Source organism: Tauraco erythrolophus, chromosome 13, assembly GCF_009769465.1.
Source record: "Tauraco erythrolophus isolate bTauEry1 chromosome 13, bTauEry1.pri, whole genome shotgun sequence".
Classification (NCBI taxonomy): Eukaryota; Metazoa; Chordata; class Aves; order Musophagiformes; family Musophagidae; genus Tauraco; species Tauraco erythrolophus.
In genome coordinates this window covers 21,089,673-21,160,671 of record NC_141477.1, presented here as the reverse complement: position 1 = coordinate 21,160,671, position 70,999 = coordinate 21,089,673, and the positions used below count along the sequence as shown (strand labels likewise).

The window sequence follows — 70,999 nt, the reverse complement described above, 5'->3', positions numbered from 1 at the left end:
GCACCCGGGCGGTGCGGCCAGGCCAGGCGGGGCGGGCCGGCAGCTCCCGCCGGCGGGCGGCGAGGCGGCGGCGGGGCGGGAGGACTACAGCTCCCGGCCGCCTTTGCAGGCGCCGGCCCAGCGGGGGACGCCGGGCGCCGTAGTTGCAGCCGCCTGGTGAAAGTTAATAACTGAGCCGGGGGTAGGCACCTCCCAGCGCTCCGCGGCGTCTCTCATTGCCATGCCGGCTTTGTCACCGCGGAGGGGAGCGGAGCAAGATGGATGAGCGGGCGGCCGCCGGGGCAGGCGCCCGCGGGGTAAGGAGCGGGGGCGGAGGTGGGGGGAGGCTCGGGCCGCCGCGGCGAGGCCGGCGGGGTGAGGGGCAGCGCGGCTGGCTGCTCCCCGCGGCGAGGAGGGGGCCGCGGCCGCCCTGCCCGGCCGGGATGCCGGGCTCAGGGCAGGTGCGGCGGGCAGCGGCGCCGGGGATCCCCCGCCGGAGGGGCGGCTGAGGCGGCGCCGGCTCCCGCCTCACGGCCGCGGGGGCCCCGGCCCTCCCCGCGGCGCCCGCCTGAGGCAAACGCCGGCCCCTGCTCGCACCTCCCGGGAAGGAGCTGCACGGCCCCGCGGCTCCCCCAGGGCGGGGGTCCCCCTCTCAGAGCCCGGGGAAGGGGCTCCCGCGTCTCTCCGCTGCCCTCACGGAGCCCGGGCGGGTGCGGGGCAGTTCTGTGGCTCAGCCTGCAGCTCCCGGCACCGCGCCCGGGATTTGGGGGTCGCGCCCCCGGTGGTCCCGGGGAAGTCTCGTCGTGGGCAGGCGGTGAGGCGAGGAGAAAGCGCAGGGCTTGCGATGGGGACTGTTTGGCCAGTGTGGTGGTGCAGAGAGAGGAGTCGGTGCAAAGCAGAGAGTAGAGCCGTCCTGTCCCTCCCCAGGTCCGTTTTCAAGTCCAGGTCGTGCGAGGGGATGTTTTGCAGAGCTGCAAGAGATGGTGCCTGCGCTGCCCTCCTCTTCCCTGCGGAGCCCCTGTCCCGCCGGCCCCCAGCACCTGCAGGAGCTGATCCGCATCAGCCCCAACTCTGAACTAAGCAGAAGTGACTCCGCATCCTCCTGCTTTGAGCTCTGGTGCCAGTCTGAGGGTGATAATGCCCGAAGAGTTAAAAGCTTTGCCTTGGCATCCTTGCCTGGTAGAGAGCGGGGGCCCGGCCAGCCCCGTGGGGCTCTGGGCTCAGCCATCCCCGCTGCTGCTCCATGGTCTGCCCTCACGTTGAAAGATTATGGTTTTAATCAGCAGGCTGGTTCAGGTAGGCCCGTAAATAGGCACCATGATGTTTACCACATGCTTGGAGCAGAAGCACAAATCCCATCTGTCTCAATTCCAGGATGCTTTTTGAGGAAGGTGGGGGCTGGAAGGCCAAATCTTTGGTGTGGAGGAGCTGTGGTGGACACAGGAACTCGGGTGATCTTAAACACCCATTGCTCTTGCTTAATGCTATACATAGCCCAGAAATGAGTGGATTGCCAGCATATGGTAGGGCAGCCCAGAACTTCTATAGTGCAGCTTCCTGGGGGGCTGTTCTGACTCCTCACAACATTTGGGCCCAGGCTCTGGCCCTTGGCATCCTCACCTGGAGTCTCCCATTGTAAGATGCATAAAGAAGATCCCCATTCAATTTTCAAGCTAAAATTTTCAGAGTGGAGTGTCGCCTCTGATAAACGATCCTCAATTCAGCCCTAATGCAGTGTAGAACAGCAGATTCCATTTAGTTCACTTTTCATTTTTATTCCACTTTTCAATGATGGTTTTTCATTAAGCATCTAATCCTGTCCTAGCATTTCTCATCAGTAAGGCTCAAGGTGCTTTACAAAAGAGGTAAAAATACGATTATTCCAATTATCCTTATTAACGCTTAGGTTTTTGGGCAGCTTCTGCAGATAATATAGGTCATAAATAATTAAGAGTACAATCTAATTAAAAGAAATCCCCAGCTGTAAACCAAAGTGCCAGGCTGAAGAAGCCAGTCTTCAAAAGCAGGGCCTTGTAACCTAATCTCCCTGATCAGAACAGTATCCCATTAACCCACAAATCTTCGCTCTCCTGACCTGTCTGCCCCAGCAGCAGGTACTTCCACGTGCCTGTGGCAGGACCCAAGGGAGGGAGAGGGTCAGGGAGTTTCAGTGACCAAAAGCAGTCTGGAGAGTGTTCTCCTGGTAAAGTCCCTTATCTTGTCATTTGAATAAAGGTCGGGAGTCCAGGGGCTTACCAAAATGTACAGCCTGAACTGAGCAAGGCTAGGCATGGAACTAATTTAGTTTTTTAGCAGAAATAGTTATTGGAAATCAGAAGCATTGCTCAAACTGGAGTCCAGAAGATACAAAGAATGTTGTGGCCTGGATCCAGTTCATATGTGACCTAAATAGAATTCTGACCCTGAAACTTGCTCTGAACACCTTGTCAAATTTCATCAAAGTTGGACATGAACTTTCATGTGTGGGAGTTTAGGCTCTAGGTTGCTAGTGCTTAACTGGGTGCCTGTGTCCTGATACCTGCGTGTCCCCATGGAAGCTGGCTACCTCAGGACCGCTGTTTATCTCCACACTTCAGCAGTAGGGCTACGTGGATGAAGTCCTTGTTCTCATTCCAAATACCTGCTGTCACATATTACTTATTCTGTGGGAATGTTTTGGCTCCGATTTATGGCTACGCAGCGTTCAGTGATGACCTAATTGCAACGTTCTTATTAGGCAGAGAAATTTCTGAGTTTGGCTTTATAGTTTACCTTCTCAGTGAGTAAATCATTGCTCGGTAACACCATCTACCATCAGTGCTGTCCCTTCAGCCCAATGTTTCATGAGGGATCATAAGGTTGATGAAGGCACTTGAACACCTATGTTATTTACACCAGCTTCTCACACTTTATCATTGTAATGTCTTAACGTGGCTCAGAGCAAGCGTAGACCATCTTGTTGACGAAAATGCCTGAATCTGTTGACCTGTAGCAGCTTTCTTACCACTAAAGAAACTGCACCCATGTTAGTTTGCTGTTGGGTAAGTTCCTTGAAAGTTGGCAATATATGAGCAGCTACAAACAGAGCTGAAAACGACCAGACCGCCTTTCCAACTGTCTCGTGATGAGGCTTAATCTTGGCCAGGGAATGCTGGCGTCATTTTCAAAGGTAACTCAAAGGGATGTTGATTGCAAGTTACATTAAAATGAGTCCCTAAGTCCCTTAGGGTCTTGGAGAGACCTGTATCTTCATCTATCTGTGCCATAATTTCTTCATTTGTGTTGTGTTAAGCTGTAATTCAGTCTCATATCCTGGAAGCTGTGACTGGTAGGGCATGACTGGAGCTCCGAGTTGTGCAAGTGATGCTGGAAAGGTACTACAAATGGCAGAAGGGAACCTACAGAAGTAAGGAAGCAGGGAGCACAGACATCTTGAGCAGCAGAATAAGGAAGGGTGAGAACAGAAGAAAGAGGGGAGGGACAAAGGAAGGAAAAACATAAAAGAAAAAGCAGGAAGAAAACTAAACCACCACCGTTCTAGGTGATGATTGGTGTGGGGTGGGTGAAGCTTTGCCGTTGAACCAAGTTTCCCTAAGAAAAATGGTGCTTCTGGGAGGGAGGAGAAGGGAAGAGCGTTCCTGGAGAAGTGCATATGCACACAATGAAGCCTTTGGTTTCTTCCCTTGCACATTTGTAGAGCGCTCACGTCTTTCCCGTACCCCAGGAGACATTCCCATTTCCTTTCATTTACCAGTGTTTGGAAGGCGGAAGGAGATGAGGCACTGTTGGGTTCCCTTATTAACTTAATCTGTGGGAAGCCCTACATAAATCATTGAATTTCCTAGTCTTGATAAAATGAGATATTTGTACAGTGAAGTTAAACAGAAGATGGAGGTTCCTGCACAGGGAGGCTTTGACACTGTTCCAGTCCTGCGCCTGTGACTCTTACGCGTGCATTTCTTTGAAGTCTGGAGCTTGGGAGCCTGCATTAATGATCAAGGGACAGAGCTGAATACGGAATTCGTATGCTACTAAGGTAAAGGTGTGGGTATGAATGTGGGAAGAGAATATTTAAGAGCAGTCTGGCATATATAGTTAATAATATTAAAAATAAAGTAATCATGTTAATCTCCTGTGCTTACTCCAAGTTCTCAAGGCTTTTAGCGCCTTATCATTCCTTGTAGATCAGTGATCTCTTGCTGGATCCTGTCATGTCCAAAATAATCACTTCTTTGGAAAGTAGAAAACTTCAGGTTTGAAACCTTTTGTCCTGTTCTACAATGGGAAGCTTGTTCTGATCCCTTAGGCAGGAACCCCTGTTCCTCGTGCAGTGTTTCAGAGTGCCGTGCTTGGCATTTGGCTGTCACTGTCCCGCTCAGCCAAGTGTCCGTGATCCCTGAATGCTTACAAAGTTCCTTGGGACTCTCTGCAGATATGAAGCTCTTCTGAAGTTGAGATTTGTCAGGAGCAGAATGCGTTAGAACAATTACTTCTGACTTTGACTTACAACTATGTTAAAACTCATTTATTTTTACCACCGTGTTGGTTCCTTTTATGGCTTTTAGCTGTTTCTCTAATTCAGGAGCTGTTCTTCCCCTTTTTTACTTCAGAAAGTAAAACAGTCAAAGTAAAATGCTGTATATCTCTCTACACTTCATATACAGATATCTACTGACCGAAACACTGAAATAGACCCTGGGTTTCAATTTCGACCTGCTATTTTAACTGCTTTTTCCAGAACTCCACTCTAATTGCTTTTTTTTTTTTTTGATTGAGCAGCAAATCAGTTCCCCTCTAAGACCCAGGATTAGCAAAATTCAGATTTTTCTGGAGAAGCAAGACTCAGCTTATATGTAGGGACCTTATGAAGCAGATCCTAAGGTGGTGTTTATGTCCTACCGGATACAGAGCTGCTTTCAAAATACTGGCCTGGGGGATTTGCAGTCTTGCTCTGGATGTCCCCCGTATGATGGAGGGCTGTAGACCTACCACAGGGCTTTGGGAGCACTGGGCCCTCACTGCTATCTCTCACGCTCCCACATCATTTAATTCAGCCGTGGCTGCACACTCCACCTAATATGAAGGTTTACTGTGCTCCTCAAGTAGAAAAACTGGAGACCTCCAGCCTTTCCCCAGTGAATGAGTGGGACCCCTTTCTCCAGCCTAATGTTACTGATGTAAACTGGATCTCTTCAGCATCCCAAACGCTTTGAAGCCACCCTCATTAGCAAGTTGCTGTGCAGGCACTGAAAGGGAGAGGTGGCAGATGCAGAGCCATGCAGAGCTTGGCAGCCCTTCTGCAGTAATGGCTTTACTAGGACTCAAATTGATAGGGCTGCCTTATGAACTCTCGTGTTGTTTTTTTTTTTTAAACATTGGGTTTCTTTACGGTATTAAATACATAAATGACTATTTATGAAGATGCCTGAGGTCTTTGGATCAGGTATGTCATAGAAGGCTCTGATCCAAAGCCCACTGTAGCCCAGCAGAAAAACCTAGTCTCTGACATTGTTCTTCCCTCTTGCCCCCAGGGAATTAAAAAGACAAATTATTTTAAGCAGTTCAACATGTACTGAGCTTTAGTTCGTTAGCTAAGAAAGAGTATAATGTCTTTCCAGGACTATGTTCAAAACTAAAGAACAAAAAGCTACCTTGAAAAATGACCATTGGGAAGCAGACCGGCAAAAGCCAAGAAACTCGAGCCCTTTGCTAATGAATACTCTGTCCTTAACTCACATTGTCTCTTTTGTTTCCCACACTTTCATGAGCTGCACATGGATTCAATTTGCCAGTGTTTAACCCTTCTTACTGGTGCCCGATCTGTGCATAGTTTGGAAACTGGGACAGCTGTCACTTAGGTACTTGGCTTTGGTTTTATTTTTGTTGCTCCTGATGTGTTTGTCCCTGTAGAGTCTCTGGCTCGAATGCGGTGAAGTAATCCACGAGGGGAGTGCACAAGGCTTGAGTGCGTGCTGGGGAGAGGGAATCCAAGCTTTTCCAGCTTCCTGGCAAAGGGTGTAACAGAGACAGGGCTGGAAGCAGGTTTGCTTTGATTAAAACGTAGTAGTGTTTCCACTGTGACTGCTGTGGGGAACATGTTGGTGCTATACTAGGACTTTTCTAAGAAGAGCTGTTTTCCTTGGCACAGCTCTAAAATTGATGGAAAGTCAGGGTGGAGCCAAGGGATTTGGCACCATGGGAGCTTCTCACACCAGCTTGTCTTTGTGCTACAGCACCGCAGAAGCGCTTTCTGCAGAAAGAAGCATTAAACATCAGATGTTTATTTGCGACAGTGAAATTTATTCCAGTGAATGATGATTGCCCATAGTAAATACGCCTCTCAGTAATGACTGAACTGTTGCCAAAAACATAACTGGAGTTGCTGTTTGCTAAATTGATAGGGATCTAATTAATCATCCATTTAAACCAAAAACGGCATTCCATATCAAAAGCATAATGCATTTTTATTCTGCATTTTTCCTCTAGATAACTCCTGAACAAAGATCACCAGCAGAGAGTGCTGGTGCTCTTCCAGAATGTGGCAGTGGCTTCTGAAATTGATTGTAAAATCTAATCAGATTTTGTTTGATAAGTCTATTTTTAGTTTTTAACTTCTGTGAAAATGAAATGTTAATCAATTATCTGTAAATTGGTATCTTGCTGTCTCTGTTGATCTTTCTGTAGCTTACAACAGGAGAAAGATTGTTTTTAGGAGCACAACTGTGTGCTCAGAAAAATTATAATCGCCACTTTTTGAGGCAATTATTTAACAGAATTTCATATATTTTGTTCCAATGCATTTGACCTTTTTGTACATAATGTTATTTCTCCTTTCATTTATCTTCTTCAATTTCATGTTCAAAATAATCTATTTAGTATTCAGTACAGCTTCTATGTAGTGGAGGAAGGTGGCCCTGTTCCTACAGGTAGTAGAGCTCTAGCGTCTGTATGGTGCTCATTGTTTCACTGAGACCTTACTTTTAACCTTCCCAGGCAATGGAAGGTTGCTTCCAGCCAAAGATTAATTTTGGTTGGGCCTCCTTCGTTTCTCAGTTCTGAGGCCGATTCTGGCATCAATATTAAAAACGAGTTGCAAAAGCTTTAAATCAAAAACCACTCCCTCCGCCCCGACTCCATGGTATTTATCAATGCAGTTGCACCATTATAAGTCTTGGAGACTTTGAAGAGGTTAGGCTATTTGGTTTTGAATCAGCCGTGGTTCTCCCCTCTTAGTATTTACGGTCATTGAAATATCAGGATTATCTGGGTTTTGCTGCAGAACCTGCTGTACATCTTGCTCTCTCGTGATTTCATACATTCTTTAGTCACTGAGAGCAAACAAAGTCTGTGTTGAAGTGCAGGGCCTCCGTGCCGTACTCTTACAGTTCACTCTGATCCAAATTCATTGGAAGCTGAGGGAATCCTTTAATTCATCTGAGCAGATTTTTAAAAAAAGACCTCTTTTTAAAGAGGCACGAGAGGCAAGAGTGCAGAGAAACGAGGGAGATAGTCAACTTTCGTACATCAAGGTTGTTAACATACATTAGACTTCTGTTAAAGGCTTACAAGTCCTTCTTTGGGAGAACGGTGTCTTGTAAGGAAATCCCTTTGTCCAGACTAACCCTGCTGTCCTGGTTTTGCCAAAACTATGTCTAAGTCTAGGGGGCTGGGGTGTGAATGCGTTTAGAGCAAGGCTGAAACATTTAATTTGTTTTTCCATAGTTGGCAGTTGTTTATCACTCTTCTGGTTATGCAGCTTTCTTCTGAGGTTCTGCATGAAGAGGGGCCAAGGTTCAGCAGTTAGAGTAATTCTCTTTACAGGTGGTACCTGATCAATCAGCTCATGGGTGACACTTCACTGCTGACCTCTGTATTGCGTTTCACTGGGGTAAGCTGGTCCTTTTCTCTCCCTTCCCGTGCAGGCCCTTTCTTCACTGAAGGAGCCATGCTGAACTTGAGTTACACTCCATTAGAGGTACCATCCAGACTGACATACTTTTAAAAATCTTCACATGCAGTAGCACACAAAACCTTAGATAAGCAGGAGCCGTGTTACAGTGTAAATCACAATACAGACAGGACATGAAGTTGGCTATGCAGAAGTCTCTATAGGAATTACTTTCCTCCCATAAGTTATGTGATCATTAAAGTTTTATGATGTAGAATTGGTAGGATAATAAACTTGTGTAGAAAGACACAGCAATTATTTAGTGAAGGACAGAGGAATACATAGTGCCTGACTATTCCTGCTCTTGTGTTTGGAAAAGTAGAATTTTTCTAGCGATTCTGAGCATGTCAACTTTCATGGTACTAATTCCTGGTGGTGTTGGTCTATGATACCTGTCATTACCATCTGTTGGTGAACGATAACTGGTTTTACATATAATTCATGCCTCAGTCTCATGTCTATCAGATGGACTTTTGTTTCTCTTCAGAAATCATAGCTGGTCTGCAGCTGTACCCAGTGGCAGGACCTGAGGGAGCCTTTCAGGGTTTGCTACAGCTCAGGGCTGGATATAGCAGCAACATCCTCTAAATACAACTGAAAAAATGGCCATGACCACCCTGAATGCCCTGGGTGCTGCCCACCCCAGTGGTAAAACGGCAGCAAAAGCTGCAATGCCGTAGTGGGGCTGTATGTCCAGGTTCACCGTACCTGCGGGCAGCAAGGCAGGTCTGTGGCCTGTGACTCCCAGAGACTCCACAAACCTAGACTGAACTCCCAGCATGACTTTGGACAAACCACTTAACCCTCCTGTAGCTCGGTGCCTTCTCCACACATTTCTTGTGATTCTTACACCGCTTTGAAACCTTCTAATCTTGTGTTGACCTGTATCCCCTAATGTATTTGTTCATTTGCTTCCTTTTCTTCAGTAAATACACCTGTCAAACTATTTGACCTCTATGGCAAGAAAGATAAAGTAATCTCCCATATCAGAATTACCTATTACTTGCTCCTGCTCACCTAGTAAACTTGGCCTCATCTCCTCTTCTTAAGTCTTTTTTACTACTGCTTGCATTACTGTTTGTTTACTGTGGGGCCATTATTTAACGCAACAGCATATTTACAGACCAGACAGAGAACCTCCAGCTTTGGTGGTGGTGGTGGGGATGTCCTAAATGGCACTTCTGAGCTGGCAGTTTATTTTTATGTGTGAGAAGAAAAGCTCTGTTAAACTGGCCCGAGATTAGAGATCCACGGAAATTAATTTACACCCCTCTCAGCCGCACTGAATGGACGCAGGGCTGAGCGGTGGTTTCTCCCTGTACATGAGGGATAATGTCAGCAGCTTCCTGAGCTCCAGCTGCTGTGGACAAAGGACGGCAGAGTTACAGCGATTCCTGGAGGGAGGAACTTTAAGATGGAGGAATTTTAAAGAATGTGAAGGACAACCTCTTAAAAAAATTGTAGGTGGAGCAATTCCAGGTCATCCAAACACTTCGTAAGCCTGAGATTTATTTTCCTACTTTGACCTAGTTGCCGTCGTGGCGTTTATCTTTTGTGCTTTTTAACACATCTCCTGTGACCTTTGTATGATTGCATAAATTGGCCCGAGTACGCTGGAACAGTTATTAGGAACCCCTTTCTTGTGTTGTTTCCTGAATTCCCACATTGTGGCGTGATGTGTGTATGGAAACCGCTCGCTTCCTCCGCTGGCAGCCGTTCAGATGTGTGCTGGAGCTCCTGAGGACTGGGCTGGGCGAAGGGAGGATGCAGGGGGAGAAGATTTTAAGGAAGAGAATGTGGATTTCATGCGTCTTTGTTCTTTTCCAGTTCCGATAAAGCTGTTATCTCCAATTGTGTGCGTTAAACAGGAGCAGCCCTAGTGCTCTGTGGAATAAACGGCGGCGGATGAGTTGAGGTGAATCCGCCTCGGGCAAGGCTAGCTGCTTTTCCGAGTCTGCATTAAGCAATATTTTTACTTTCCTGATGACTCTACCTTCTCTCTGGACTCTCCACTATTTTCTTTGAGCAAGTGGGAGGGAGACAGGATGCGTGATTGAAGAATAGTTTATAACTCTTTACCTCGCTGTAGCTGTGTATTTCCCTTACAGCTCCTCCCCACAGCATCTCACAAATATGTGCTTCATTAACTTGTTCTGTGTTGGCTTTTTTTTTTTTTTGCATTTGCAAATTGTAAGGTTCTGGGATGTTAATGAGCTGTTTACATGTGTTTCTACATTTGTTCCAGTGAATGAATGTCAGTTACGAGGGGAAAAAAAAAATAGATGTTTATATATTCTGCATTTGGGATTTCTGAAATTTGACTTCCTGATTTTTTTTTTCCAGATCTTTCTTTTCAATGTTAAGAGTTGGGAATGTTGGAAAGGATTCGTTCGCTTAGAGCGATTAGAAGGTAAATGGCTGAATCGTGTTACCTCTTCTCACACGAAGAGCCCTAATGAACTCCAGCAGGCCAAGTTTCACAGGGCAAGGATTTGACACGTCGCCAGTTTTTGCACATTTAGTACTTTTGGAAACTGGTGTCATCTTACGGCCAGACCTTACTAAACTGGGATTATTTGCACGGTCAGGCCTTAGTGTATTAAATCGGCTATGGACATTTCAGCTTCTCTCATTTTTTGGTTTGCTCTTTCTTGAAATTATAAGTTAGCGAACAGGAGCCAGGAGACAAGTAGAAGCTGTCACCTGGAGATCATCCTCCACTTTCACAGGCAGGAGTGACCTCGAAGGGGCAGGATTCCAGTGCATTGTATGCGAAAGCCAGAGGAGGAGGTGGATGGTGAGAAAGGCACAGTAGCATTGTTTGTTGTTTGTACACAAATAGGTCCCTACTGAAGGACCAGTTTGTTATCTCGGGCCTTGTTTAGTTTGGGGATTTGCCTTGATCACAGGCATCAGGCGAGGAAAAGTTAGGGTTGCTTGCCCCGTTTCAGAGCAAGGGCTTTGCCTTTCTGGTGCAGAGGTTGGTACCACTGCGTTGTCATTACCAAGTGCTGGTAGATCTTCCAAAACAGAGAGACTGGCTTAAGCTTTTCTTTTTATCAACATTTTGGGATCCTTTTACTTTGAATCGGGAGACATGCACAAAGGCATGCACTATGTTCATGTTTTTCTTTAGAGGTTGTTACGTGTTTAAAACCAAACTATTTTTTAAGGTGAAATTCTACAGCGTGATTCCAGGCGCTGAAGCCTTCAACAGAAAACACCTCTGTGTGTGAATACTTTTATCATGTGGTAAAATGATAAAACAGCAAAATCGTGGTTGCGTTTTGGGGAAAATACTCAAGTCTCTTCCATCTCCTCTTTCCACACCATTAGATCCGGCTGTGTCAGGGTAGTAGAGGTTGGTGGAGATGAGCTGTTGTGGTAGATCAAGCCTTGGAAGACTACGTGATGTGTGTTTTAGGAACATTACATATAGGGAACTCCTTTAATATCCTGCTTATGTGCAGTTAGTCATGATCAGTTCTCGCCACGCTTTCGGTTACTTTCCGCAAAAAGTGGGTGAGTCAGATACTTGGCCGGCGTGCGTTGGTATAAACCCATCTTAACTCCACTGACTTCGCGGAATGGTTTTGGGACCTGGGGGCCAGCTCCAGCGAACGCTTCTGCAGGGGAGCGAGCGACTCGCCACGCGGAGCCCGTGCAGCCCCTGCGCGGCTCCAACGCCCGCACGCTCGTTACCGGGTAGCGCGGCCGGAGCTCCTCGGGCGGGGCACGGCGGGCTGCGCTCCCCGCCCGGAGCTCCGCCGCTTCCCGAGGGCGCGGGCTGCGCGCAGCGGCCGCCCGGAGCTCGCTCCCGCGGGGGCCGCCGCCGGCGGCGCCTCTCCCGGGACGGACCCGGCGTCCCCGCCGCCGCCCTGCACACAATGGGTGCCGGGCAGCACCGGGGCGGAGGCGGAGCCGCCGGCGGGGGGGGGGAGGCGGGGGCGGGGCGGTGCTTCCCGCCCGCCCTGGCGGAGCGCGGTCCCGCAGAGCCAGGCGGAAGGAGGCGGCGGAGGGAGCGGAGCTGCGCGGCCGTGCCTTGCCTTGCCCTGCCCTGCCCGGCCGTGGTGTGCGCGCCGGCGGGAGCCTGCTGCCGCGGGGAGCGTGTGCCGGGGGCCGCTGCCGCCCCAGCCCCGCGTCCGGCCCTGCGGCTCCTCCGTGCTCGCCGCGCCCCGCTGCGCACAGGTAACCGCGGAGAAGGAGGCGCGGAGCGGCGCGGAGCGGAGCTGCCTCCCCCGGCCGCGATGCTGCGGGCCGCCCTTCCCTGCCGGGGCCGCGGGCGCTGCCACTGACAGCGGAGCCTGCGCCGGGCCCCCTCCGCCGGGACGCGGACTTTCCCCTCTTTTTGTTTATTCTGCCGTTCTTGGGATACCGCTATCCTCCGTCCAAGGGCTGCGGGCAGGTCCTGTCTGACTGTATTGGATTTTTACCCATCTATCTTGATTGCCTGTCTGAAAGTATATTTGTTTTTAATAAAAATTCGAGCCACAAATCCAGTTGATATCCCGTTCCCCTTTCTGTGGAGTCCGGTTTATTTCTGCAGTTAAAAAAAGTTTACTCGCCCCCCCCCTCCAGTTTTATTGACACTGAGGATGAAGAAGGATTTGCAAGTGAAAGCGCCTTGAAATACAACATCTTTCGGAGAGAGCTCTGCAGTTCGCCTGTTGGGTCGCGAATTCCACCCTTTGCCCCTGCTGAATCCACTGTTCTGCCCTTTACTCTCGGGGGTAAAAAACCAAACAACAACAACAAAAACCCGAGGGGAAAAAAAAATACCTTTGGCAGCAGGGAAGCTTTGTGTGACTGACCCAACGAGCTCCAAGTGTCCAGTTTCTGAAAAGAAGAAAACCCTTTTGTCTTCAGCAGATCAGTAGGTAAGAGATGTGCTCATGGCGCAAGGGACTCGGCATTCGTTCTTGCAGCCTAAACCTGGGAGTTAGTCGGGCTCTCTTCTCTGTCAGCTTTTGCCCATCACTTCTCTTTCCTGTAAAGATTGCTCTTCATCTTGCAAAAATTCTTGCAAAAAAATACACTTGTCCGCCTGTTTCACCACCGGCAGTAAATAGCCCAAATTAATAGTGATGTATTTGTGTGTAATTGGATGAAGTAAAATTCTGTGAAAGTCGGTGAAGTGGGTTTGTGTCAGGCTGTGTTCGAAAGCAGCCGCGTTTCTTGTGGTGCCCTTTTCTTTTGAGAAAATAGTCACAGTCATTGTGCTTGTAATCCACGTGTCAAGATTGTCTTTGCTCGTCATGCTTCGCAGAGAAGCATGTGTGTGCACTTACGTATGCACGCGTGCAAACAGGGCTTCCACAGTCAGTGGAGATTTCTTGTTTCGCACTGGAATTTGTTTTACATTACGTGCTTTACTACTGTGTCACAAGGTGTGAGTGCTGAACCCGTAATTAACACGCCTTAGCAGATTAATGAACACAGCTAGGAACATGCTTGGCACTGTACAGAGTGAGTATGAGGATACATTTTCTTTGGTTTGAGATTTTTTTTTTTTAAAGTAAGAATGAAAACGCAGCAGGGACGTGCACATAATAACTGGATGGAGGCCCAGTCTCTGTGCAGGGAAACATATTTTGTAGCATACTCCTTTCTCTAGGGGCCGAGTGCTGAATGTGTGCTGTTTTACAGATGATAACACTGCTGTGAATGTCTCATTTTCCTTCTCCCCCAGCTCTGTACCCACATACCCACTTCCCACGGCCAGAGTTTCATTGCTACCAGTCTTTTGCGCAAGGGAAAGACCTGTGGAATTTCGTGTGGCTGGTAGCAGGACTCCTCTTTGCAGGGAGGGTTATATTGTTCCCTGTGGAAACACACAGCATCCCCCAGCAGGAGGATCTGGCTGTTTATGTGGTGAAGCCAGCCTTGACATCATGCTCTTCCCCACTGCGTGGGTTTTTCCTGTAGATGATACAGGAAATGCTAAATACTGATCTGTTGTGGTGCCTGTTCCTCTTTCTTTTTTTGTGTGGTTTGTTGTTTGTTTTTTTTTCCCCTTCCTCTCCCCTGGAGGGATTTCTGTGGGGGAAGAAAAAAGTGGAAGAGCTGTCCCATTCCTCTCTTAGAGGGGGACAGCAAGTCAGCGTGCTTTGAGCTGCTGGACCCTCAGAGAGCTGAGGGCACCTCAGCCTCTGCTGCGGTGTTACAGCTGGTGCGGCACCTTGCGAGGGGACTGGGGCAGGTGACTGACCAGGAGCTGTCTTGGGGGAGAGGACATGGCGTAGATTTTGGCTGCTGTCTCACTCTTTTCTGCTACCCCTGACTTCTGGGGACTGAGCCATTCTGCCAAATCAGGGTGGAAACAGAAGAGCCATCTTCTCGAGCTTGCCCTACACACTTGCGCTGCTCCTGCGTGAGTGATGGGCAGCGTCACGTTTTTTTAGGGCTACTATAAAAACATGAACCCTACCATCAAGACCATGACCCTGGTAAATCTTTGGTTCAGGCTTTCACCAGGGTTACCTCAGTGACTGCTCCTCCTAGGAGGAGGGTCATGAGCTGACCCTGGAAAAATTTATCCCGTAGTTGAAGTTGCAGGTTCACCTGGGGCATTTGGTCTCCCTCTCTTTTTCTCCAGGACACTTATTTGCAACATAACCCCTGTCCTTAAAATGTTCCTGGGAGCCACAGACAACACAGAATGGTTTGTTTCTGCCCTAGCGCTTTCTTGAGGAAGGGGTAGGATTTCCAGGAGGTGGGAAAGGGACGCCTAGTCTTTCCCCAAGCTCATTGTCTTTCTCATTCTGGAGATGTTTTGCAAGCAGCACTGCCTGTCCAGGGGAGGAAGCTGGGCAACATGGAGTAGGCAGAATGGGCCATAGAGTGGGACACGGGATTGCAGTGGAGCTGGTACCTCGTACTTGCGGTACTGTTTGGCGTGACACGTACTTAAATCATGATGCCTGGTTAATATACTGATAGCATGGTTCATCGTTCAACCTATTCATGGTGACACACGACATGAGATTGTGCCGTAAACATGGGAGAACCAAAGTATTGCTGCTTCCTGAAGCATGCTTGAGTGACTTTGGACTAATGTGTGCTTTATAGCACGGAATGCCATGGCTGGGCCACAGGGTTTTCATATGCCTGTAATACAAACATACAGAAATTCTCTGTAGTCTGTAATACAGCTCAGAGGGCAGCTGATTTAGACGTGCTTGAGTGTTAAGGTCGGGAGATCACATTCCATAGGTTACTACATGAAAATGCTTGAAGAGGATATAGCATAAATATTTGACTCATGTAGAAGGGATGGGTGCAAATCCTTTTGTCCCTTCTCCAAAGATGTTCTGTAGGCAAAGCACCATTAGGAGAGAAAAAACCACGAAACAACAGAAAGCTTGTAGCTTCTTTGTGCTAGAGAAAGTAGGACGGTAACATAGTGTGTTATTGTTGAATTCCACTAAAATTCTTCTCATGGGATACACCATCTTCAAGAGCAGCTAAGAGAACTAATGTTTTTAAATGCAAAATGACTCATAATGCATGGGCTCTTGAAGTTGGGTTTAACATTGTATGCAAACATTGCCAGCTGGTGGGGATCTTTCTGGATAAATAAGAACTATATTTGTACAAGAAGGCTTGAATGATGCATTTCAGATGCATCCTGATTAGCATAAGCCATTCACTTTGCAAAAGAATAGCAAGAATCCCAGAAGTGTAGATAATTTAATAGTTCTCTTGTTCTCTTTATCCTGTCTTTCATCAGCAGACTGACCAATCTTTTTGTTTATTTAGAAATAAGGTTGCATTGCTTTACTGCCACGTTGTCCTAACCATGACAGTGAAATTGAGAATTTTCAACCCCCAAGTTCTCAAAACAGAAACGCTTCTCCCTCGTCTCTCCCTTCCTTTTGCCTCCAGTTGGGTGTAATGTGATTTTTTTTTGTCGTTTTTGAGGGATGTGTTGGTGGAGGGTTTTTTGATGGAACAACTTGCACCATTTAACTCTGTATAGCACCCGGCACAACGACGTCTTGGCCCATGGCTCACTGTCACTACAATGAATGAACAGCTGAAGTAAAATTTCAGCCTGTTAAAGGCTTTATTTTCTTAACGTGGAGCAAAATCTGCTGTAGGTTTAGGTTGTTGCTGTATTAATGTGTATACAGATATAAATCTTTAATTCTAGAATTACCAACAGTCCAAATGTATGTTAATGTATAAGTACTTGTGGCTGTGAATGAATTTATCTGTTCATACCTCTCTTGGGGCAGAGCTCTGTTTTACAGTTCTTGCTTCATTCTTACTGACAGCTTTTGAAGAGCTGCCGAACTGTAACCTGATGGAAAGACAAAGCCCAATATAAGAAAGTTCTTGCATGTTAAGAGCTTGTATTAAACTAAAACCTGGCTCCAAATACCTGTGAATTACAAGATCCTCTGTTCAGTACAGAATACGGTGTGCGTTAGGTTCTGTTCTGAATGAAAAAGAAAATTATGACCTTGCGTTTGGCAAAAGGTTCTTGGATTATTGGATATTCCCACTTTGGAGTGAAGCGTAAACGCTTTCAGAATAAAGCAAGATCGCTGTTTTCCCCCATCTTACTGTTGTTGCACATTCCCATATTTCAAGGTATTGTCAGACACTTACTTTTGAAGAAGTCTTCTCAAAGGTTTCCTAATTGAAACGGCCTTATGGATTTTTCCTTTTTTTCTCCTTGCTATTGTGGACAATATAGTGGGAGTGGAACATCCTTGGTTGCCAATGTTTGCTGCTAGGTATCCCCCTTCCATGGAGACCAAATGTTTATAATCGTGTGAGAACAGCCATTCTTGGTGGTTGGCAGTAAGGCTGAAGGCTCTCTTTCTGCTCTTCTATCCACTGAAATACAAGAGAGGACTTGGATCTCTTGATGCTTCATTGAAGTGTTCCAAATTGCCTATTGCTGGGGTTATAAAGTTTCAGGAAGCACTAGAGGATTTGTCAAAATGATTTAGTCTGTTGTGTTGAATCTGGGCCACAACCGATTTCTCTAAGCTCGTTTTCTGTTTTCAGGAATTCTTTGCTTGTCTTCCTTTCTGATGAGTAGTTGCCTTCTAGATTAGACTTTCATCTACCTCTTGTGCCTGATCTTCTCTCCGTATGTGCCCCATATATGGCATCATCATATTGTAGGCTTTAAATCATTGTCTTTATGAGAGAACAGGCACATAGCTGTCCTGTGAGTCCAGTTTGGCCGCAGGAGCTTCTCAGTTGTTAAACCCTCTTAGACCAGAGAGAGTGTATTCCCAAACAGCTCTGGAATGCAGTGCTGGCCACAGGAGGAATTGCACACTGCAGCCTCCATGCTACGGCTGTACCTTCAGCTTTTGCAAAAGTATTCGGTTCGTGCTTTGACCAGACCTGATGCTGAAATTGTATCTGTGTGAAAATACTGTGTGGAGAACTCTAAAGTTAGCGAATATCCGAATCTTGCACATTACTTGGCTCTCCAGAGTGGCCTTGAAATGTAATCTTCAAGACAGAAAAAAAAAAAAAATCTCGAAAACTTTGGGGAATAATAATGTAAAGGAGCTCCTGGGAGCAATTAATTTTTAAATACGCAATATAGTATTTGTCTTACTTGCCTACTGTGCTTGTAAGTGAAAGAAGTTTGTCCGGATTGATGAAATTTGTGTTTATCTAGACACTTGGATATGATTTTTAAAAGTAAGAGTATATTTGAAACTTACCTGTGTATAAATGGCCATTCAGGGCAGACCAGACATTTGGTGTAAGATGGACATCGGTGAACGAGGACTGAATAGGTGAACGAACAAGGAATAGGTGAATGAATGGGAATGGAAAAGAAAAAGTCATGAACAAAAAAAACTGAAAACAAAATAAAAAGGCCTGTGGAAACAGAGCTCTCAAAGCCTTAAAATCACGTCTTAGTAGAGTAGCGGGTATGTGAGGTGCTTAGCTCAAGTGAAGGAAGAACGTGTGTCGAGGTCTCCGGCAGCGCCTGGGGATCATGAGTTGTGGTCATCCCTCATGGTGGCTGTTGGATGTGTTGTGCGTTGCCGTGAGCAGCTCCCGTGTTGCTAGCTTAGCGCTGGAAAAGCGAGTGCTCTCTCCTCTTCCTCATAGCTGAACCGTCGCATATTTTGCTGGCACGCAGGCTGCATTCTTGGTCCTGCAGAAGGGGTTCAGAGATAAATACTGCCATTCATGCTTGTTGCTTTTTTACTTTCTTATCCACTCTCAGAATGACTGTTGTCTGGTTTGTTTGTGTCTAAGCTTAAAATAACCTTTTATTTTTTTTAAATACTAAATATTTGAAAATCTTTGAGAGTTTGGAGAGGTCATTAGTCATTTTCCGTGATAACTACTGTTGGACTATATAAGGTTCATCACTGTTGGCTAGAAAAAAGAACCAAGACTTTGTTTAAACCATAAAAAGTTCACAGATCTAATAAAATTGGTTTTTAAAGGCCTTGCTATTATTTGTATGAGTAAAGCACTTACAGTGTCTAAGTGTAGACCAAGATGTTGAGCAGTTCTCTTGTAGGAATGGCTATGAATTAAGTCAATATAAGCTTTTGTTTAGTGCATCAATTAGCATTTGTAAGACCTTGTCTAAGAGTTGTATCACAGTAATGTTTGTTTGCTTTAAAATGTGTTGTACCTCTACACAACTTGTTTTTTGAAAGAATTACTTAATCTTTTAGGATTATTTACTGTAACCCTCAAGAAAAGTATTTCCACATTTCCATGACTTTGTTCACTTCAGGGTTTGGTGGACTTTTCCTGCTTTTCTAATTTGGGTGGTTCTGTGTCCAGCTGAAACAAATTTTATTGCTTCATACTAGGGCTAGCCTGTCTTGCGGGGTTTGGGCAAAACAGGGTGGGAAAACATATCTTCTTAGTTTTGCCATTGTCCCTTTGAAAAGAAACAAAGCTGAAGCCTCCTCCATATTTCTGGAGACACAGAACATAAAACCAGTGTAAGATAGCCTGCGGAAGTGCACGAGGAATTGGTCATCTCTAGTTTATTGAAGTCATCACAACCGAAAGCTGATGTTTATATTAGGTAAAACCAAATTGGAAACACTTTTTACTGCAGAATGATAAGTTGAAGAGACTGAGAGCAGTTATGTAGTTTGTTCCACCCTTTCTTTGGGTAAGATCAGGGCACTGTAGAGAGCAGGCGGAAAACAACACTCCAAAGTTACATGAAAAAAAACAGCTTTTGCTGTTGCTGCGTTGAGATCGGGTGTGGAGCGCTCAGATCTTGTTTAAAAAAAAAAGAAAAAATAATTAAAAAATCCTAGCACCCATGGAGGGGAGAGTGGATTTACCACCTGGTGAAAAAACAGTGTGTTTCTGATTGGGGAGGTAGGGATGGCAAGAGAAAATTTGTCTAGGGGGGTCACTGGCCCCATCCCAAACTGCTCAGGTGGCATTTTGAAGGGACGTTTCCATGGAGCCATCTCAAAGGCTGAAATGGAGATCGGGGCCCAAGACGGTGCGTGCGGGAGACAGATGGCTCCGAGGGAGCCCTTCAGCCGTGCGTTGCCGTGCGGGACACGGGATGGCCAGTTCTCCAGCCCGAGTGAGGCCCCAGCAGCCGCATCCCTTCCCCGTTCCGCAGGCAGCGCAGAGCTCGGTGCGGTTCCTGCTCTGCTGGCACCCACCGCAAGGTTAACCATTTCAGATTTGTGCCTAAGGAGCAGCGTGTTACCGGTGGTGTCCATGCAGTCGGTGGAGGTCATTTTAGCACATCTCGGTGCTTCAGTGGCACAAGATGGGGTGTGTTAGCGGTGGCTGACACTGCACCAGCTGCGCAAAACACGAACATGCAGATTTCCTTCATTAGGGGACATTGTGTAGCTTTAACTTTTTCTTTCTGCAGCTGCTAGCGATACCTTGCAGAAGTATCTTCTCTGGCTATAGAAAATACTCAGAAAGTTCTCCTGCCTTCTGCTTGCTCGAGTTCTAGGATGCCTACATCCTCCATCAAGCCATTTAGGCAGGATCTGTGCTTAAAACTTCTGCTGCTCCAGTTATTATGGAAAATCTTTCTATTAGTGATGAAGTTTATATTAGCAAGGAAGAAGTTTTGCTGGTATGATTTACACAAGGTTTCTTAAGTAATATACCTAAACCCAATTATTTCCTAGTGTAACTGCACCTTCTTTAGAGTGGTTGCTGAAATAGTTACATTGCAAGAAATCAATTCCTTGGGTGACATAGTTGTGGCAACAAGAACATAAATGTAGGCCAGCACTTAGCCCATCATGGCTGTGCTAAAATGAACGTAGTAATATCTTCCTCCCAGTGTGGTGGTGAGGCTTAATTAATCATCTTACAGGTCTTTAAGGTTTTTAAAAGGTGCACATGGAAAACCCAGGTTGTTATGATATAAGTGGTTTTGGTGTTGTTCTTTTATAACATCCTTGCTTTCTAAAAATTTAGTGGTCTGGATCACTTGTGGGGTTTTACTTTTTTAAAAAAATGCAGGTCCATCTTTTTAACCCGTGCTCCCCATTGAGATCACAAAATGGGCTTGCTTCGTGATCTGGGATTGTCCCAGTACTGCATTAGGTTTGTTCCCTTCCTTGAGCCGCAGCATCTCAGAATGAGTGTTGCCAGCTCTGTTAGGCTGACTGACAACTGATAAGTTAACTCCATTTTAACTGTTTCTTTGTACAAAGAAAAAACCAAAAAGCAGCCCTTTGAAAAAAGGAGGGCCCATGCCTGTTTGCTTTCTGTATTCTGTGACTAGTCCTGTTAAATTCTGTAAAATTGCTTTGTGAAACAGTAAGAGCTCCTCCATATGGGGGCTTACAATAGTTTAAATTGTGGTAATACTAGAAAAAGCCAGAAAATTCCGTGCTAAAGTTAGGCTATAGTGATTGTTTTCATCTCTACACCCTTCTTCACCTGCAGTTTTTATTTGTGTCAACTTATCATACAGATTTTCAGGATGTCACAGCTGGCATGTGAGGAAAAACTACCTTAAGGTAGCATAAACCAGATATATCTATTTGGGGAGTGTGTTTCCATTGTTTTCAGGACTTAGGCTTTTAGGTTCGAATTTTTACTTTATTTTAAATGTAGATGATGATTCTAATCTTTTTTTTATCTCACCAGCAATTAAAAGAGCCTGATCCTATCGGTAGGGACAAATGATGCACTGTCAACGTTTTGCTCCCTTCTGATAATGCACATGAAACTGGTTTGCGTGTTTGAAGATTACATTTTGCTCTCACATGGTTTTCATTATCTGAGAGCCCCGAGGAGAGGCCTGGACTAAATCAGTGGAGGAATGGAGAAACCACACAATGCAATGAAAACGGTGCTGAGGCATACTTGGGATAGCTGTGGGACAGGGGCTGCTGACGACAGCAGCCGGGCGCTGCCTGAGTGCTAGCAGCGGCGAGAAGTGGAGCGTTCGTAAAAGACAAAACAAAACTTGATGTCGCACTAAAATTGCGGCTCGGGTTTACAACAGTTCCCCAGTCCTACAAGGATAATTACTGGAAATCTGTGCAGTTCGAAGCAGATGAATCTTGCTTGGGATGTGGTGGGAGACAGTCCTCCGAAATGAGACCTGGTGTGACTAAACCTCTGTAAGCTGGATCTGGTTTTGTCAAGAAGACGTCTGACAGGTGAGATCTTGGCCTTTATGGAGTTAGTAGCGGAGCTTCCGTCACCTGTGCTGGAGTTAGTGGTTTCATTAAGTATGCAGAAATTGCAGTACCTGCCACTAAAGGGTTGTCTCTCTGCTGATGCCTCATCCCTGGAAGTGTTCAAGGCCAGGTTGGATGAGGCTTTGAGCAACCTGGTGTAGTGGAGGGTGTCCCTGCCTATGGCAGGGGGGTTGGAACTAGATGATCTTTAAGGTCCCTTCCAACCCAAACCATTCTGTGATTCCATGATTCTGTGTGTGAGTAGAGCTTGGTAGTGCTGCATAACAGTTTGAGTAACTGAATGGTGTGACGTATTCACGCAGAAATATTCCCAGTAAAAACAGCTGCATCAATGTACCTAGACTGGTTTTGCTTTTAGACCAGTATGTTCAGAATAAATCCTCCTGCCCCTCTGACTTTTTTTTTTTTTTTATGTTTTATGGAGGAACTTGAAATGCCATAGCATTCTTATCAAAATGCTTAAAAGCCGTGAAGCATTCCTCTTTATACCAGGCTTTGTAAGTGTTTATTCTTCTCTTTTTTTTTTTCTCCTTTGTAATATAAAACCTAAATTATGTTGGTGGAGATTATAGGTACTTCCCTGTGAAGCAATGGATACTTTATAGTGCGGGAGCAGTAATTCAAAGGTCAAATAAGGTCTTTTCAGTTTTTTCCTTAGAGATGTTATTTAGAGCGGGTCTTCCTATGCTGATGTCTTGATTTATTTATCTCAAGCCAGGCCAGGCAATTTGCTGCTTTTTCTTCAGGCTTGCTGGGCTTTCTTGTGCTGTTCTGTGCCCAGATCTCAATACCATGAGCATTTGAGGAGAAGGGTTAGTGGTTCTTGGCGAGGCAGTCTAGCCCTTGCTGTAGGGGGCCTCAGTTCGACCCAGAGTTGTTAGAACCATGATCAATCTTTGGGTGTTCGGTGGCCTCTTGCTATAATTGCCCGATGATCTAATCTGATGGGTATGCGTTATATTTGCACCCCTCCGGGTGACATTGTTCTTGTTTTTAGTTAAAAGAAGGAAGTTTTTCTTGTTTGCCTGGTGGTGACTCTGTCCTTCTGGTATGAAGATGAGTAACGTTGGCACCACTCCATGCACCTGCTCAGTGCCACCCTCAGAGATCACCTGAGCCGCAGTCGGTAGATCTGGGCAAGCAGGGACGGGATGGTTGAATGAAAGCTGGGGAAGTGTTAATGGTTGGAGTCTGAAACCTACTTTTGGTTCGGAGCAGGTGCTAAAACGCTATCACAGCTCTGGGATTCCTTGTGTGCCGCCTTGCAGGTTTGGGTGTTGGCACCAGTCGTTGGGAACCTTTATTCTCTAGGACTGTTCTAGTGTGTATTCTCTCTCTTCCTCCTCCTTGGGTAGGGCTGAAATGAAACGAAGAGCATTCAGTGATAACCTGCACTATTCATTAAATAATTTTGGACCTCGCCCTGGTGAGTCTGGTGCTCCTACCCACTTCAAAGTGAGTGTGTGTGCAGAATAGCCATGTTTCCAGTGGTCTTATAGACACTGATGTTAAGCGAATTTTGCAGGATCAGGCAATCGGCCTGCTGGGTTTCGCGTAGGCCGTGTGGCAGAGGCATATTTCTATTAAACAGTGGGTGACTCAGCATGTGAGCTGGTCTCTGCGATTGCCCGGGGACTTCACAGCCAGTGCTTTCTGTGCTATCTCTGTTCTGTGTTCCCCTCCTCTATCGAAGTGTGCAGGTATGCCTGAAGATAACTCTGCACCTAGAAAAACAACCGAAGACTTCATCTACCTGATAGCATCCCATCACCTGCTGCCAACCAGCATAAGCAGTATCACTTGCACACCTTTTAAGAAAAACACAGAATTACTTAGCAAAATTTACTGCTTGAGTTTGAAGTCTGTCACTGGATTGTTTTGTGCATGAGTGGCAGAAGATTTAGTAGTAAAACTGAAAGTGCTTAACTGTACTCCAGCCTTTTTGAGGTGGTGAACCTGTTCCCATCCCACCTGATGCGTAAGCTAATTAGCTTCTTGGCTAAGCAGTAATTCTGGGCAAGTATGTACAGGCTGTCCTCACAGGGACTCTTGCATTCCTCTTCGTTTCACAAGCTAAAGAAAGATGCTTCTCTTTGCTGGTGAGGTTATTATTGCTCCATGCAGGTTAATTGAGCTATAGCATTATAGCCACTCATCAAACAGCGGTGAGTAGCTCACTTGTCTAAGCTTGTTTATTTTTATAATGCTGAAAAATATTTGCATGCTGTACAGAAATGCACTGCTTTGGTTCCTTGCAGCCTGGCAGTATTATCATTTTAAATTCTTCATTAATCTTTCTTCCTCACGAGGGACTGGCAAGGTTCCTGTGTGTAATTAACATGATGTTTAAGACAGAAGCCTCAGCTACTGAGTTTTTACACAATGCCCTGCAAACATGGGTCTTTTCTTCCTTAAATAGTACCTACGTTACCTCCCCTTTTGTGCCCGTTCTTGATCTCAGCATGGTTACGTGCAACACTGTTTGCAGCTCCTGTGTGAGTTCTAGGCTCTGATGTTTTGCTCGAGAACATACAGATAGAAAGCTGCCATGAATAATTTCAGGCTAGAAGTTAGAATAAGGTAGTAAGATGATAGAGCTACGATGCTCAGGAGCAGACTGTGAATCGGTTCAGCTTGGGAAATCTACCTCAGGGTGGTTCCTTGGAACAGAATTGGTCTAAAACTGAATTTTCCACTTGAAAAGCAAGGTGTTTCTAGGCTTCGTGGTTATAAAGAGTGCACCATCCAACCCATAAGCCAGTGCAGTTTTGCAGAGTTGTTGGTAGTCTGAATTCAGCCCTATCCATCGTTACAGATTTAGGCTAAACCTCCAAATATGTCTGTTTAAAATGTCTACAGAACCTATTCCAGTTTCCTTCCAGCTCTGTCATAACAACTTTTCCAGTGCACCTCACTAATTTTCATCTTTGGCACAGTGAAAACTGAAAGTGCTGGAAGGGTCTAACACTAATAGAATTTGATGTCCAAATAAATAACACATGGGCTTCAGTACCAATTGTACTGTTCGTTTTTGTGTTTCATTACATAAAAAAAGTGAAGTTACTGGTTCTGCTGTGAGTTTCCAGCTCACTCAGAAAGCACATTGCAGGAATGCTGGCACCCAAGTTAGTTGCACAAGATTTTCTTTGTTAATTAAAAATAATAGGATAAAACTGGAAAAAATAGGCTTAATGCTAACAGTTGGTATTTAAAGAAAGTGGATTTGTTGGCCAGAATAGCTTCATATTGTATCTCAGGCCACCTTTTGTTTTGGATTTCCAGGCTGATTCCTAGTTTACATCCAAAATAAAATTAGTAGTATTCAATTCCAGCAAAAACTTTTGGTGTGAACTGTGCCCTCCCTTCATCGGTTCAGCAGAATAAGCTTGTCTTGCTGTGAAGTGAAACTGCGTGTGAAATGGTCGCCTACAGAATTACTTCCTTGGAAGTTTGAAGGAGTTAAACATGCACAGATTGAATTTGTCTGTTGAGAAAATCTTTAAGGCAGAGAGGCAGAATCTCAGGCTGGGTTGTATCTTTGTATTAAAAAAATAAACACACACACACACACACACGCACACACCCCCTTAGATTTTTCCAGTTGAAACAAAAGAATCTTTGGGTGGAAAGGCAGCATCATATTGCGTAATAAAAGCCTTTTTATGCTCTAATAAAAAGGGTTGCTTAGGGCAACTTTGTTTAAAAAAAAAAAAAAGAAAAAAGGGCAAAAAAAAGAAGAGTCAGCGATGATACTGGTGTGAGGGGGACGAGGAATCCTTAACTTCTGTTGTGCAACACTGGGAAAAGAGGCTAGAAATGGTTCTAGTTATCTGCTATCTTAATGCCTGGTTTAAAGGTTCTTTACTGCATATTTGCTGGCAGCTGTTTTCAATATATCCCTCTCGAGCTAAGTCACCAGTTAAGAATTTGACATCAGACGTTTTTTTCAGCCACCATCTTGAAGTACCATTCCACACAACACAGCCTTGTTCCCGGTTCGACATTGTTCGTGTGCCTTGGAACTGCTGTTGACACCTCGAGTATTTAACCTGCAGATGGGAGATAATTTCTGCTGGGTGTGGATGTGTGCCGTAATAAGGCAGAGACACAAGTATCCGCGTCTGCATTCCTTCACTACATCTGCTCACTTTATTTTTTGCAACATTCCAGGAAATTAAGTTAAATTATATATCTCGAGGAATATTTTTAGTTTCACTAGTTCTGGTTTAATTGCCTGCCCTTAAAGTAGAAGCACACCGAGTGCACGAGTATGTTCCACTTCTTTTGCATCGTTTATCTTTTTCTTTAGACACTTTTGGTGGTAGATTTAACTGCTTCTTGAGTAACATGCCTAAATACACATTTTTCTATGTTCTCCTGGTTCTCCCCTCAATGGTTAAAGTTTCTTTAGTGCTTTATATTCTGAAAGGGACGAGCCACGTAATTAAAGAGTGTTTGGGGAATTAGAGCTGTGCTCTGCAATATATTTCTGGCGTATACTTTGTCAGTGTCCTTTTCTTCTCCTCACTTTCCCAGTCTGTAAAACAAAGCGAATATTCGTATACTGGTCATTCTCACAGTCTTTTCTGAGGCATAATTCGTTGACATTTATAAAGCATTTAGCCATATCACCTTTCATCAAAGGATTTCTGCTGATATAGTTTGAAATATACAGCACCACTGGAAAAGGAGCCATAAGCACAGGATATCATCATCTGTGCTGCAGCTTTCATTCTTAGCAAAAAATAAAACAATGGAGTTAAAGAATTAGCGGATTTTAATCACTGTTTTACTTGGAGGCACAGATGGGACAGAGCATTACTTGGCAACATTGAATCTTGGAGCAGAAATTGTCATGATTAAAGCAGCAGCTGGAGTAGATTGCTAGGGACAGGGGGGGTTCATTCATCCTAAAGGGATCAAAATTGTTGGGCTCTGGGACAAAACAAGAAGCTACAAAAGAAAAATCGGGAATACGGGCCAAGGTTTATTATTTCTAGGGTCTCATCTGCTGATTAAAATGATGTTTTCAATGCTTTCTTCAGAATTATTTTGGAAGCGAGGAGAGTATCAAGTGATCTGGCCTACTGAAGAGGAGACTGAAGCCATCTCTGAGTGGAGATTTTGGATTTGCGGGAGGAAGGCTGTGTGTCCCCCCCATGTCGCAGAACTGCTCCTCCTTGCCAAGGAAGTCAAAGTGAAGGAAATAGGTATGTGCCACTTCGAATAGGATTTCAGAAAAATCATGTTCCAGGCCAGTTAATAGGGCTTGACTTCCTAGTTTGGTGAGGCAGCCTGGAACGAGGTGGATTTTAAGTTTCACTTCAATGACGTTTGCAGAAGGGTTCTGTCTGCATGACGTGTCGAGGCCTTGCATTACAGGGGGGGACTGCTGTGGTAGGCTGGCCTGGGGGAGGAAACTGGGTGGTTGTGGAAACGCAGAACAAAGCAGACCCTTCAGATCCCCCGGATCCTGTGGTCCATCCCTAGTTCTGCCACCCAACAAACCCTTGGGAGCAAGTTACCGTTTGCTAAAGGACAATGTTATACAGAAAAAAGGAGTCAAAATAAAGTGCTGGAGTATGGACGATTACCAATGTGTGTTCTGCTGTGGCGCAGAGCCACAGCTGAGCCAACAAGTAAAGCATACTCTCTGTGCTGAACTGTTCTAACTCAAAATCAGCTCTACTTTTAGTTAAATGTCTCAAAGGTATCGTTAATTTTGGGTATTTCAACTCATGCAACGCCAATGGGCTTGAGTTTCCATGACAAATTCCTGACTCCACTGGGAGACTGAGCTAAGTGTAACCACTGTTGGTCCCTGACTTAATCTGTACTTAGGATGTGCTTGACATTGGCTCTTTGTGTTTCTCTCATTGGTACACAGTGTTTTTTCCTGCCACTCAGAGGTCTTTTTCTGTTCCTTAGATCAGACAACTCTCTTTCCTCCTCTTGCATTTGCATGCATTCAGCTGACGATATTTAGATGTGTGAGGATTTGGTTGCCTTTGTGTAGCAGGAAGTTACAGAGTCCTCGCTTGCACCAGTACCTAGTGTTTTCTGCAGCAGGGAGACTAGGTGCTGATCTCACTCTGGGTATGTCATAACTCTCAAAACCTTTTGGCTAACGAGATATTCATTAATTGACTTAAACAATCTAAGCTAAGAGATTTCCTTACTTCCTTTGAACCTCTCTTTTTTTTCCCTTAAAACTGAGAAATTGCTGATTTCACCCTTTAATCCTGTCTCCCTGTGAATATGGGAAGTGTATTTCACTGTTGGTAGCCCTAAGTGTAGAGCAAACAGGTCTTAGGCATTTTTACCATCGTCCTGTGAATTATAGGTCTCCTTTCTGCCTGAAAGCCGCTTTGCTGTCTGAGGTATTCAGCATGCATCCCTCCAGCTTGCAGTCGATTGATATTCCTGTAAACTTGCAAGTCACCTTTCATCACCTTTCGAGTCTTTGCCCCCTGGCATGCAAGTCCTTCTTAGGTCAAGGGCCTTAATGACCCCCATTGTTATGAAAACCTTTGATAATCTAACCTGCTTTTTTTCTGTATTTCAAGCCATTGCTCTTAAATGTCTCTTGCTTGATCCACTCAGGCGCTAATAACCGTGTCTCCTTTCCTTAGGTCAAGGGCAGCTTTTACATTCCACCCAAAAGGCACCACAGTTTGAGATGAGGAATTCAGAAGAGCAAGCAGCTACGACAGTTTTACAGCGCCTGCTGCAGGAGCAGCTCAGATACGGAAACCCAAATGACAACCGTAACCTTCTTGCCTTACACCAGCAAGCCACAGGAAATGCCCCCCCTTTCAACAGCACTGGGAGTCCAGCATCTCAGAACGAAGGGCTGAGCTCCCAGGACCACCAGCTTGTGACTCATGCTGCCCGTCAGGAGCCCCAGGGCCAGGAGATACAGGTGGACAACAGCATCATGGAGAAGCAGCTCTCCCCGCGACTTCAGAACAGCGAGGATCTCCCGACCTATGAGGAAGCCAAAGTCCAGTCACAGTATTTCAGGGGCCAGCCACATGCCAGCGTTGGGGCAGCATTTTATGTAACGGGGGTCACCAACCAAAAAATGAGGACTGAAGGGCGGCCCACGGTGCAGCGGGTGAGCCCGGGGAAGGTCCACCAGGATGAAGGACTTAAGGACCTCAAGCAGGGGCACGTCCGCTCCTTGAGCGAGAGGCTGATGCAGCTGTCCTTGGCCACCAGCGGTGTCAAGGCCCACGCGCCTGTCACGAGCGCGCCGCTCTCCCCGCTCTCTCCGCTTTCTCCTCAGCAGTCCAGCGACCCTTATAAAAATTCTGGCTCCAATGAGTTCTACAAGAACTCAGTGCAGCCCCCTTCCCAGCCCAACATGAAAGGAATGGAGCAGCGGGGTCCTCCTCCAGAGTATCCTTACAAAAATGTGTCCACCCCGTCTATGAACTGCAAACCTCAAGACTCGGGACATTTCTATAGTGATCACCGCATGAGCCAGCAGGGAAGATCTGATGGGCCTATGATGAGGTATCAGCATCCCCCTGAGTATGGATCAGTCAGGTAAGCAAGATCTTGAAACAAACTCCACGACAGCCACAGAAGGAGAGACAGTATAAAACTCAGTCCATTGCCCTCGCTCCTGAGGCAGGTTTTCTTTCACCAAGGAGCCCGTCTTTATTATGTGAGATGACATATTGTGTTCAGCTACAGACCATAACCTGTTTCAAGGCTTACCTAGAGAGGCCTGACTCTTTTGAAAAGAAATAGAAACACAAACAACAAACAAACAAAAAAAAAAAACCAAAACAAGTGATTTTATGACATGGGGAAGTTTAATGCTGACGCTCCGGAGCCTTGCAAAAGGTTTGCTCAAAAGCCAAAGTTATGGTGTGATTCATTGTAGAAACTTGCAGCAGTTACTTATTGCAAGACTTAAGCTGTTCTTTAATTACATCTGCCAAGACAAAAGGGTTTTTTTTTAGGTTTTAACTGCATGTAAATACTACGTAGGAAAGGAGAAAGTGAACGAAAGCAATAAAGGTGCAGGTAACAAAAATCACCTGACCTTCCTTTAGAGTTTTTCAGATTTTATTTGCGGTGGACCAAAGTGTAGGATTGGAAAATGGAGCGTGCTTTGTGCCTCATCCCAGACGTGCTTGTTTAGCTTTTGCTAATTTTCCTGGCATCTTTTGAAATCTCAGCCTGTTCTGGTTTCCTCTAGATAAGGAGCTAGATTTGGCTTGAGCCAAACACTGATGTCCATGTGGGTAAAGGTGAAGTTTTATTCAGGTGGGCTAAAAATACGGCTTTACTTTACCTGTTTCCTTACCATCTCATCTCTGTCCAAGACCAGGTGGGATTTGGTATAATGTTTTGGCCTCATTTTGAAGCTAAAATAGTAATACAAAGGAGCAACGGGAGGGCGTTGCTACCTAGGTAAAAGCTGAGGTCTCTGTGTTTGTGTTTGCACATAATTGTGTCGTGTTTCGAGGGGAGCGTGAAGAAGAAACCGGTCTGTATTTGGGAACAGAGTGTGAGCTTTGGGGAATTTGAATCTGCTCAGAACCATCCTAGTCCTATGGGGAGCTATTTTCAGAGTTTGTCCACCATTGTTTGTGATCTGAAATGACTTCAGCGGCATACAAGCCTGATGAAAAGGCCCTTTGATCTGGCTAAATAAATAATAAAGAGGCCAGGAAAAGGGGAAGTAAAGGGTTTAGGGGGGGGTAATGATCGTAGAAACTCGTTGCAAATGTTTTTGAAAATTCAAAGGCCTCAAATCTCCGTGCACACAGGAAAGGGAAACAGATCCTTGATGGTTATGCTGTGTCAGAAATACTCATAATATTGTATATAGAGAATCTGAGACATAGCCTGCTTGCTGTTTGAGGGAGAGGTATTTGAAATCACGCCAACAGTCAGCTCCTCTAGACAGGGTGATTTTTGTCTGTATTGGATGGATCCTGGCTGCTTTGAAAGAACATGGGGGGGGAAGGGGGGAGGAGGAGAAAGGTTCAGCTGGCAAGGTTTCCAGTAGGGGAAGCAACTGAAATTTGTCTTCAAAGCATTGGGAATCTAATGAGGTTACTTTTTAACCTAAATAGCTGCACAGAGGAGAGGTTTCCTTTGCAAGCAAATGCTGAAGCAGTAGAACAATTGCAGGACTAATCCATAAATTACAGAGCAGCGTAGCAAAGGAAGGGAGCGAGTCCTCTATTCCCCTCCCTCTCCCACACACTTTAAGAGAAACTGTCATTTAGACAAGAAACCTTCTGTGTTACTGGAGGTGCAGCTGGGTAATGGTGTGAGGATTTGAAAGATGTACAACTTTTGGGAGTGCGTTGGCCTCGCACCGGGCACTGCTGAGTGTCCCTGCAGCCTCGCTGGAGGGACGAAGTCTTTTCAGAGACTCCAGTTTTCCTGCGCTGCAGCTCTGTGTTTGTCGGGATTAATTTGGATTGGTAAATATGTGTATTTTTTGAATTGTGCACCAAGGAAACAAAGGCCCTTCTTTCTGCTCCTGAAGCCACACCCTTTTCTGCGGGTTTTTCCCCTCATTGTTCGGGGGAATTTGAGGGTGACCTAACGATGCGGTTAAATAAAACTCGTTGAGCAAGATCAACATTGGGGAATTCACAGCATTCTCATGCTTCACCCTCCCCAGTCTGGGAAAGGAATGGGCTGTGTGGTAAGTTTAAACCAGTCTGCACACAGTTTGCCTCACCTGCTCTTGGGCGGTGTGAGTTTGGGAACACGTATATGTTCGTAATGATGTTGGTTTAATGTAAATACTGGGCATGCCGGAGGCATCCATGCTGTTATTTGGAAATTTTAAAGTTCAGAAGAGGTCTGGCTGCATGTGAAGCTCCAATATCCTATTCTCTCCCCAATATCTCATCTGCGCTTTCGCACTGGTGATGGAGACAAACCTTCAGGTCTCAGAGGAGGAGATGGGTGCCTTGGGCTCAGTGTCCTGTGGGGTTGCAAGGTCTCCTGTGGCAGAACAGGGAGAGAGAGGGAGAAGGGGCTGGAGCGGATGGTTTTGGGTGCAGAGGCAGCTTGCCGTCTCTCCCATTCAAGCGCCATCCTCTGTCCGGAGCCCAGATGACTGGGCTCCTGCTGCGGTGATTAATCCCATTGACTTCACAGAAATTTTTTTGAGAAGGAGGTCTGGAGAATTTGTCCCATAATTAGTAAATCACTTTTGTGCACTGCGTTCCCCTGAGCAGCATCAAAGTGGGGGATAATCAGGTGTGACTAGGAAGCAGAGCACAAATGCATCGGTTTGATTTCAGCTGTCTAATGGAGTGGAGCCTGCTCCCTCCTGCAGCCAGCGTTTCCCAGTTTGTGCAGGAGGGCTGTGGAAGAGCGGGGAACTGTAGCTTCTTGAACATGAAACAGGCAAGAGAAGCTGGGAAGGCAGAAAAAATTTTAACGAGCTGGAGACCTTTCCTGATCTCTTCATTCTTCTGCCCTCCCCACTTTGTTGCTCTACCCTCAGATCTTCTGCGTGACTTGATGTTTGCATCCTGGCAGCCTCAGCACTCCCGACGGCTGGGTTTGCTTGCGGAGCTGCCCTCGTGCCATCTCTCTGTCTTCATGACTTAAAAGCTAGTGTGACCCTTGTAGTTGCAGAGCCATAAATCCAGGTTTGCACTTGGCCCACGTGGTTTGTTTCTCCGATGCGTGCCAGGGACTGGAAGGGAAGCAGAGATTCTTGCGTGATACAGTCTTCGAAATGAAGTGGCCCCCAAAGTTATGCTTTCAAACTGAAACTCTTGTGGGAATTATTGCCCTGAGCTTTTTCCTGCGTTCGGGGTTTTCAAGTCTTTTGACACGAGGCAAATGGAAGGAGATTGTGTAATTTTCTTTTCCACGTATTTTGAGAGTCTTTCTGCATTTTTGCACAAAGTGGTTAGTTTGGATATAGTTTTAATTACTACTGTAGGGTTACCCGAGGGCTGATTCTCTCTCAGAGGGAACTTTCTACTACCATTCTATCAGCAATTCTGTTAGGTGACCCTAGTAGTGACTTGTACCTTAAAATTTCGCAGTCTGGCTTAAAAATCTTGGAAAGTCCAGTTGTGTTCATTTGCCTTTCTGAACCTCCTAGTCCAAAATTGGTTTACCAGAGAAATAAATTCTGCAATTCTCATGCTAATCTGAGGGTTCTCAGAGCCAGGTATTTTGAACCCACAAAATATATATAAGTATTTTACAAGACAAAATTCGAAGTAGTGGGGATCCTAACGAGGTTTTTGAACATGTGCATAAAAGTTTGCATACAAGATCTTAAAAAGGTTAGTTGTCACTGTGAGGTTCCTAGGATTTTTTTTAAAGACTGAATGTATGACCCCAGTTGCATTATCTCATTTTGCTGGGAATTTAAACACATTTGTGACGTTTTGAAAGCTCTATTGCTTTTGGTAATGCAGCAGAACTGGAGGCTCCCAGCTCTCATGTTGTAGCTTGAACCCACACGACTGGTATAATTTCAAGGTGTGAGAGGCTTCGAATGTAAGTGCCAAGATGCTGGAAATCTCAGAAATGTATCTTTTTTAGAAATACTCAGACATGATTTCCTAGAGTTGTTCTTTACAATAGGTTTTGAAAAAATGTCATTAACTAGGCATGTCAGTCCAAAGACTGTCCCTTCAGAATTTAGCTGCTGCTGTTGTTTTTCTTTGGCCATCTTTGTGTTCCTTTCATTAGTGCCCAGGTCTTGCAGAAACAGAAGTTCCATGCGTCTCTGATGGCAGAATAACGAGATGCTTTTAGTCAAATAGCTCAAATTGTTAACACTGGCATCTAAACAGTCCTCATTAGGCTTATAATACTAACAGATGAGGGGAGTCAGTCTCTGAGTAGCTGCTTCAGGTTGTTTGCAGACTGAAAGAGTGTTTTGTAGGTTCAAAATTGGAAGGGTGTTTTTTTTGCCTCCATGAGGCAGACTGGCAACGTATCTCTTGATCTACCCTCTGTAGGTCATCATAGATTAAACGTCACAGCAAAGTTATCGATTCTAACAGCAGAACAGAGGTGCGTGACATCAGGTAAAGAGTAAGCTCAGAGAGATGAGTGGTTTCTGAAGATGCAAAGTTTTAACTCTGCACGTAACTGGGTGAGCTGAAAAAGGAGCTGGAAACCACCTGAGACAAACCAGATGACCTTGAACGTGGCATGTGACAATTTTGCCTCATTCTTCATTATAAGAACTGGCAAATAAAGGTAATGAAATAAATGCAACTATAAGTAGAGCTGACCTCCCAGGAGGGGAAGAACTAAATTGCTGCTACTAAACTGAACATTTCTGAGGAAATTAACGGCACATCTCTCTTCTGCATGACCCCTGAGATCCTCACGCTGCATATCATCATTTCTGGGGAGATACAGCTCCTGAAATGATATTGCTGGCAGGGACCACAGTCACCGGAATGCGAGAAAGAGAGAAACAGTAACTAGAGCAGTAATTATTTGGTTTTGCCTAAGTGACAAAAGTTAGATTTGTTTCCCTGTTAAGGAATTTGAGCGTCAGCTTGGAGGTTTCTGTGCACCTTCTCTGCTAGAAAGCAGGGAAAACGAGACGTAAGATGCGCGATATTGAAATAGTGAACCCTGCGCTGGGCTGGGAACGTACGAACTCCTGCACGCGCTGCCAGCCAGATGTGAGTAATGCAGCTGTTTCCTCTTTGGACGGGTATGAAGAGTTGATGCGTTCTTTCTGCAGAGAACAGGAAGGATGATGCTGAGTGTTTGCACATCGCCTGAGAAGCCCGTTGCGTAACCCTTTAGTTCCCAGTTCAGCTTCATGCTTGCTGTTGTCAGTTGATATGCCGCTAATGCTCCTGGTGTGGTGGGAGAGCTATGCTACAGGCTGTCTTCTACATCCAGTGCCTCTACTGCGCTCAGCAGAGCAAGTGCATAGGGTCCTTCCTGTGGATGTAGAGCTGGGGGTATTCTGTAGCAGCTATGGCCAGGTGGAACAACAGTATGTGCTTTTCCAGCTGCAGGGTTGAACTGCGTCCCAAAGGGTGGGAAATTTTATCAGAACAGGAGTGTTTCAGAACACATTGAACTGCCAGACTAGGTCTGCACCGGGCTGAGGTCTGTGCTTAAGAAGAGGCTGGCTGCAGCATGGAGAGGGAGTGACTTCAACTGTTAGAATAAAGAACATCCAGAGAAGTTAAAAGGTTGAATGTCTTCGGAGGAGGAAGCAAAACATGCCTTCTGAGGTCGTCCAAGCACGATAAATCCACACACTCTTCTAAGAGAGGTTTCTTCCTTGGTTACTACAGCATAAGTTGAGCTGGGGATCTCCAGTGGCTGGGAAATGTGAGCTGGTGTGGCTTGGAGTTAGTTCTGTGATGGAGTCAAGCATGTTACAGATTGATAGGTCTGTCTTTGATATCCTATAGAGGTTATTGTTAGGAGCAGTAAACATACCTACTGCGTAGGACTGAGGGTGGCTCTGAATCAAAAGGCTACTTCTGACTCTTAGGTTGGTTTAACTCCATATCCTGAATTGTAGAAGAAAATTCAGTTTTCTCCATAAGAAATGGCACATATCAGGACAGAAGAAAAGAGCCCATTCCTAACAGTCCTCAGTTTAGCCATTTTATCCATGAAGTGTGGAGAAAAGTTATAAAAATAATTTTCATCAGAGGTTGCTGTTGATGGATTTTCTCTTAGCGTTTCTGTGCAAAATAGACTCCAGAGGAAAGACCTTAGAATGCACTTAGAATATATTTTCTGATAATGATTTTATTTTGAAGCATTTTTTAAAACAAACTTATAAAAATGCGGAAAGCCTCACGTACGAGTCTTTTGTGTGGGAAGACCTGTGCTACACAGGTCATCCCGCGCCTTGTCACTGGGTTTGTGCACCATCTTCTGCATGACTTTGACAGAGCTTCTGCTCTCTGTTTTCCAGGCAGAACCCAGATGTGCAGCTGCAGTTACAACAGAGACCACCTCACCACCACAGCCCGACCTCTTCCTTGACATCCCTGGGATCTTTGACTTTGCTTCAGTCTCCACCACCATCCAGGCTGTCCCCTTCCCAGCATCAACAACCTCTGACTCCAAGCCAGGGAGATCCTGGCGTTCTGCCACGGACCCAGCAGCCGTTCTTGTCAAACCAAGTCCATCAGGGAGATTTGTACCGACTATGCCAGCCCTTCCTAGGCCCGCAGCAGCAGCAAGGCGATTCCTATTCAGTAATGTCTCGGGCTCAGCAGATACCTTCCCCATATCAGCAGATGCAAGTAGATCCTTTTGCCATAGTTTCCAGGGCCCAGCAGATGGTGGAAATCCTGTCAGAAGAGAACCGGTCTCTGCGACAGGAGCTGGATGGGTGTTACGAGAAAGTAGCCCGGCTGCAGAAGGTGGGTGTTTTTTGGATATCAGACACTCTCCTGTGTCTAATGTCATCCGTAATTGAATCATCTAATCTGCAACTATTACGTTCCTTGTTTAAGGGATTGATTATCTGCTTTAAAGTCTTTTATACGCAGATCGATTAGTCTGTATCCTGTCCCTTTAGGCAGCAGCTTAACTTCTTCAGAAGATACAATCAAAGCCTTCAGTTTTATTCTGACAGCAGTTGACCCTGCTCGAAAGAGCATCCTCATCAGCTGTCTTGAAGAGGCTGACTGCTTGGCTTGCTTGGTTAAATTAAAGCTAGTGGTGTTCTGACCAGGATAGCAGCAGGCTCCATTTTCCCACCAGTCTAAAAGACTTTAGAGACTGCAGGAAGGGCCTGTTTGGAATGACATGAGACCGTAGTCGCTCAAGGAGACAACAGGAGACATTGCTACAAAACTGGTTGGCAGGATGGTGTGCAAGACAAGTACTGCTGCTATGGCTGCATTAAAGACATTTGGACTGCAGGACTGAAACTAACACTTCTTTTGTCATTCCCTCAATACCACGCAACTTCCGTGAAAACTTAGTGTCTTGGTTTGTATCGAGCTATTTGCCACGTTTGGCTTTATGAAACAAGTAGAGTAAGGAATGCTAACACATTTAAAAAAAAAAAAATCCCAGTGAGACCCATCATTAACATGCATGTGTAGAGGTATTTTCCTTGCAGCTTCCTAGAAATAACTTCTTGATGACCAGTCGTCCAACGCTGAGCAGCAGGTCAGCTGTGCTTTTGCCTTGCAGCTGTGGAAAGGCTGATGCTACTTGCAGGTTCGGACTTTGTAGGCCTTGCTGTGCTCTTTGCACTGAGTAGTCTCCAGGGCCATAAACATGTGTGGCTGCTTAAAACACTCATTTGAGTTCAGGTGACCTGTGTGGCTTTCCACACTCATTATTCCCTACGTTACCTCTTTCCAGGGACATACATTCGTTTCGGTGTGTTTTTTTTGGAAGGTTCCTGGCCAGGAAATGCTTTAGAGAAATGTTTGACAGTTTCCTGATAATGAAAGAAGGATAAAAATGTGCTTCCCTCCACCCCTGTGTTGATCACTTGCTGTAGACAGTGCTGATGGGGTTTGGTATTCTGTGGATCCATGCTTCCATAGCGAAGCAAAACCATGCCTGGTAAGGAGAATTACAAGTGAATCTCCTGCTCTGGGTGATCAGAGAAGCTTTACACTGAAGGCTAGAAGGAAGGATAAAATACATTTTACTGCAAATGTTTCCCTCCCCTCATTTAGTAAATTAAATATTTAAAAGCACAACTAAGTTGAGAAGTGTAGACATAGGACATCAGGAGGTTTTATGGTGAATTTTGGACCGTAACAGTTATGGATCTGCAGAGTGAATCAGTAATGCAAGATCTGCCACTAGCATTTTTTTACCATATTTTTGTCTGCCTTTCTTGTTTTATTTTACTTACTCAACTTGGTATCACATTAGCTATTTATATGAATACTTTTTGCCCAAACTGACAATAGTGCCAAACTGCCTCAGTCTTAGAAAAAAAAATAGATGACGTTTGCACTTCTTCAGTTTGCTCTATCTGTGCTCTGATCGTACTGGGGAAACAGAGTTAGGGTCTGGAAGGAGAGTCCAGATCTTTGTTTCAGCCATTGATATTCTTTATGCAGAAGGGTCCGTCACAAACCTGAGACACTGTCGTTGTACTTAATGTATAGGTGTAGATTTCTTTCAAGAAAGAAAAGTTCAGAGAAAGTGAAACTGATGAAGAGAAACAGATGAAAGTGAAACTCCTTTCTGAAACTGATGAAAAGAATTGTTAGTGATAAAATAGTAAGTGCTTGTTTTCACTTCCACTGCAGCTGGAAACAGAAATTCAGCAAGTTTCAGAGGCTTACAAAAACCTGGAGAAATCATCCTCTAAGCGGGATGCCCTGGAAAAGGCCATGAGAAACAAGCTGGAAGGAGAAATTCGTAGGCTTCATGATTTCAACAGGGATCTAAGAGGTGAATGAAGTAAAACTTCTGTTCTTCAGTGTCTGGGTTTTTTTTTATTGTTGTACTTACTTGTCAGAACAGTGTTTTGCTGCAGAATTCACTGTGTCTGTTGACACAACTAGAACATGACGGGATTCTCAGGTATATTCAGTAGTCTGAGATGTTAAGTGCTTGCTGGGAGTATGGAAAGGACAGGTTTAGGAGAGTGCTGTAGGCTCTCCTTTCCAGCCTGTTTCTCATTGAGAAGAAACATGTGATAAGTCAAATACCGTAAACCAGATGCAAGCCTGGAATTCTCTCTTGTTTTATATCCTAGACACAATTTGTACAATTTGTTCAGTTTATACAAATGGAAAGACATTTTGCTGACTGCCTAATCCCACACCAGGCATGTTCACTTTATTTCCTGTCCAGTGACCCTTTTGCACTGACATACAAACTGCAGACCGTCTGTTCTTCCTGAAGGTCTTGTCATTCCTTATCAATGTAGGCATCTGGTTTTTTGGATCTCCCTTCCTTTTCCAGAGTGAGATGTCATTAGTGTCTGGCTCTTGCTAAGAGGCTGAGGCAGTACGACGGCTGGCAGTGGAGGGTGATGTTGAATGGTATTTGACCTTAACATGGGTCAAAGTTTAAGCATTAGTTTGAAAGGCAAAAAAAAATCTGCAATTTGAGACGTTTAAAGGTGCGCAGTCAGTCTTTTAAACTGTAAGTTTAATTTTTTAACGAAAGCCTTCTGATTGTCCTGCATGTCATCTGCTCTCACTGCTCCCAGTCGCTTACTAAAACTGTGTTCCCAGGAATTGTTTTACGTTCAGGAAGAAAGGCCATACAGTTCCCAGTGCTATCGAGAAGGACAGCACACAAAGGCCTGCATTAAATAATCTTATTCGTAATGAAACACAGCATAAACATTTCATTCTTATTTTCAGAGACTGATATAAATTTCTAATGGCCTGCAGCAGCAGAACTGTTAAGCTGTCCTTAAAAGGTTTTACACTTTTCCCTAAAGTCAGGTAATTGGCAACGAGTTAGTCTTCTAACTATTAAGATTTAGTGGAGAATTATAAGGGAACTTTTTAATTGCATGGTGAGATTTATTTGGGTGGAAAAAATAAAGTGTCTTAACATCTGTAAAAATTGAAAAAATAAATTTCTATGTGTTATCATTGTTTAAAGTAATTTCTTTGGAACTTTATTTACCCTGTTTTGTCTCATTGAGGGCATAATTAGAAACATTTCAAAAGTGAGTGCCAGTTTCTGATAGCCTTTTTACTTTTGGCTGTGTAGAATTAGGAGATCTGTTCCCCTAGCTTGCATTAGAAACGTCCTGAGCAGATGTGACTTAATGCTTGAAATTATTTAATTATGCTTTCATTGTTTTGTGTTCCTTTTGTTGAAAAATTTTGCAGAACGTATGGAGACAGCCAACAAGCAGCTTGCGGAGAAGGAATTCGAGGGGTCTGAAGACAATCGGAAAACCATCTCTCAACTTTTTGCACAAAGTGAGTTACACAATCATTGTGGGTCAGTAGGAATCAGTCATCTCCTTCCCAGTCATCCTGGGAAGGAGAACAATGCAGCAGGTTGGCGTAGTTTGGATCTGGTGGTTTTCTACTGACAGAAATCGGGGCAGTGACAGTTCAAAACTGGCAGTGGAGAAAGGAGGAGAGATTCAAGAATTCCTGTTCTGTCAGTATGTAAAGTCCATCCGATGGCATTTATTAGAGATTTTGAAGCAAATGTAGTTTGCTGTTAAACTGTAAAATTAGTGTTTACCCCATAATGTACGGGATAATTTGTCCACCTATTTTGTTCTCTGAGAGCTTTGGAATTAAACCTTTCCAGACTGACAAGAGTCCTGGCCTGAGTTAGGCCAGTGAGACTGGAACCTGGTAGGTCTCCTATCTCTTTCCTCTTTAATTTGCCACTGCCCTATCCAGTTCAGCAAAAAAAAAAAAGGGGATGAACACTGCCTGCAGTATGCTGGGCTGGATAAGGGTCATGAATTCTGTCCGCAGCAGTGGATTTATCACAAGGCAAACCAAAATGATGGATGTGAAATGCTGCTTTTCCTTTGTACTGAAATGTCTTGAGGCCGACGGCGACGAGCCAACTTTTCTCTCATCCCGTGGTGTACTCCACCCTTCTGACAATGCTCACTTTTCTCCAATTGTTATATAAAAAGGTAATGCAACAAAATTGCAAAATAGAGTTTTTCTGTGGTGTAACACACGCTGCTTCTCCTCTGACAAATGCTGGTATCCCTCTCTTGTGTTGTCTTGAGCTTATTCCTTGTGGCTTACGTTGCAAGCAGATGGCTGTCACGACATGGATTCAGAACTCCTGGTGGTAGTGGAAAGTCTGTGAGTTTACGCTCGCACTCAGACTGGTTGGGTGGACTTTGAGGTTCACAGGTTCACCCGAAGAGAAGGGAAGGCCAGAGCTCTGAGGCCTTACATTCCATTTCTCCTTTTGGATGAGCATGGAAACCATAGTGCTGCATTTTATCAGTCCCAGTGTTTCTGGGAGTGCCGTGGGCACTTGTCAAGTGAAGCAGTACTCATTTGGGGAAAAGTTTGGAACAAAACCTCCAAAAGCCTCACTGCACGCACTTACGGATTAACAAACAGACTGCTGGCACTGATTGAGACCTGCTGGCGTAATGCCACCCTGTCTCATCTCTGCCCGTTTTCTGCAATACGATTTAGCATGCTGAGACTGTGAGCAACTCATTTCCTGGGTGGAGGAGACATCCTGGGATGGGAGAGATGAGGAGAAGAATAGGCAAGTGGTCACCTTAGCCTTTGTCCTTGTGTCTATGTCACAGGCTAGCTCAGAGTTGCAGTCAGGGTTTTGCTCTGCAGAGTTCTGGGTGCTGTTGGTGGACAGGTTTGTTTTGCAACCTGTGTGTGGGCTGCGTTGATTCCCTAGCAGAAGGGAATCTTTAGCTACTCCATGTTGCTAAAGCTTTGCTCCTGGCTCTCTGCTGGCAGAAGAAAGGGAATAATTGTGGTCCTGTAAATGTAGTTATGCACATGCTTGCACAAACGGGCCTGTGTACTCCATATGCAGTCTGTCCTAACACCCAGGATCTAGTTCCTGTTTTTCAGGCCTTCCACTCCTTGTCCTCATTCCTTTGTCGTGGGATATTGGTTTCCGGAATGCAGTTTCTCTGGTGTCATCAGTGCTGGGTGTAGATCACTCTGGGGAGTATTCTGTGGTTATGTATCCAGCAAGTGCATTAATGTTATCATTGTAGCTGGTTGACTTGAGCTGGGAATGACAACATACACAGAGGACATCAGCTCTGTGCTGTAGCTTCGCTTTACACCCCTGTGTAATAATTTCTTCAGTCCCCAATTATTTTATCCTATTTATTTTTTTATGAAGGCAGTTGCCCTTTTCCTGAAACACACAGCATAGCTGCTCCCACTAGGTCCAGCTCTTTCTGGAGAGCTTTCTGCTGTGCTTGAGGTGACTTTAAAGCATCAGACATGAACTCACGGTGCCGGGCAGAAGGCTTTCTTGAACTGCAGGTCTACTGTGAGCAGTGACAGAACAGATGTGTGTGCCTCAGTTCTGGCCCTGGAGGTCGTTTTTAAGGGCATTAGAAGAAGACTGAGCAGTTCTCATCGCTCACTTGTTTTCTGACTCCTCTGATGGTACTGCCAGCAAAGTGGGACATCTGGGTGTTACTTTGAAAGGGAGGACAGCTGCCCCAGGCAGAACAGCCTTCCTGTTTGTGGGGTCAGTGTGAAAAAGAGGAGCACAAGTTTTTCAGGCACAGAAGTCTCTCATCTCCTCTCCCCAGCCTGGAATATTAAAATCACCCAGTTTGTTTTCCACCATTGAAAGCTCAGAGGTAAAGAGGTGCCAAGTTTCACTAACCATCTGCATATTCAGAGCAAATTACCTAACTGTACTGAGTGATGCACCTTCTGTTCCTTCTCGCCAGCGCTGTGGCACATTGTTACTTGAAGGTACCATGCTTGTTTGTCAGGGTTACAAGTCCTTCTCTTCCTTGAAAACCATGTACTTTTTTTTTCCCTCTTAGCACTAGATTTGCATTCTGTCTTGTGAGAAGTTCCAGTACAGTCTCTCCTTCACCTCTGGAGCGAAGGACTCCTGAAAGCTGAGTAGAGATGAGTGCTGTCCATTGATAACTCTCACTTTGTTTTGATAGACAAGGAAACACAGCGGGAAAAAGAGAAACTGGAAATAGAACTGGCTGCTGCACGCTCCACTAACGAGGACCAACGCAGACACATCGAGATCCGAGACCAGGCCTTGAACAATGCTCAGGCCAAGGTGGTGAAACTGGAGGAGGAGGTAAGGATGCTGGGAGAGAGAAATTAGGGTATCTTGGGTTCCAGTAGAAGTGACTGTGGGAATGAGTTTGTCTTGAGCAAATTATAAGGAAATCTGCTTGCTTGAAAGCCGTTTCTATCGGCTTAGCTTTGTGTTGGTTAGCTAAACCACTGAACTGTGCACAGATAAGCCACAAATCTCTATTTCCTTGGAAGTGCTTTCGTCTAAGCGGCCATGTTCCATTTTCTTTTTGTTTCAATTGACAAACGCGGGCTGGAACTGAAATCCCAGCCCTGGCAACCTTCTGAACTTGGCAGAAATTCAGAGCTGGATGGACCTTTAACTAACATCAAACAAACGCAGCTTGTCCCCTTGCCAGGTGTTCCACTTACACCAGGTTATCGTGGTGCACAGTGCAGATCACTGTGTGTGCCCAGCATTCCTAGTAAGCTGGGCATGACCTCGGTCGTTTTCTCTCCCTTTCCTCCCAAGAGCGGGTAATGCAGTTGAGCTGCTTAGCCAGGCAGCTTTCACAGCAGTTTCTTTGGTGGCCTTGTCCCTGCCACTCACACACGGCTCTCACCTCGCTGCCCTTCTGCGTCATAGTGTCCGTCCTCTTTCCTCCTGCCTACTCCTTTCCGTCTCAAAGGCTCCATTTCCCACTCCCAGCCTCTGCTTCCTTTACTCCTACTCTTCCTCCACAGAGAGCCTCTGGAGGAAGTCTCATGACCAAGCACACTTCCTCCACTGCAGATTTGTTTTCTCCTCCTTCAGTTCTGCCATCTTCCTGCCTACTGCTGCTCACCATCACCCTCAGTTGAGCACAGTGCCTACATCCACCTGCATCTTGCTGTCTTCAGAGACATTCTTCAAACCCTCCCTGGTCTCCTTCTACTCTTCTCTCCCTTCAGGATCCCATTGTGCCAAGAGAGGAGGAATGACCAAATACAAAGTGAACATCCTCCTATCTTATCATGCCTGCCTTCCTCCTCTCCCAGGTACAGATGCAGCTGCCTTCTTAATTTTAGCCTGCTCTTCTCTAAGCTGTATATTTGCCTCCATAGTCCTTCCTCTGAACCTTCCTTTGTTTCTTTCCCTGATGTCCTTTATTTTTGCCCCTTGCAGTACCCTTTTTTTAATCTCCTCAGCTTCATGGAAGCCCTCCATCCATCCTTCAATCCATCCCCTCCTGGATCCGTTCTGCTCATTCAGGATGTTGTTGCAGGGTTACCTGCCATCGTACCTTATTAGCCTTTCCCCCCAGTGCTCCACCTCGCTTTCCTTTCTCCACCACATCAAATTCAGGTAGTTCCTCTTTGCTTTCCAGGCCCCTCGTGGTTTACCCAACCCTGTTTCTCTTCTCACCTTGTTTCTGCGAGAATGTCTCCTACCTTTGTCCCTCTCCATTGGGTTCGGAGCTATTGCAAAGTATTTCTGCCTAGGTAAAATAGTAACATAGGTAAGTAACCCTGGGCTAGCTTGCATGATAGCTGAAAAAACACACATGCTGATGTGGAGGGAAATGCCCTGGTCTCGATTGCATGAGGGCTTGTGGTCATTTGCATCCAACCTTTGCTCGAGTCCCAGGGTGCGCAGGAAGTGCCACCCTTCCTGTTGTAGATAAATATGGAAGCGTCTCAGTGAGGGAGCAGGAATTAACTCTGCTTTTTCCTAGAGATGAGAGGGAATAAGAGGAAACAGAAGGAGTAACGAGTAATTTTTGCAGGTTTCCCAAATCACTTTTTAATGAAATACTTAGGATTACAAAGCATTTGTTGCCTCATTAGTATTAAATTGTGGGAACTTCTCAAATCCCCGAGCTGTTTGGTAACTTTCCGAAAGACAGCCAAGCACGCTGCTCACTGCTCAGGGCGCCGTTTAGAAGGGACTGTAAATGTCAGCCTGAGTTAGTGACGTTCAGCGACCAAAATATACGAGCAATTTGTCAATTATTTCTTTTATTCCTGCCAGCTTCATCTGAGTTACTAGTCCCTGTAATTGTCAGGAATTTCCAAACTAGTCCTGCAGAAGAGGGTGGAGTTTCTTACGCTAAGGTTTGGCAGCTACTCTGGCTCAGGGCCTGAGGGGGGTGTGCATATTTCAGTTGTTGCATCCTGTAATGTAAGTTTTCAGCTTTCCTCACCCCCCTCCTTCCGTTTTGACTTCCTATTAAGCGGAGTTACCCTGCCTTATATTCACCAGATCCTTTATTAAAAGAATATTTCTTTTCTAATGAGAACTATAAACCATATATCACTATAGCTGAATTTAAATGTTGCGTCAGAATTGGAACTTCCAGATTCTTTTAAAAATCCTGTGCCTGAATTGCCAGTTTGGGCAAAACCACCCATCTGTAAAATGAAGATACTTGTCTACTTCAATAGAGCTTTGAGACATTTTACATATATTGCATTTTAGTATCCAAGTTAGAGGGAAGGAAGAGAAAAAGGGATGCTAAATGTGCTGGAGAAAGGAATGATCTTGGAGATACTGAAGTATAGCGTGAAGCAGTTGGAAGCAAAAGTAGGTTTTCACAGAATACTTTCTCTGGTCTGTTAGCAGGGGTGAAATGACTCTTCAAATTTAGAACAAGCTGCCATTAAAGTTTTAGATAGAGTGGAGTTTATTTCTGCGAAGTGCTAAAAAGGATGAGGGATCATGGGTATTTAAAACATACTTAAATATGTCTACGAACAGACTTGCTAAGTATGTGTATGTTTTGTAGGTAATATTTAAACTTTACTACTTCTCTGCTATACATGAAGATACCTAGTAGTTAACCCTTATTTTCACTTCTCCATTTTCATTCTTCCCTTTAGTAGATGTTCCACAATTATGCATAATATGCTTATTAACATTTTTTCTGGTGAAGTTCTAGTCTGTTTTTTGAAGTTCAGATTATTTTTATCACATGCAATAAATTTGAGATAAATTGAATACTTCTGAGGTAAAATGCATGTTCGCTTAATAACATATATCACAGTCAGAAATTGTTTGTGATAACATTTGCGACTAAAGCAATGAAAAATTCTCGTTTTGGAGCATGGGTTGCCATGATGGTCTGAATTTTGATGTAAACATTGGAATGGCTGCAGTGTGCAGTAGGTGAGTAGCTGGTAGATGGTCACAGATGGCCTGCGTGTGTGAGCTTTTAAACCAGTTGTGTTACTGTGCTTTCGCCAGCATCTGCCAGCGTACATCTTGAGAGCCTTTGGCAAACAGGGCAGATGGTTAAACTTTGCTCCACTCTGGGCCAAAGGCAGAATTGCTGGGTTGGCAGAAAGGACCATCCTGACCAGCCTGAGACTCCGGGTAGAGGCTGGCTTATTGTGAGTCCTTACCAGGCTTGTAATCATAGAATCACAGAATGCTTTGGGTTGGAAGGGACCTCAAAGATCATCTAGTTCCAACCCCTCTGCCTTGGGCAGGGACACCCTCCACTACACCAGGTTGCCCAAAGCCTCATCCACCCTGGCCTTGAACACTTCCAGGGATGGGGCATCTACAACTTCTCTGGGCAACCTGTTCCAGTGCCTCACCACCCTTTGAGTGAAAAATTTCTTCCTTGTATCTAATCAAAATCTCCCCTCTTTCAGTTTAAAGACATTTCCCCTTGTCCTATCACTACACACCTTTGTAAAAAGTCCCTCTCCAGCTTTCCTGTAGGCCCCCTTTAAGTACTGGAAGGCTGCTATAAGATCACCCCGGAGCCTTCTCTTCTCCAGGCTGAACAGCCCCAACTCTCTCAGCCTGTCTCCATAGCAGAGGTGTTCCAGCCCTCAGATCATCTTGCAGGAGAGAGTTTCATGCCAAATACTTTATCTAACCACAACTGCTAGATGTAGAGGGTACAATTGCTGTTACTTTTACACTTGGAAAAAAAAAAAAAAAGGATTTCCAAACTTTCATTGAACTTGGTCATTTCTGCTTACCCTGGTTAATTCATACCATGGAAGACCACACTTCAACTTAAAAAAAGTTTGTGGGGTTTTTTTATAGTAGTGTAACTTGTTCTCCTTTGCTCCACCACTTTAGGAGCCACTGTTTTAATGAGTGTCTCAAGGAGACAGCTTTGAAAAATAGTGACTACCACTAAGAAGATATAAATACCTACTCTTCATCATCCTCATGCACACACCTTGGAATGGAAAGAGAAGCCGGACATCCTCTCTGATGGGTGCAAATTGGGAACTAGAGGCAGAGAAGAAGTTTGAATAGAATATCTTTTCTAAAAGTGGCTTTTATTTAGAAGCTGTAAGATCTTTCAGCCATCAGAAGTCAACATAAACCAGACACCAGAGCTAAGATACTATATTCATTTCCCACCCAGCTATTGTGGAGAGAAATAGCACACTATTTCTGATAACACTGAGGGTTCTGTCTGTGGGGAAGTGTAGGAACGTTCACTTCCACATGACATCTATTGTACTTTATGTGCTGTATCTGAGATACTTTCAGAACAGAGCTCTGGCTTGTAGGGAAGAGACCCAAAGGAGAGTTTGTGTGCTTGAAGGCTTGTCTGTTTTTTTCCAGTCACTTCCCTGGGTCTATAAAAAGATATTCCTAGTCTCCACAGCTTTGTCTCACTTAAATGCTTAGACTTTTAAAGCAACAGAACTACTCCTTTTGGGGCAGAGTTGCTTGTAGAGGGGACGCTTTTTGGATGGCTTATCGTTCTTGGGTGCGTAGAGTGGAGAGGAGAGAAAACTCCATCTCTTCCCCGTAACGAGCATGCATGTGTGTCTTTAACAACCTGAATTCTTGTAACAACACAGAACTGGCTTTTTATTGCTGTGTTGCTGCTGATCATATTCTGCCTGTTAGTAATTTTCCAGAGGTGGCTTTGAGAGTTGCAACTTATTTTAACACAAACAAACGGAGAAGCAACATTATGACATTCCCATGCAACAAACACTATTCCCTAGCAAGAGGATAGTGTTACCAAATTGCTTCAGCATGAGTTCTTGCTGAGGCCAGTGGTGCCTTATTGGGCTTGAATTCAAACAAACTGAGGGTTCAAAGGCATCCTGGAGGAATATATTCCAACTGCAAGAGGGAGAGGTGGTTTAAACGTGCTTGCTGTCTTTTTTTTTTTTGCTACATTTCTGCCATAGCAGGCAAATTCTTGTGGGGAAACACATTTTCAGCTGCATCTGAATGGATTCAGCTTTAGGATAAACCCAGAATGTAATGAAAACGCCCTGAATATATTAAACAAAGGACTTTGAAGACATCAGAAATAGTGGGTGGGAGACAAGCAGATGCTGACGAGTGTTACCAATTTGCTGAAATAGGAGCTGTCCAAGATGAGGATGGTAATGGCTGGGTTTGTCAAAATGCCTGGGAGGGTTTCTGAATCATTGCTAGCTATGCAGGAAGTTTTCTCTTCTTCCCCAGAAAAAACTCTTTGCTGACTAACCCATCTGGAAGCGATGAATCTCTTTACAAAAGAACATCCTTCCTTCCCCCTCACCTGCTATGTCCAGGGCTGCGTTTGTCCTGCAGAGGCAGCTCCAGCCTGGAGGATGTTACAGCCTCTGCCTCCCTTGCTTCTAGTGACTTGACAGTGAAAATTCCTCATTCCTGTGTGCCCGGTTCCCTGTGCTGCGTGCATGAAACCTCCATGCCCTCTTCAGAGGCTTTCTTCTGCAAGGACGTGGGATCCCTGAAAGAGATTGCGTGGTTTGTTGAAGACTTTCTTGAGAAGCCTAAATCAAATGAAGGAGCAGGATTTCTTTGGCTTTTAGAATGTTAATCCCTTTTTTGCTGGGTGGTTGTAGTAATAACCAAATGTCCCTATTTCTGACAGGAACACTTTGTCCTTGGCCATTGATTTTAGACCATGCAAATGCTCTCTGTAGCAGAGAAGCCTGCAGGTTGCCTGGCACCCGGCATTACGTTGTCTTAGGAGGTTTTTTCTTCTGCAAAAAGATTCTGAGAACTAGTTTCAGTTTTCTAGGTTTAGTGAATTTGCCTGATCCTTTAATTCCTGTATGTTTAGAGTGGGTGATTCATTTTCCATTGCTGGAAGCCCTGCAGTTCGGGCATATCAGTGTGCAGACGTTTTTAGGCAGTAAATCTTTCTGACTAACTTGGAAACAGAGAGCTCTTCAGGTCAGCCAGGCTCTTGTGAGCAGTGAAGCCTCTGAATCCTAAGCATATCCTGCTTCTCCCAGTTGGCTTTCAGCTGCAGAAAGCTGTCTTGACAAGGGATAGAGGAAATAAAATGAAGACAGAAATACTTGATCAGGAGGCCAGGGAATCTTTCAGGGGTATTCCCTGCATCAGTGCGCGCTTTTGTGTACTAGAATTTGCAGAGTCCAAAGCCAGTCCTTTACTTCTTTGTTTTTCTTGTCCTCCGTCCTGTTGCAGAATTTACCTAAACATCATAGTGGATGTGAACTGGAGAGTGAGTGCCCTTGTTGAAAATGGTTTAATTAGAAAATCTTGTTGAGAGAGTTAAAGTCTGACCCCAATACCTGGTTAGAACGTTTTCCAAAGCAGTCAAGGATTGACCTGGAGAAGATATGCACACGAGTGAAGTCGTGCCATGTGCTGCAGGAAGTGCTGGGAAGGGATACAGTCGTGCTGAAGTGCTCTGCTGTGCTTCCAGACATGCACTGAGGTTATTTGAGATCTTACCGTCTTACAGAGGTGTTAGTATAAAGATATTATTATGAGTAAAATGCTCTGCATTTTCAGAGCACCCTTCAAGGCAAACCAGTTACAATACATTATGTGAGCATGAGCTTGCTGTTTAGTTAAATGCAGTACCATCAAAAGGAAAATTACTGTCTTGCCAAATTTATTTCAAATTATATACCGAAGGGAGTGACTGCATCCTTGTAAAGCTTCAGGAATGAACTCTTATCTAGAGCACGTGTTCCCTGAAAGACTTGTTGCAGAGGAGAGAATTCCAGCGTCCTTTGATGCCATCTCCCCCATGGTAGATGTTACTGTGGCCCTTGGCACTGAGCAGCCAGTTTTGGTTCTTTGCTGGAAGAGAGAGGGTGGGGAATCCATGGCAAATGACCAAGAACAAGCCTCAGCATGCTGCCTTTTTTTCTTCCTCCCATCTCGCTTGCGTCTGTAGCACCCTGGCAATAATCAGGAAACTGTTTCCAATTCCTGTCTTGGGAAAACACGATCATACTCTCAGTTTATGGTGATGAAATCCCTCTGTGCTTGGAAGAATTATTCTTGGTCCTCTTGACATTGAGAGGACCGATCAAGTCAGAGAGATTTAAAAAAAATCATAAAAATTAGACTACATTACTACCACTCCTGGAGAATGCTGGTTCACAGAAAGGTAAATTGTTCCTCACAAATACTCGCAGTAGCAGAGGTGGCAGAGCTGGAAGTGAATGACACCGCAAGAATGTGCAGTGGGTTGACTGAGTGCAGTGAGTGCATGAAATGAAACAGTCTCATCTATAAAGGACAATTGTGTCAAAAGACACGTTAGGAAAGCTGTCTGGAGCACCTACGTGCCCTTAAAGCTTACTGAACATCTATGTTCAAAAACCCTGGAAATTATTTGAGAGATTCCTGAATTAATTCTGGTTTTAAACCATTTAAAAAAATACAGATGCAAACCCCAGATTTTCTAACATTCCTAATTCTTCCTGATGCTGGAAGATGAAGTGTGTTTTGTGAAGAGGGAAAAAAAAGTTGTCTTTATGAAAAGCCACTGAACAAGCCATGCCTGTACTTTAGGTCTGGTGCATGAGTTAGGCATGTGCAGGCAGTGCTGGTAAGTTGGGCAACAACTTGTGTTGCAACGTTTCACCTGCAGGTTCGGCTGATGGGAGCACTTTCAAAGTGAACGTTTCAGTGGAATTTCTGTGTCCTAATTCTTTTTTGGCTGCTCTCTTGGTATTCTTTGAATGGAGGCCAAAACATTAATCCACACATACGCATACTCAGGTTTGCTAATTATGAAACTAGTAAAATGTTGTTGGCGGCTACCTTCTGCAAGGAGAATTTTACCTGGGTGTTAAAAAACTTCTCAGAAATTTTAAAGCTTTGTGGTAGGTAATAAGAGACCAAAATCCATCCTTCCTTCCTTAGTTTTTTATACTGAAGAATTGGGGAGGGGAGCTGATTTTCAAGAGATTATTATTCAGCTCAATGCATGATATTTCACTGTTAGCGAGTTTATTAGGTCGTTCCTTGCTCTTGTCCAGGTCAGTAAGCTCATATGCAAACCAGGATACTGAGTGCTCTCCATTTCTAGGTTCTGCTGACTCATAATTCATCATTTTTGGCTAGTTACGGAACTACTGTGAGCTGTTGTCGATCTAAATGTAAAACTAGCGCATTAATATACACTTTATTGGAGTCTGAGAAAGCTTAAATCAGTGTTATTAAGCACTATGATCTGGTATAAAAAGATCTATTAAGTATAACATTTTTATTGATTTTCTGCGGAGCAGCAGTGGAATATTAAGTAGTATTAAAATGTTCTTGTCCCTCCCATTCCAAACAAGCTTGAAATCTTGAGCAGTCAAAGAATAAAAATACCTTTCTACTGTACATGCGCTGGTGAGGAGGCCTTTGGCTGGATTACTCACTATTTATTGTAACTTTTATTATAAAATACTTGTTTGGGGAAAATCCTCTAGGGCAGCAACATTCATGCTGTGAGATTAGATGCCTGCTGACTTCTTGAAGAGAAGAAAAGGATACCATGTCTGGGATTAATAGTGTTTGGAGAGTTTTCTCTCTCTGCTATTCACATTGCAGTCTCTGGATTGCCTCAAGGAACAGGAGTGTGAAAAGGGAAAATTTTGAAGAAACACACGATAAGACCTTTTTAGAAGGAAGGTGTGATGTAAGAACGGCTCCTGTTGGTCAGATCAAAGCTCAGCAAGCTTAGCATCCTGCCTCCGCCAAAACTTGCAGCAGATTCCTAGGAAACACTATCAGAATGGGGCCAACAAACAGCAATACTTTCCCAGAATACTTTCTGCTTCCAAGAAGGACTTCCTGAGCCAAAACTGGTGTCTTTTGTCTTCGATATCCCTCAGTGGACTTTTCTTCCATGAGGCTGTAGAGTAGCTCTTTGAACTCGCATAAGGCAGTCTGTGTTTTGCATCGTGGTGCGTCTTTAGGCTTTGGCTCTGGCTGTTGGGAAAAATTGCCTTCTTCCTGCTATTTTTGTATTTCAGGGTTGATGACAATCATAGCTAAAAAGTAATGCCCCAGATTTGCCGCAGAAGGCCAGCAAATTGTGGTTGTTAGTCTTTTTCTTAACAGAATGTTACATCCGTAGGTGTGCGGAACTCTATATATTAGTAGAGCTGGGCCCTGGGTGTGTTTTAGTATGATTTTTTGATTGATATTTTAGGTTGGTTTTATTCTGCCTGATCCATGGATTAACCTTGCTAAGATAGTTACCGGGGGTCTCAACTTGGTAGTTTTCGTTGCTTATCGTGATGCAGGGTAGCAGCTCGGCTTGCAGGATGAGCGATGGAGGAGGACGGAAGGCCAGGGTCAAGGAATGGAGCAGGACCTCTTGGGTCACACTGGGCCAAGATGTCCGAGATGAATGTCCAGACTGCTAGAACAAACCTGGCTGCAGTGAGGAGAGAGCACAGGCCATGTCTGGTGTGTGCTCTGATCCTATCCATTGTTTTATTGTTATGGGACTGGAATAGGATCCTGCAGGTTTTGATTCAGTTTCTGCTTAATTTCATAAAAACACTGCAAGCAATTTTCAGTGTTGCGCTGAAAAGTGTTCCCAACTTGTGAACCAGCTCTAATCCCTGTCTTTGCTACAGTTACCTGGGTAACATATGTCAAGTCACTTAAACACTCTCTATTATGGACCCAGGTGCCCTTTCTAGCCCATTGCTACTCTCAGTCACTTGCAACAGATAATTACCTCCGTTTCCCCGTCATTTCCATGGGTTCCCTGAGAACAAAAAGAACAAATATACAGGAAAGCAGAGATGGGAAGGACCTGTAACATCCTGAGTGTTGAGCCCAGAGCAGGAGTTCGAGTCACTCTGACAGCAGTCATCTGGACATGTTCTTCCTCGCTGGTGTTTCTGTGCTCTGCAATGTGTACAAAGCCAGAAGTTCACTCCCTTGTTCTCATAATTTCACTGATGTTGCGTTTTCTTCCTTTGTTTCAGCTCAAAAAGAAGCAGGTCTATGTTGAGAAGGTGGAGAAGATGCAGCAGGCCTTGGTTCAGCTGCAGGCAGCGTGTGAGAAACGGGAACAGCTGGAACATAGGCTGCGGACCCGGCTGGAGAGAGAACTGGAATCTCTCCGGATGCAGCAGGTACCCATTGTTTCCCTGTGCCATACTAGGTTTCTTGTAGGATCATACACCATTCTCTACACCACACGTAAAAGAAGGGCAGTGTTTTTTTCCATCTTGTAAAATGAGCAAATTTGGGGTTTTTTTTGTAGCTATAATCATGGATTTGCTGGGCGTTGTGTTCTTTTTACTTGATTTAAAATTCAGATAAGAGATCACTAGGGGATCCACCACGTGACAAGACTCAGACATAGCCATGTAACTAGGTGGTGTTATATCTTTAAGTAATGTGGTTATATTTACTTTTATAGTATTTGAAAAATATTGTTCACAGTTCGAGATTTTATATAAAATTCATTAACAACTGGCCTGAAAAGAGGCCTTTCAACAAGCTTTTGCCTTTAAAAAAGAAAAACCAAACCAAACCAGCAAAACCAATTCTATAAATGCAGTTGATGGAGACAGTCAGGAGCTTCACGTAGAGTGTGTTTCTACGATTGTAACGTGAGTCTTTTTCAGTGAAAAGAAAGAATGAGAAGTAGATTGTGCAGTGGTGTTATGAATTGGAGGTGAAGTTTTAGTTTTAGTTCAACCTACGTCAAACATAGGTGAACTGTCAGGTTATTAAATTTTGCTGGAGATAGGGTGCAGGCCTGTGTTCTAAATCACATTTAGTTTCAGGTGATGTTTATCCTCTGACTTCCACCTCTGCATAGGAATGGATATTTAAGTCTTACTCGTACTTTTGTATTGGTTTTAGGATTTTTAGCAATTTGATAAACATTTTCTGTGTTACCTTTGGAAGATGAGGTACTCTGAACCCCACAATTTTTGACATTGGTCTTAAGTCAACATGAAAAAATAGCTTTCTTATCATGGTTAAGAATCATGAGCTGAACATAAAATAGCTTGTCTGCCCTAATTTATTTTCTTTTAAACTATTAAAAAAAAAAAAAATAACTCAAATATCCTGCCAGTCCCTGATGAGATTTCTGTATAAAACTATGCATTTTATCCCTTGAACTATTAGCTCAGCAAATCTCCACTCTGTGTTGTTTTGAAAAGGAACACTGCCTGTCTTCCAAATCTTGCTTAGAACTGAATTATTTTTGGTCTCCAGCTACTTATCCACAGGTATACACTGATCATATTGATTTAATAACCAAATCATTTGAAAATATTTTGGATGTATTTTTTTCAAGGCCTGGTAACTCTTGCATACTTGTTAGTGTTTTGCTGGAACACTGTTGGATGTGAGTCTGTGTTACTTTAGGTGTTGTAGATGGGCTGTAGACATCAGACCTGAATAGCATGATCCAGCTTTCAGAGGCACATGTGGAGCTTTGCACATGGAAAAAGGCCTTAGGAGGAGTATTTTCCATCTCAGATACTTGCTTGTTAGTATCGACCAGCTCTGGAATGTCACCAGGAAGCACTGTAGCATGGGTGCTGTGTGTTGAGCTGTCTTTCTTGGGAGCAGTGCTTGGCGTTTTATGACTTTTGAGCTTCAACATTTGAAAAGCAGAAAGAGCCTTTCTTATGTTATATGAGCTTGTTCCCTGATTTTGGCAGAGTGAGGCTGAACTGGCCCTGCAGATGTTTCAGACTGAGCTCTAAACGAAACTGTCACCATCACCTAGTCTGCCCAACAGGACACAGGCCACTGCGTTTCACTCTAGGGCGGTCTCGCATCAAGCCAGTGCTGCTCTGGACCAGGCTCTGTCCTTTAGACAAAAAGCAAACAAACCAACCCTGAGTCTTACAGATGTATCCTGAGACTTTTTTTTTTTTCTTCTTTGGAAAATTAGCGTCAGGGTACATCTCAGGCTGCCAGCGTCTCGGAGTACAACGCCACGGCGCTTATGGAGCTCCTGCGTGAGAAGGAAGAGAGGATTCTTGCTCTGGAAGCTGACATGACCAAATGGGAACAGAAATACCTGGAGGAGAGTGTGATGAGACAGTTTGCTTTGGATGCAGCTGCAACTGTGGCTGCTCAGAGGTAAATGAGACTTTTCATAGTACAGGGATTATTTTCTTTTTCCAGTTGAATGTCATATTTCCCACCAAGGAATGTTGTCATACCACCCTCCCATGATACCTCTCCTGCGGTCTGAACGGCTTCTCAGCCTTCTGCATACAAGTGGAGCTTGGCTGCTTTTCCTGGGAGCTGTGCAGTTGCCAACAATTAGAAACTTTTTTTCCAGGGGAAGATTCCCCCACATGCAGGAGCCGTTTTCCAGACAAGAATTGTTCTGAGCCATTCCTAGAAGCTGTTGATTCAAAAATACATATAAGAGGAATGTTTTGGGGTTTTATGTTTTTAAACAGGAATCAGTCCTCGCTGAAGTCATGTGAGATGGGGTAAGCTTGGTGATTCACATGGTTCACCCTGAATGGCTTACTTGTTTTCCAGAATGTTTTTGCAAATTACTTTGTGGTATTGTCCTCAACATGGTTACTAACCAGCAACATATACGAGGAAATTCAGCTCAAAACATTCTGCTGTGTCTGGAGAGCATTGCTTGTGGGGGTGGGAAGGGAAGGGTGTCTGAAATTTGGTAAGAAGCTTGCATTCCAAGACAACTATACAGATACACTCGTTATGGCTGTCAATGGGCCCGAGTGCCTCAGCCAGCTGGTAAACAAGAGCTGTTATTGAAGTGCAACACTTTAGCATTAGGCATTGCTTACGTATAATTTCATTGCTCACTAGCTGCTAGTTCTTGACAGCAGATTTATTTTAGATTGTTTCATAAATCAGATTCAAATAGGCTTGTTATCACAACTTGCTTCCTGGCTCGTAAGACCATACTGGAATTACAGGGGTGAAGTTGTAGATCTGCCGTGTTAGCGTTTAAAGACTTATCTTATCTTGCTCCAGAAGCAGGCTGTTATTTTAGGATATTGATGCTTCTCGTGCACTGTTGTCCGCCTCCCCAGACATTCTGTGAAGGCTCTTACTGCTGCTTGTCCTTAAAGACTGTGTTATATTTTCAGGGTGTGCTGATAAATAGAGGTCTGGTCTACTGTTTGTCATGGAATGACAGGGGATGTGTTAGGCCTGTTCAGGTTTTGTTAAATGAACAAGAATGCTTTCCAGTGAGGAAAGAGCCAACCTCTATTCTTCCATTTCCTTCTAGCTGCTTCTCCCCCGAAAGAGTATTCCATTAGCATCAATACTTCTGCACGTTAGCATGCAGTTGGCATCTCTAGTATCGCCTTCAGATCCTGTGAGGGATTCCACTAATTCCAGTGGCAACCTTGTCTACACTTGCACAAATTTCTTTCCCTTTTCTTTGATAGTGGAAAATAGCATCCCTTGGGAAGCTGAGGTTGCAGGAAGGATGCTTTACAGCACAGGCAGGAATCTGGGTCAGGTCAGGTTTCTTTGATGGATGACCTTCTTGTGCCCTTGACATTGGTGCTTTGCTGTTCCTGATCTGAACTTTTGCAGAGTTAGAGGTACATGTACCCGACAGTTCTTAGACCTGCTGGGTCTGAGAGAACAGATTTCATGTTACAATGAATTGGAGTTCTTGGTAACTCTATGTTTTCTTGTGTTTGTTTTGTTCTAATTGTGTTAACGCATAGCTGTGTCAGTAACATGCTCTTACTGTTACGAGTTGTACAGCGATACAGAGCGTAGCACAGTGACTTTGTTCTGCCCGAACAGCACCCAGTCGAACGGAATACTCATGTTTTGGTTAGTGGACTCAACAACGATCGCAGTGTTAACATCAGGCACTATGTGGAAACAGTCTGAAATGGTTTTCAGCCCACTTCAAGTTTTTTGGACCGAGCTGCTTAGGATTGCTAAAGAAATTTCCATGCCTAGTTCCCTTTGATACTCAGATTCCCTGCATGATGCTGTTGGAAGGGAAAGGGAAAAAGCTTTATATCTGATGCGAAGTTTGGGCTGTTTCAATTGAAGAAAACACCTAGTGTTCTATACCATCCTTCCCCCTCCCCTTGTCCTTGAATTTGCCTCATTGATCAGAGTTTACAACAGTACAGTGAATCAGTTAGATTATAGACTGGCCTGGGATGGACAGTAGATGGAATATTGTTACAATGATTTCCATATTTTTGTAATCCTTCTTTAATTAGGACTGGGAGTGGGATTTTTGGAAGACACTGAGGCAGCCTAAGCTCAAAAAAAAAGAGTGAATATTCTTGTTTGTTACTTTTGACCAATAATTTTGTGCTGCTAGGAGGAAAGCAGCAAACTTAGCTGAACCTTCATCTGCTCTACTGCTTGTTCTCAGGGACACGACAGTGATCAACCACTCGCCCAACCCTAGCTACGACACCTCTCTGGAAGCTCGCATTCAGAAGGAGGAGGAAGAGATCCTGCTTGCCAACAGAAGGTGTCTTGACATGGAGGGAAGGTAAAATGCAGTTTGGTCCTATCTGGCTTCTTTAGGACAGGGGTTTAAAATTAATTGTCTGGGTAGACGCCTCAGAACCAGAAATTCTTGTGTCTTCACCCATAGCAATGATATAGGATGCCAGACGCTCGTTTGGTCAAGGAAGTATCTACATAGCAATCCAAAACCTGTCTTGATACTAAGGGCTAATGCAAAAAAGTCTTGTCTTAGATCTTTTGCATCTAGCACGTTCCTCTTCTCTCTTCAGGACATCATGAAACCCCAGGCTCCAGCCACCTCTTAAGTCTCACACAACTCTTTTCCCTGAAGTTAGGTCCAGTGCAGACTCCCTGAAGTGTGTTAATCCTCGTCTTTCTGTTGGTCTCGTGTCCTGCCCGTAACTCTCAGCTTTGTCTCAGAGCCCCTTCCGTGGATGTTCAGAGCAGCTTCCAGTAGCCAAAGGTGGGGAGGTATCTCAGTGCTGTTCTCTCATGCGTGTGTACAGGAAGTCTCATGTATGATCTGCTCTGGTGGGCCAGTGAGCAGCCAGTATTCAGGGCAGTAAGCTCACTTGCACCCTCTCTCTGCCTCCCCAAATGCCTGAGGGAGTCCTAGTCACAGCCACGGGGATGCTGAGGCCTCAGTCCGAGGAGACAGGACTACAACTACATTGTTCTTCTTTGTACTTCTCCAAAAGGATCAAGACTCTGCACGCTCAGATCATTGAGAAGGATGCCATGATCAAAGTGCTGCAGCAGCGCTCCCGGAAGGAGCCTGGTAAGACGGAGCAGCTCTCCTCCATGAGACCCGCCAAGTCGCTGATGTCGATATCGAACGCGGGCTCGGGCTTGCTGTCCCACTCCTCAACGCTGAGCAGCACTCCCATCCTGGAGGAGAAGAGGGAGGACAAGAGCTGGAAAGGCAGCCTGGGTAATTTCTAAATAACAGTAGCAATTCAGATATGCAAATCACTGCTGAAGAGGGGAGGCAGGAACAGCAGAAGGAAGAAGGTGTGGTGGACAGACAGATCAGCTGGCCTGGCGTGCGTGAGTAAAGCTGACTGCAAGCGAGATGGGACACGTTTGGGACAGCTGCTTGTTTTAATGGTTTTTGGGAAATAGTGACTTCTAATGTCCAGGCTCTGTCATTGAAATACGTAAGCCTTTTTTCCCAGTTTGGTACCTGACTGTAGGGATATTGAAGATCTAGTTTCCAGAGTTCCCAACCGCTTGCTTTCCACTGGGTTGTCCCAGCTGTCTGAAGGTGTAAAGTCTCCTTGAACAGCAGCAGAGATACTAATCAGGATTACTATCCTGTAGTGTTGTGCCTGCACTAACGTGATTTTTGTCTGGAATGGCTCAACACCATTGTTCAGAGAAAAAGAGTTGTAACAAAGCAAATCTTAGATGAGGTTTTTTTTTTCCTAGGGGGAAGTTGGGCCCAAAGGCCCTCCCTATGAGACTAAAAGATCCTGAAATGTAAAGGAGAATCTGTTGCAGCTGATTTCAGAGTGTGCAAACTTAGTCTGCCATAGATGGGCCACACCTAGGAGATGTGGGGAATGCTCAGAGACAGGGAGGTGAGGTGTCAGCGCCCACATGCCTATCTTTGCATGCAGCAGCAGGAGGATGCTGCTGTCCTTCAGGTACTTCAGCGCTCAGTGGTGAAAGGTGCTATAGAAAGGTGAATGGGTGCTGTCTGCTGCAGCACGTAACGCCTTCCGGATCCTCGAGCAAGTACTACAGAGGGGTGCAGAACTGATACCAGGTAGTTTTCGGGAATTGTGAAATTTCCTTTCCTTTTTCCACAAAGGTGTTCTGCTGGGAACAGAATATCGCTCCGAATCCATCCCCTCCACTCCCTCTCCGGTCCTTCCTTCCACGCCGTTGCTGTCAGCCCACTCGAAAACAGGCAGCAGAGACTGCAGCACCCAGACTGACCGGGGGAGCGAACAAAGCAAAGCTGCACCTTCCACTGCAGCTCCCACACCAGGACGACTCCCCAGCACCAGCCTGGCCTACAGTGCGGACAAAACAGGTAACAAAGCCCAGCTGCTCTCCCAGAGGGTCCCCTGCCACTGCCTCGCCGTCAGTTCTGCTCTGTGGGGCAGGCCCTGCCGTCCCTTTTTTCCATTCAGGAAAACTGGGTTTAGTTTTTGTGAGGACAGCTGGGTTTCAGAGGCAAGCTTGACCATGTTCTGAGGGGTCTTAAGTGCTCTGAAGGTAAAAAAAACCCTTAGGAGTGGTAGCATAAGCTTGGACACGCTGGGTAGAGAAGTATAGCGAGATTTAAGAATTGGAGCGGGTATATGCAAATCCCGGGATAGTCTCTGAGTCAGTGTCTACTCTGAAGTAAATTGTGAGTAGCATGTGGGGTTTAAAAAGCATCTGTAAACGGGCTGTAGAGACTGGCTGTTGCATTTTAGTGGGTATTCAAAGGCAAGTGGACTCAGATAAGGGGGAGGGAGAGGAAGGAAAGGTAACTGCCTTGATAAAGCTGTCTCGTTATGGTACTGTCCCAGTCGGGCCGACTTCAGCGTTGGCACAAGTAGATCCAGTTGACAGTGACTGTCACAGAAGCTGAGTTTGCTTCCCACAGAGCTCCAAGCTGGCAAGAGCTGCTCGTTTTCCAGCCCGCTCTGCCAAATCCATGCAGATTACACAACCTTGCCTCTTCTGCTTACAGGCACGTTACAGTGATGTTGTTCTTTATGGAAGAGTGCATTTGGCTGGGCTGCCGTGCATCTTGCCCGTGCTGTGCTATTTAATGGGCGTCGAGGGAGACAGGGGAACAGCTTTTGTGGTGGAAGTCTACACTGACTACGTTGGTTTAAATGCAGTCGCTCCAGTTTTATATGCCGTTGTGTGTCAGTGGGAGATACCCAAAGGGAATTTGGTAAAATATCTTTATTTGTCTGGCAGCATGCATGAAGAATTGGATTTTTTAAAATGAAATAAGTTGTTGTAAGCTGTCCTTTGGCCAATGATAGCAGATGACTTTTAAAACGTTAACGTCATTTTTCTAACCTTGTTGAAGTTACAACTTTGATTATCTGTCTCTTGTTTTTCCTCATCATGTAGATGGCCCACTCTTCCACTCCAGCACTCTTGAAAGAAAAGCTGCTGTTCAGCCCATGGGGCAGGACCTCCCAGATGGAGAGATGGTAGAATACCTCATCTGAAAGGCTGTACCAGGATCTGAGCTGGGATACAGTAGCAAGAAATTTTTAAAAGACATTTTTATTGGGAAAAAAATGTAGTACCTGAGTAATAAAAGAACACTTAGCTGTTTGCTCTTGTATATTATGTCTCAAAAGTATGGACAGGTTAATTTATAATTTGTTCTAAATTATAAAAAACCCGTAACACTTGTTCTTTGAAAGTTTCCCCCTTTATTTTTTAAATACTGGATCTGGTGACATCTGGAGAAAACCCAAGAACTTAGGTGCACTACATCTGATATTTCATTTCAGTGTTTTTCAAGTCTCTTAAACAGAATTACCTGCTCTGACAGCTGTTGATTAAATGTCTAACTTGAACACAGTTAGATGGGCATAATGGCCTTATCGTGATCAGGACCAGGGACTTAGTTGAGAGCATCACTTAATGGTTTCAGAATACGGTTTCTGGGAAGCTCTCACAAATTTGAGCTGTGGTCAAGGGAAGTTTCTCTTTACGTTCAGTGTAAGAACTCAAAATAGGTATTTCACATTCATATGCTGGAAAGATTTCCATTTTCAGTGTGGCAACATTCTTTCTTTTTTTACTTCCCAAATTGTGTTATTTTGTTAGTAAAAAAAAATTACTCCGGTGATTAATGTCACATTTCACATTTTTAGTTTCATTGAAAGACTTGCCACACTTTTATACTTAAGTACTTTTTCAATAATTTATACAGTTGATAGTAAATAATATATTACATTCATGATTTACGTAAGTTAAAAAAGAGTTTACAGGCTCAGCCCTGATCTGGTAGATCAGATTTTTGCCATTGTAATTCCATTGGCTTTAGTGGAACTACTCCAAATTTACCACAGGGCAAGTGGCAAGCCCTGTTGCTTTTCAGTGTTAACAACTTACCTGCTGCATCTGTGGAGATCTTTCTCCATAGCAGATTTTTCTATATCTCAAATGCCTTCCTTCTTTGTGCGTCCCTCCTTCTCAGAGGTACTAGATTCTTTTCCATATAGCAAAGCCTCAGAAGTAGAGCTTTGAAGAGGAGCTCTGTGTAGTTTCAGATGCAAATTCTCTCCTTCCAAAATATTTTTTTTAATTCATTTAACTGGGGAGAGCCACTTAAACTCCCAGAGGCATTACAGAAGAAAGTTACTCGTTTGTCATCAGATACACTTTCAGATTTTTGAGAACTAGCACAGATGCAGCGATGCTTTGGTTGCAGATGCTATAAGGAGACGTTAAGACCAATAGAAGTAAAAGAGTATTTTTTGTTACTGACTTGGCATTTTATTAAAACGCTTCAATATTAACTTCTGTTAACAACTATTTTTTACTTGAATATTAAAATATTTGATTAGCCAGTGGTCATGTGTTGGGAACCTGGCTAGTCTCAGCTTTCTGTGCAACATTAGATTAGCTAGATTTTCATTTCAGATCATTTCAGCCCAGAAATAAGGAAAATCAGCAATTAATCATCAAACAGTGAGTGAATGTCTTCAGTTCCTACTTAGCTGACACTACTGGTGTGGTGTCCAATTGAAATGGCCTTACCAGATCAACAGAAATAACATGAATGTCATAATGGAGGGTTGGGAGGTGAAAGGAGGTGCCTTATCCCTGCTGCGCAGGTGATTTAGTGGTGCCTAAAGATCAGCTGTGAATTGGATTCTGTTCATCTTCTGGTGGTAATCACAAAACCCAAGGAAGACATTTCCTGTCATTTCTAGCAGATTTGCTGCTTGTTAGTGTTCTTCAGGCTCTATTCCTAGACCCCCAGAAGTCAGAGATGGCAAAACGCATGGGGTAAGATACGAGCTCAATCTAAAGGGCCTGGCTTTACCAGTGACTGCTCTAACAGGCAGCACAAACTCCCTTCCATCACCTCTATTTAAGACACTTCAGAGCTGCACTTTAAGGCTTTGAGTGTCTCTGCCGTATGGGACGGTGCTGCAGACCTTCCCTAAGTGTATTCTAATCATCTGTCTTAATTAGTTCTCCACCCTTTTCTGGACAAACTGTTCCCAGCCTCTTCATTCTCATCCCTGAGAATGGCTTACGTCTATTTCCCTTACCTTAATTCCATCCCTTTATATGAAGTAATGCCCACTCTGGATGATTTGAAGTGATTTCTTTTCCTCCCCCACAGTTGTTGGGAATGCAGGAGAAGCTTTTCTCATTAGCTCCAGGTGTCTGTCTTTTTGCCATTCCAGTGTAATTTTCTATATTATGTTTTGTGGTTTGGGCTTAGAATGAACAGTAAGCGAGATCAAATGCCATTGATTGTCGGTGTGAGGGAGGGGGAGAGATGTTTGAGTGCTTTGCTGTCCTTTTAAAGTCAGGAAAAATGATATTTCATCTTTACAAGAACTTCTCAGCAGCAGGAAAAGTTTTGCAACTGGAGAGCTCTGGATAAACAGTTCCAACTCGCTTGATTCACATTAATTCTAAAACATCTAGGAAAATTTGGATCCTTTACAGATAAAATCTGTTTTAGAAAACTGATTTTCCTCAATCAATATTGGCTGTTCAGCTGGACTAGGTAAAAATAATTTGTTTATCCTCCTTGCAGCTCATTGTTTTCCAGTTGAATGCCACTGTAGTCTATTTTTACAAAGCAAAAAGGACATGATAGCTTTCTGTGAATAAAACACAGATTATGGACAGCAACTGTCTCCTCCAAAAATGGAATCCAAGTGGTTTCTGACAGTCCAAGCCATCAGGATTGCAGGAGCCTCAGCAGTCCTCTGCCTGTGGAAATAAAGTTGCAAGAAGCTGGTGCGGTTTTCCATTGTTTGGGTCAGGTTCTTTCCCCTGTTTTGTAGTTGTGATTTCTTCCAAAAGCAAAACCTCCAAAACTTTTGACATGGAAGTTTGAGGTCATCTTCCTGCGCTGACAAACTAGGAGCCATCAGGAATGCATTCTTTCCCTCCAGCTTCCTCAGAGCCATCCTGATGTGAATGTGAAAGAGCTGCTTGCTTTGAGGAGGATGTGTACTATAGTCTTCAGTCTCTCTGTACAGGTTTTTATTTTGTTTTTAAACAGAAACTGCTTTAAGGAGACAAACTGCACACCTAGTTCCTTTTCCGTCTGTAGAGCTTATTTCTAGTAGAAAGTGATTTTTAACACAATGATTGCAATGACCTTCTTTGCAAACCAAAATTTTAGACTAAGAGTTTTTCTTAAACTCGGGTATTAGAAGCAGAATTGTAGCTTTTATAAAGAAAGCCACATATTCTTTGTAGAGCAAACCAAGAAAATCCAGTTTAGTTATTTTTCCTCTTTCCTTTCTCTGCTTACAGAATGGCCAAACTCACAAGTCCTTCCCTTGGGCAGTTCCTTTGGGATTTGATGGCTCAGGCAGCCGCCTGGCATCTGAAGGCTTTTGTTCCCATCTGGCCCAATGTCATTATTAACTTCAAATAGCCCCTACCTGGCAGCTCCCGTGGGGTCCAGGGCAGCAATTTTCGGTCCGTGGGCTGAGGACTGGTGGGGATCTGTGAGTTGCTCCTCAGGAGTCTGCGAAGGGTGGCTGAGGTCAGCAAGTGCTGGAATTCTTTCCGTGTGGTCTCTGCCTCTGTTGGCAAGTCTGTAGGGTGAGAGGCTGAAAACCAGCATTAGCTTTGCCTCGTATTTGAGGCTGCCTGGGTGAGGGGACTTGCAGAGTTTTAGGCCAGAACCATTTCCAAGGACACCTCCTGTTCCAGGAGCCCACACTGATGACCAGCGGTGCGCGAGACATCCGACAGCCGCATCCCGTGAGCCACGAGCTCGTGCAGTGAATCCCGCTGGCCGTGGCCAGGTGATGTGCTTTTTCCATTGCTCACAAAACAGTGGGGATAGAAACTCGGGGCGGTGGGGGACCAGCAAAACCCCGGGGGTCATTTGTCTCCCCCTCCCTGGCACAGGCTGGCTCAGGATTCACTGTGCTGCGTCAGACCGCAGCCGACGGTTTTGCTCCGTGGTGTGGGGGGGGGGCAGAGGGCTGTGGGGAGGGGAGGGAGGGGGTCTCTTTTCATGTATTTGTATAGGAACTCTTTTTTTAAAAGCTAGCATTTTTATGTCTAGAAAGTAAAAAGACATTGTAAAATGTAATTGTACTGTATTTATGAAGAAAATACATTTCTTTTCAAAAAGATCTTATCCTAAATGGGTTTTAGAGTCTTGACTTTCAATATCATCCGTTACATCCAACTTGGCTTCCAACACCATCCATTTCCAAAGCGTTCAAACCCACCTCTTGTGCTCTGTGCTGTCCACTGTACCCTTAGGGCTGTGCCAAACTGGTGAGATTCAAGAAAAAGGCGACCACCTGCCCTCCTAACTCCAGCAGAACCTGTGTTGCTCCAAGTTCTGAAGTATTTGAACACTTGATTTCATTCAGCTTGGGCTCTGCTCAGGATCAAAAGTGGAGATGCTGAAATAAGCGGAGAGCAGCCTGGAGCAACGTAGCTTCCAAGCGTTGCCTCCGGTGAGAGCTGGGAAACAGCTGCCCTTTCGCTTTGGTCACGGAGCAGGTTCATCCACGAGAGAGGCATCGCTCAGGACTCCTGTCCTGTCCTTTAAGCCTCTTCCATTTGTAGAGAAGGACCTTTGGGGGCAAATGGCTTCAAGCCAGTTTCCCTTTCAGCAGGGTTGTGGTCTGAAAGGCAAGAAACGAGTGACAGGTTAGCTGCTTCTCTGAAATATCAAAGTGCAAATGAAAATAGTAAAAGTTTGCCACTTCACAGCCTTGGGAAATGTGTCAAGAATGATCTTTCCTATATAAATCTATATTGAAGTGAATCACGTGGATTGTTTTTTCCTCTTTATTTCAACCATCAAGTTTATTTTGTAATTTCTAACTGAGCTGTTTTGTAATTCGGCTGTTGAAACAGCCCTGTAAGTCTTTGAAGATTATGGCAACTTTAATTCCAGGAAAGAAAAGAAAAAGCTAAGTGTAAATATGCACTAAGAAATCCTGTAAATGTCTGTTGTTATGTTTGTAGTTAGCTATAAAAATATGTTATGTGTTTTTAAAGAACGGGTCCTGTGTTTCCAGTTTTTCCACCAATTTGCTTGTTTTGCAGAAAATTTTCTTAGAATGAAAACTTTACTGATTCAGAAGCAAAACCAATCTCTGCCTTACCTAGTCCTCACTGCTGCTTGGCTTTCGCCTTGAAGTTTTCAACTCTTAATTGGAGATTTTGCAGGATAAAATAATTGTCATTCCAGTCTCTTCCCTTAAGCATCAATTCTGATTTTTTTTCCTGCAGCTGCACACAACACTACAAACTTCCACACCTTTTTAATAAGGGAATTGAAAACAATTGGTTACCGTAACTCTGAGCTGCGGTGCCAGTGCCACTCGTCTCCCCTTCGATGGCCAGACCATTTTTCAGATGCCTACGGGCACATGACGGGCACATAACCTGCAGTCATGTGAGTATTTTCTACATCACAGTCTTCAGTAGACCAATATGCTTTTTTTTTTTTTTTCCATATATTTTTGGTGCGTTTTGTTGCCTCCAGTTTATCTTTCCTCTCTGCTCACGCTGTCGGAGGGAAGGAGCAAGGATTACTGGGAAGCTGCGTGAAGGTGCTCAGCCTTGATGCATTTGCACTGTTGACTTTTGAACTTGATCTTAACGTAGTTGTCGCCTCCCAGTGCTGTAATAAATACCAGCTTGACAAACCCAGGGGCTGGTGGTCGGTTTAGCACATACATCCCCTACGCTTCCAGGCCTTTTGATGTTGTTCCTGTAAATCTCCCTGGCATGCCAGAGTAGAAACAAGACAAAAAAAACCCCAAACCTCACCAGACAAAAAAAAAAAAACGACCAGCTACAGAAGCTTGCTAATAGCTGGCTTATTTAACAAAACAACTGTGGCCCATCTGCAAACGGGTGCGAGCGGAGTGTTTGGACATTTCACAGCGCCCCTGGTAGCACCATGGGCCGGTCAGCGCGGCTCCAGCCCAGGAGAGGAGGCTGGAGCCAGACACCCGCTGGAGGCAGCCTGTGAAGACGCGACCGCGGCTCCGTGGGGAGCAGCAAGAAGCCGTGCAGGGATAATTTGGGTTTTCTTGTCCCCTTACCTTTCTCGGAAGCACGTTGACCAGCCCACTCGGACCATCTACCAGAGGCTGTCCCTTCCAGGCAGCTGGACACAGCAGCAGTCACTGCTCTGCTGGAATCATGCATGGTAAAGACATCTTCAATCCTTCTCCTGCTACTCAGCATGCCAAGCTTTGGGGCCTAAAAGAGGAGAAAAAGATTTAAAAGTTGTTTGTTTGGGGTTTTTTTTAGATTTTTTTCCCTCCTCTCAATTGGCTCAGCCTTTAAACGAAGAAGCCCCTTTGCTCCAAAGCCTTACTAAGAGCAACTTTGGCAGCGGTCAGTTGTTTCCCCAACAGCCCCGCTGCACCCAGGGGTGCTGGGAGGCAGCTGGAAGCTGACACGGCACCCGGTGAGCTCAGCACAGTCCCAAGGTGCAGGATTTTATTGCAAAGCGTGGCCTGTCATTGCTTTTAAACACCTATGAAGAAAAGCAAAATTCCAGAACAACACAGGACCTTTCTGGAGGCAGCTCGCTGTCTCCCCTTTCTGCTCCCCAAGACAAAATTTGAGCATTTTATATGTTCTGGAATGTTTCTCTGAATTTTGGAAGAAAGAGTAATATAAAATGGCAGCAGAAGACCGGCCTCGTGAAGGTGCCTTTAAAATGGTATTTAGATACAGTGACATGTTTGAATGAGATAATCTTCACTTTGTATTTCAGAGGTAAACTTTAGTGGAAAATTTTCACTGATCCCTTGCCAAGAGGAATACTAACCTTTTCAATATAAGGCCTTTATGTGTATGTGCACACACACATATCAATCCATAAAACATAAGAAAGCTGGTAATTTTGAGAACTTCATTGCACAAGATGAGATTTTCTTTTCGGCCCTAGTCATTTTGTAAACGTGAAGGGTCAGTTTTGGGACTTGGTTATTTCTCTACCCTTTTGTTTTCTGTTGCTGCATTTTAAAACTAAAAAATAATAAGGAAGAAACCCTCCTGTCCACAGCATTTCAGTGCTTTATTTGAGTATTTTGGGGTATTTTGGTTGCTTTACCCTCGCCGATGGGCCAAAGCGTAAGAGGGCAGGACGGGGATTTGCCTCCTGCCAAAGGGGCATGGGGAGACAGGGCTGTTGTGGCTGTTTCTTACGCTCAGCATGACCCAGGCTTTGTCCTGACTGAGCTGCAGTGCCCAGAGCAAGGTGCTTACCAGCACACAGCCTTTTTTTCCCTCATTAGGTTTCAGTGTTAACAGGGCTCACCTTGGCTGCTTTTTTGCTCTGCTTCAGGCCTCGTGCAGCATCGCTGCAAGCACCCAGCGCAGACCGGGGCTGGACTACTTCCATTTGTTTCTCATTTTGAAAGGCATTGCATTCAGATCATGAGAGAGAGCATCAATTTTTATTAAATTACCATTTTCAGAGGTTGGCAGGAAGAAGCCAAGCGCTGGGGCTGCATCAGAGCCCTGCCAGTCGGCAAAGGGGCGACACAGCAGCAACCCCAAAGGCACCCAGCCCTCCTTCACCTCCCAACACCCTGGGCTTTTTTGTTTCCCTCGTTTGAAAGGGTTTGGGCTTTCTGTGACCAGCCCACAGGGAGAAGCTGTTCCCGGTTTGGGGAGAGGGACACTCCTGCCTCTTTCCCTGCTTGCCAGTGCTCCCAGCATGACTCCCAACAGCTCCTGAGCTGCGTTCCTGCTCCCTGCCCGGCTGTCCCAGCCCAGCCCCCAGCCCCAGCGCTGTCTGCAGCAGAAAGAAGAGGAAACCACAAACATTTTCTCCCTGGAGTCAAACCAGCATCAAAGGGGCAAACTCGGGCGAGGGTTGAGCGACCGCTGCGTCTGGCAGCCCCTGTGCTCCGGGAACGCGTCCCTTCAGCCCGTCCCGCTCTGGGAAAGCCCATGGAAATGTGGTAGGTCAGTTGATGTTTTTTTTTTCCAGATAAACTTTGAAGTCAACTCGTTCCCATCCCTTTGCCTTCCCCACACAAAGCTGAGAGCAGTTGGACCCTCCTATCATCCTCAAGAGCTTTTCTGGAGGGAAATATTTACCTTTTTGATTCAGCTCCGTGATTAAAATCCCAAGTCGATGGAAAGACCCCAGTGCTGAGCAAACAGCTGGTGTTCAAGCATCTCTGCTGCTTTCCAACCTGCAGCGACGCGTCCGGGGGCCTGGGGAGGCTGCTGGGTCTCCTTCCAGAGGTGGCTGATCAGGCAGCGAAGCAAAAACTTCCCACCAGAAATCGTTTACAAAGTGCAGGATTATGGTTCGCACAGGCTTTGGTTTTTTAAACGCTGAAGAGTTCCAGGCATGTCACTTCTTGCGGGGGGAGAAGCAGTTTCTGCCCCTCCGTGTGTCCGTCTCCCCAGCCTGGCAAACCCCACGCCGGGACAGCCGAGAGAGCACCAGAGGCTTAGAAAAAGAGAAAACAGAAGGATTGGGAATTGCTTAATTAGAAACAGTTTTCTCCTTTAATGTTCCACAATTACTTTGAGGTCAGTAGAATTATTAGTATTATTAATCACAATTTCCAGAGAACTAAAGTTAATACCATAATTGGGCCATACCATACAGCAGTAATTGCTAAGTGCCAGGAGGCAGCTAATTAAGTCCTCCAGCCCTTCTCTCTAGGCAGATCTGACTTCTGAGTCTGCATCACAGATAACTCAGCTACAGAGGGTTAAAAGTTGGGGAAAGCACACTGATCTTCCAGGCTGAGGCTTTCCAGGACTCTGCCCATATTTCCAACCCTGTGGATCACATCTCAGGCCACTTGCCTTGAGGTGGCTTCAGCAGGTGTCCCAAGGTGGGCAAGGAAAGGTGCTTTCTGGATGAGGTCCTCCAGCTGGAGCTGGGCCAAGGTGTCCAGCTGGATGTTTTGGTCCTGAGCAGGCTGGGAGGAAGCCTTCCTGTCCAGGTTTGGTGCTTGATGAGGTTGTTATCACTCTACCTACAGGGAGTAAAAGGGCATTTAGATAGTAAAGTATTGCCACGCTCTGGCAAGGAAGGTAAAAGGCACCTTTCAGTGCTAAGGAGTGAGGGATGGGGGATTGCAGGATGCTGAAGTAAGGGATTTCCCAGTCCTTCCTTTGAAGGGGGAGTTCCTTCTGGGTTTGATAACCCTCAGCAAGTCTCTTAGCAGCAGAGGAGATCCTCAGCTTCAGCTTCTTGCAAACATACTGTGCCATCACCCACTGCAGATGCTGCAGCCCAGCCCACCACTGGATGGAAGATCTCATGGGGCACTTCAGAGCCAAGAACCAAAAGAAAAGACAAAGAATAGAAGAAAAAGCTCCAACAACACAGCAAGCTCAGGCTTAAGATGAGGGGTGAGCACTCACAGAGCCCGTGAGACACCTTCTTCCTCCCACAGCCTGCTTTGCAGACCCCCAAACACCTCAAGCCCCCACCCCCCTCCTGCTACATCTTCAAGCCCCAGACTGGCTCCGGGGCCGGTTTATAAACCCTGGGCACTGCCCTCTCACCAGCTGTGGGGAATCAGCCCTTCCCAGCAGCTCCATCCCCCCTCCAGCAGGTGGGATCCTGTCCTCGTTGAGCCCCCAGCCCTCGCTGCCCCCTGAGATGCCGCAGGGTCTCACTGGCCATGGCCAACAGCATCTGTGACAGAAACTTCACCCCATGACAGAAACTTCTCCACGTTGATGCCAGAGCCTTTCCAGAAATTTAAGAACACGTGAAAATGTTTGTGTCCCAACTCTAGAAGGAAGTAATAATCGCAACGTAATTGCGTTAGTGCCAACTGCAAATTCCCCGCGAGTGGAAAACGAGGAGGTTAAAGCTAAGTCAGCTTTTGAGCAGCTTTCGTGGCTAAATCCATCCTCTCATCTTTTTTTTTTTCCCTTTGCATAGGGGCCATTGGAGAAAGAAAATAACATTTATCTTTGAGGGGCAGAGCTGTGCTGAAATTGTCTTTACTCTTTTAATTACAGCAGGTTTTAAGCCCAATCCTAAAACCTCCAAGACCGGACCCTTCCAGGAGTGGAGATTTCCCTGGAAAGGTGCCTTGTGTTTTGGCTGGGCTGTGGCTCCCAGGTTGGGGGGGGACGACACGGGACGGGAGGGGGAAACCTGTCCTGATTTTTACAGGAAAAAAAAATCATTTAGAAGGAAATGTCCAGCCTGGTGAGAGATGATGTAAAAAGTGGCTATGCTCCCTGCACGAAGCAGTTCTGATGGTTCAGGGTGTCGTTACCAGGGGCTCTTCTTATCTCCTGTTATTATTTGCCTCGTACTTTGCTATCTCTCTGGCTTCACGTCATTCCTGCTCTGAACTTCCCCCCACCCTTTCCTCCAGCTTTGCTGTACTGCTAAAAAAAATGCCAGAATTTCCAATTTTTCAGGTTTCCAGTCTGGGTTTTCCCCCACAAGCCATGGGCTTCTCTCCCACCACCCCACTTTCTCCCCACACCCCACTTCGCCCACCCTGGGGCAGGTCCCCGCATCCCTCCGGACAGGAGCAGCAGCAACACGAACCTCGTCTTGCCTTGCAGCTGCTCGTGCTTCGCTGGGTGAGCACCTCCGAAGCGAACGCTTCGCCGCTGCGAGGCAGAGCACTTGCTGGAGCTGGCGTTTGGGGTTTTGGAAAGCAGCAGGTATTCCCAAGAGGTTCCAGCAAAACACCAAAGCTCAGCAGCATCGTTTGGGTTTGCGAGGGCGTTTCCACCTGCAGCTCGGCGCAGCTGCCCACCACCTGCAGCAAGAAACGGAAAGGAACCATCTGCTGACTTTCCTAAACATTGGTGCTTTAAAAAATTGAAGTGTTTCATGCTTCATAAACGTGCTGAACGAGAGGTGTGTCTCGTCTGTCCCCTAAATAGTGCTATCGGTGTCTGCCCCACGCTGCGGGCTGGGTGCTGG

General features: G+C 45.0%; 1 protein-coding gene across 1 annotated transcript; it reads left to right on the top strand.

Annotated features, from left to right (window-relative positions):
- The first annotated feature begins 26,617 nt into the window (after positions 1-26,617).
- Positions 26,618-60,243, top strand: AMOT (angiomotin). The gene is made up of 12 exons (XM_009992724.2): positions 26,618-26,795; positions 28,218-29,136; positions 35,507-35,960; positions 37,824-37,968; positions 39,372-39,464; positions 42,146-42,291; positions 52,410-52,559; positions 54,347-54,537; positions 56,804-56,926; positions 57,603-57,835; positions 58,718-58,942; positions 59,986-60,243. Exons 1-12 carry the CDS (start codon positions 26,618-26,620, stop codon positions 60,084-60,086), a joined length of 2,958 nt encoding a protein of 985 aa, XP_009991026.2. The 3' UTR covers positions 60,087-60,243.
- The last annotated feature ends 10,756 nt before the right edge of the window (positions 60,244-70,999 follow it).

Excerpts from the sequence above, each read along its gene's own strand:
- AMOT (XM_009992724.2), top strand. The coding sequence starts at position 26,618 with ATGCTTTCTTCAGAATTATTTTGGAAGCGAGGAGAGTATCAAGTGATC. Across the intron at positions 35,961-37,823 it reads AAGTAGCCCGGCTGCAGAAG|CTGGAAACAGAAATTCAGCA; the intron begins GTGGGTGTTTTT and ends CTTCCACTGCAG. Across the intron at positions 56,927-57,602 it reads TGTCTTGACATGGAGGGAAG|GATCAAGACTCTGCACGCTC; the intron begins GTAAAATGCAGT and ends CTTCTCCAAAAG.